At 37.4% G+C, this 72,089-nt stretch overlaps 1 protein-coding gene across 1 annotated transcript; it reads right to left on the reverse strand.

The window, feature by feature from the left end:
* Nucleotides 1–19,855: 19,855 nt before the first annotated feature.
* On the reverse strand, nt 19,856–35,218 carry AGR3 (anterior gradient 3, protein disulphide isomerase family member). Its single transcript, XM_049714606.1, has 8 exons — nt 34,834–35,218; nt 32,352–32,487; nt 28,284–28,347; nt 22,296–22,348; nt 21,679–21,755; nt 21,372–21,435; nt 20,843–20,926; nt 19,856–20,088 (listed from the first exon to the last, which is right to left on the reverse strand). Exons 2-8 carry the CDS (start codon nt 32,458–32,460, stop codon nt 20,039–20,041), a joined length of 501 nt encoding a protein of 166 aa, XP_049570563.1. The 5' UTR covers nt 32,461–32,487; nt 34,834–35,218; the 3' UTR covers nt 19,856–20,038.
* Nucleotides 35,219–72,089: the final 36,871 nt, after the last annotated feature.

A 72,089-nucleotide genomic window follows, 5' to 3' on the forward strand; every position in this document is an offset into this window, starting at 1 on the left:
ATCACAACTGAGAGAGGTGTCATATTATCACCAAATGGTGGTGGAAGTCTTTGCTCTCTGCTTGGGCTTTGCTCACATGGGTGATGGTGAAGCTATAACTGAACAGAACAGGCTGGCAGAAAATATGTCTACTAATAACAAGTGAGTAAAGTATTCCCTGTTTTTACACTTGGATTGTTGCAATAAAGAATTCTAAATATATGAACATTAGGATGGGATTCAGTTCCATTTGTTTGACACATGGTTCTTTGTAGCTCATAATGGTAATACTGAATAAATATTTATTGAATGAATAATTATCATTTATTAGACCCTTGTGAATCCCTAAGCTGGGTACTTTGCTACATTATCCTTCTTCCTTACAACCGTATGTCAAGTGGGTATTATTACTACAATTCTGTACTTAAAGAAACAGGTTTTGAGACAAATTAGGTGACTTGTCTAAACTAATGTAGGTTAAAAAGATGGCTGAATTAGGATTTGAGTCCAGCACCACTCAAAGCCTGGGTGCTTCACCACAAGCCTAGGAGTGCTGAAGGGGGCCTGCCTGCTTGGGTGTGAGGATGAGTCAAACAGTGAGCAGAGGCACCCTGTTAATTGTCCTTCATTTGAGCCAAGAATCACATTATGTTGTTAATTAATACCTGCCAGTTGAGTCACTTAGGAAGGTACTTCAAATTTGCCCTTTTAAGGGAGGGTGGTGGTTTTTCTTGATGCTGAGACCCAAAGACATTTGCCCCAAGTTTACCTTGGTTAGTTAGTTCTCTCTGGAAAGCCATAGGGTAGCCTCATGATTCCTGAGGAGAGGGAATTATTATTATATACCATTATTTCTGTCCAGCCCCTTTTTGTTCTTTTAATCCAAATCTTTGCCATTGATGAGTCTGAGTTTCTAGGTACAGCAGAGGGAAAAGAAAGTTAACTTTGGGTTCAACTTTTTTTATAATGCAACTGTATCAATGGTAAGTACCACTTTGGAACAGTGCCTTTTGTGTTGCCATAAAGTTGTACAGTCAATTATCATTAATTGAGACTTTATGATAATGGATATCCGGCTGGTTTGACGTTAAACTTTGATATGCCTTTGGAAATGTGAGTTTGTGCCAAAAAATAGTGTAAATAAGATTTCAAGTGGGAATATTTACCTATTTAAGACAATAAACTAATTAAAAACTGAGCAGTTTAACATAAAACCTACTAAAAGTAAATTGAAATAAATGCTTCTTACGCAGTTTGTCTTCTACATTTAAAACAGACCACTTTTATCCATTCACTGACGCTTTATTAAAGGCCAGATCCAGTTACTGCCTAAACTTGAAAATAAACTACTTCTTTCTAACTAGTCTATTTTATATTGTTCACTACAGTGTGATTGAGGTATTCATTGAGGATATGGGGGGAGTTCCCCACTTCTGTTAACCAATTTAACAATCTATCCCAATCTGGAGACTAACGGTGTTGATGGGTTTCTGTGAGGCTTGGAGAGCTCTGAAGGTAACAAACAAAACAACACCAAAAGCTACCTGTAGTGAATGGATTGGAAGGCTTGGGAGTATTTCTATTTATTTATTTGTTTGTGCTTGTTTTTTTTTACAGTAGGTTCTTGTTGGTTATCTGTTTTAAATATAGCAGTGTGTATATGTCAATCCCAAATTCCCAATCTATCCCTCCCTCCCACCCTTCCCCCTGGTAACCATAAGTTCATTCTCTAAGTCTGTGAGTCTGTTTCTGTTTTGTAAAGAAGTTCATCTTCATCATTTTTTTAAGATTCTGCATATAAGTGATATCATATGATATTTATCTCTCTCTGTCTGACTTACTTCACTTAGTATAATAATCTCCAGGTCCATCCATGTTGCTACAAATGGCATTATTTCATTCTTTTTAAAGGCTGAGTAATATTCCATCATATATATATGCCACACCTTCTTTATCCATTCATCTGTCGATGGACGTTTAAATTGCTTCCATGTCTTGGCTATTGTAAACAGTGCTGCAGTGAACACTGGGGTGCATATGTCTTTTTGAATTATGGTTTTCTCAGGGTATATGCCCAGTAGTGGGATTGTGGGGTCATATGGTAGCTCTACTTTTAGTTTTTTAAGGAACCTCCATTCTGTTCTCCATAGTGGCTGTACCAATTTACATTCCCACCAACAGTGTAGGAGGGTTCCCTTTTCTGGCTTGGGAGTATTTCTAACCCAAGAGGACTTTCCATATCCTTTAATGTATACAGTTCCTTCTGAAAAATCCTTAGCCTTCTATAAAGCTGTCCCCAGCAGATGAGGGTGGGTTTCTGCTAACTAGTTACCTTCCCCTCGGGTCCCACTTGTAGTTCCCAATCAAAGCTTGAGAAAAAGGGTCAAATTACATCCTACTCAATAATGGATTTAAATCTAGATCCTTAGGTGCAAAAGAATAATGATGTTTACTTTCAAAAGAGAGTGTTTGTCCTATATTTGAAGGTAAGTTGAAGATGGTAAAATGTAACCCTTTGAGGAGTCATCATTTATAGGAGGGTGAATGTTTATCCAATATCAGGGTCTGAAATTATCATCACTCCTTTTAGGGATGAGGTTACAGCAGCCAGTACATATATGTAGCCAGGAAGCACTGGATTGGTCTCTGGTTTTGTTCAAGCCCATCCAGCCTGAGTCAGATAACCTAGAGATGAATGAGAGATGATCTCCTCGTAATACCTTACTAGCTGCAGAAATATTTTAAACGCGGTTTTTCTCTAAATGATAATTCTCACTCTGTGGTGAAATGGTAAGAAACACACTCTTAATGAGTTATTCTGGATTTTTAGCCTAAAGCTTAAAAAATCAGGTTTCAGATACAGAAGCTTTTGAATAGGGAAGGAATTAAACCACCAGTAACTAGATTTAGGTAATATAGAAAAACACTTAAAAAACAAACAGGAAAGATACCACTCCCTTTTCTGTTTCCTGACCCATTCCACTGTGTCTGTGTGTGTGTGCATGTGTGAATTTAAAATTACTCATGTGCAATTAATAACTTGAGTGAATTTGGCATTTTATTATAAATGGTGATATGTGAACTGTTACTGGGAGAGGCCCTAACAAAGGGCTTTGTTTTTCTAAATAGTCAGAGCTAGCTTAGTATTTGTGGAAAGAATGTAGTTTAATACTCTTAATTTGCTTTTGCATTTTCTGCTAGGGCCTGCTAGGGCTGGTACATTGAGAGTTGTTCTCACTTTTTAATTTTTAAAAAAATAATTTTATTTATTTATTTAGTTTTGGCTGCGTTGGGTCTGCATTGCTGCGCACGGGCTTTCTCTTGTTGCAGCGAGCGAGGGCTACTCTTTGTTGCGGTGCGTGGTCTTCTCATTAAAGTGGCTTCTCGTTGCGGAGCACGGGCTCTAGGCACACGGGCTTCAGTAGCTGTGGCATGTGGGCTCAGTAGTTGTGTCTCGCGGGCTTAGTTGGTCCGTGGCATGTGGGATCTTCCTGGATCAGGACTCGAACCTGTGTCCCCTGCATTGGCAGGCAGATTCCTAACCACTGCACCACCAGGGAAGTCCCACTTTTTAATTTAAGAATGAACATTTTCCCCTAACTCCTTCAGCAAGATTTTAGATAAATAGCTAACTTCATAAGAGAACTTGATGCACTACTTAGATGAAAGTATCAGTATTAGATTATCTTTTATAAAGTTCAGTTCTGTAATTTGTTTTGTGCTGTGACACATATTTGAAAAATACCCAGGATTCTTTTCAACTCAAATAATAAACCACAATAAAATGCCTCTATCGCACTATCTCGAAAGAAATATTTCTAAATAAAAAAGTTTCAATAGCTCAATAAACTATTATCTGAGAGAAATCTGGAAAAGCATGTTAATCCAGACAGTGAGAAAAAAGCAAATTTAACAACATCCCTATGGAAAGTCCAGGTTACAGAATAAGAAGAATAAGGGAAAAAGTGGGTTTATGAGAATGAGCCTGTCATGTTGAAACTTCTGGAACAGTTTCCTGTTGATGTTTATTTTTTAATTGCAATAGTAAGCTCCAGAAATACTGATTTAACATCTATATTTATTTTTCTAGCTAATTAACACAGATCAACTCCAGATTTGTATTTCTGTTACCCGTTTGTCCTTATTGATTTCTGGAACTACTTCTGAACGTTTACACTTTTTTGTTTAAAAATTTGTGTTTTGGCTCATTAAGAGATCTCCCTGAAGGTTTCTGCTTTCTGCCTGTTTGAAGTTAATTTATTTTTTTCCTCTTGTTTCATACTCTGCAATTATACTTAAAGTCAACTTAGGCCTTGTGTGATGGGGCCCCTGTCAAAGCATGTTGCTCTGAAGGCCCACTGGATCTTTTGCAGACTGGGGAACTTAAATGCCTTCTTCTTTAGAATTTTGCAGTCTATTCCAAATAAAAAGCTTTCTGTGGTACCTTGAACTCTATTCCCCTGTTTTCAGTTCTGGCCAGCAGTGTCTGATTGGTGCTTTTAATTTAATGTCCTCAAGAAGTTAATTTTATAAACAAATCAGAAGCATTGTATAGTAGTTGAAAATGCCCAGAGTTAGGGATCAGGTAGAATAGGTCAAATTATTCAGTCTCTCTGAGACTCAGCTTTCTTACCTGTAAAAGGGGGGCAATTATACTAATCTCATAAAGTTGCAAAGTTCAGATATTAAGTAAATATTCTAGCAGAGTACTTTGTACATACATGCACTATAAAAGGCCACTATTTTTTAAATCATAAGAATTCTACAGTTGAATCTTAAAACCCAACAGAATTTTTATGAATAGAGCTGTTTTTGCTCACTCCCTTTTCTAGGTACATGCTAACTCTACTGAATTTCTCCCTTTACCTAGTTTATGATGGGTCCTGAGTATCTATATAGCTAACCACAACTTCATTTTGTTGAAGTTGTGGTTAGCTATATAGATTGAATTTCATTGAATTTCAATGAATTTCATTGAATTTCATTGTCTTTGCTCTGCTCAGTTTGAGAAGCACCTTGGACGATTTTTGTTATAGTCTGCTTTCTTTCAAAGTACATGAGCCTAATAAACTTTTTTTTTTTAAACCCCATATTTGTTTATTTATTTATTTATTTTTGGCTGTGTTGGGTCTTCGTTTCTGTGCAAGGGCTTTCTCTAGTTGTGGCAAGCGGGGGCCACTCTTCATCACGGTGCGCGGGCCTCTCACTGCTGTGGCCTCTCCCGTTGTGGAGCACAGGCTCCAGACGCGCAGGCTCAGTAGTTGTGGCTCACGGGCCTAGTTGCTCCACAGCATGTGGGATCTTCCCGGACCAGGGCTCGAACCCGTGTCCCCTGCATCGGCAGGCGGACTCTCAACTACTGCGCCACCAGGGAAGCCCCGAGCCTAATAAACTTTTGACGGTTCTCAATGAGTTTCTGTATTTAGGCAATGGCTATTTGACACTTTAAAATTAAGTGCCTCTCCAAAATGTTTTGCTGCACAGCTATACCATAAGAGGTATTCATCCTTCAGGTTATCTTAAAAGTTTCTCTCTCTCTCTTTTACTCTCTCTCGCCCTCTCTAGAAGCTTGTATTTTCCAAACAGTATACAACATCTCCCATTCCACATGCTCTTCTTTCAATGTGACTTTGACACTCCTCCCATTAAAACGTGGGCTGTATGCTTCCTCTTTGTCCCACTGGTGGTACTGTGTAATGTTATGTGACTTGCAAAGCCAGGTCATAAAAGCAATACAAATTCTGCCTGGTCTCTGGATGTGCTTGCCCTTGGAACCCAGCCACCATGCTTTGAGGGTGCCCAAACTACCCCACATTGGTAGACCACAAGGAGAATACACATACAGATTTTCTGACTGACAGTCCAGCTGAGGTCCCAGCATCAACTTCTAGACACAGGAGTGAAGACACCTTAAGATGATTATTACAGCCCTTGGCTGTTGAGTTACTCTCCCCTACCTTCAAGTCTTCCCAGCCGAGGCCCCAACATCATAGATCTGTGCTCTGCATGAAGTTCTGACCCACAGAATCAGTGCAAGTAATAAAAAATAGTTCTTTTAAGATAGTAAGTTTTGAGATGCTTTATAAAATTAGCAACAGTATCTAGAACACTTTCCTTCCCTTTCCTGCTCCCCCTTCCCATGGCATGTCAATAGAAGTTAATTCTGTTACTTACCTGTATATTTTGAGTAGATGTGAAATGATAATTTGCTCTGTGCTATGCACCAATGATTCTAAGCACTTTATGCATCTTATTTAAATACTATAAGAGAATACTAAAACAATACCAACTATACTATGAGAGAACCGCCATTATTGTTATCTGAATTTACAAATGAAAAACCCAAAGGTCAAACATCTATTAATTGTTGGCTCCAAACCTCTCACTTTACATCCAAAAGTGCAGAGGCAAGTGAAAGCAGTAATGTGTAATTCTAGGTCAGAGAGCTCAGTTTATGTTTTAGGTACATAGATTGAAAATATTAGATTCCAAATACACTAAAAATATTCATTTAAAACTATTTCCTTTTGAACTTTAAAGAAAACATAAGAGGTTACTTTTTCTTTTAGTAACTTAATAACAAGTTGCTGGGATCTAGGGAACTGTGAATTAGTAAATCTAACCTTAGAAATCAAGATTAACATTACATTCTGTCCTTTACAAACATATTTCTTCTATTCTCAGATGCACATTTTTCAACATTTTTATAGCTCAAGAATGGGAATGCCTTTTACAGTTGATCATGTGTCATAGTTGAATTGGCAACACTTTAAATCATTTTTAGTGTTACACATAAAATAAGGATCTTACAATAGACTGTCTTGTTTTGGTAAAATGCACATATTTTACATTTTCAACCTATTAGATGGTGGAATCTGGCACTGTTGTTGCAACAATGGCATACACATACGAGGAAATGACAAATAATTCAAGAATCCTTCTGAATGATGGATGCAGCAGTGTTAAACTGAATAGTCAAAGACTGTCAAAAGTCTAGGAGGCTCTGAAATGAGACCAGCATTAGCCTCCCAGTATTGTCTTGCAAATACACGTATTTTTACCCAGAGAACTGTCATCACAGATAGACACTAGGTCGTCAGTATTTAATAGGGTCTCTGCTGGAACCAAGTTTCATAGGAACACAGCCAAAACCCAGTGAAATGTATTGGGGCACCTGATGGTGTTGCGAATTACTGCCCTTTTCTGCAAATAAAGGCATCTCTTGCATCAAAGAGCTCCAGTACCTAGTTTTATCCTGACATTTCTCTTGTAAAATTTATTTTTTATAAGTCAATTATCATAAATTTAGCTTTTCTAATCTATCACAGCAGGTTTGCAAGATTTTATATCAATTTGTAGTTTTTAAGTCATTGTGGTAGTAAACGGGCTAAATATTATTGGTTTTTGTTCCTCCACCGTATCTAATTTTCAGAGATCAGTCATGTTCCTAAAGACTTAACTTAGTGATTTTGTACACTACAATAAACCAGTCTAAGATCTTCATATTCACGGAAGGAATGATCACAATACAGTACGAGTTGGGATTCTTATAGACAGTGTTTTCAAAAGAAGGCATTTCACTGACCAGGTTGGCAAAGCAGCTGCCTGTAATCAGGACTATTGCATCTACTATGACCATTGCAGATATGATCCCTGCCTCAATAACTCCAGATTTGTTAGTTTATATTCCTTCTTTTATTGGGGTTTTTGCTTGAAAAATAGAATTTCTTGACCGCTGAGGAAGCAAGGTTTTCAAGATTGGTTTCCTTTATGCTCCTCTGAGAATTTCTTGTTTTCAAAGGGGAAAATAGCAAATAGCTAATTATTTTTAAATTAAATGAAACCTCTATTTCAATTAATAATGTATAAATTACAGTAATTAAAGGTAAAATGAACTTTTAGGTCATTACACTCAATGTGATGAAATCCCTCAGAGATGTAGTGACATCTAAGGTCACATGGTTAGAAAGGGGGTGTGTATAACTGCCATGGTTTATTAAACAGCCCACAGCAGAAGAGGCAGTGCTCTGAGTTAAGATCAGAGGAACAAAAAGGAATAAATTGAAAAGCTGCCTGGCAAAGACTCTTTCAGGTAGGAGCAGTGAGTGCAAATAATCTGAGATGGGAAAGAGCTTCTTGGCATGAGAGAGCAATATAAGTGCCAGTGTACGTGGACACAGTGATCAAGAAGAAGACTGGTACAAGACTGTTGGATAGAAGGCCGGGAGAAAGGAAATGGATCAGTGGCACCTTACAGGCCATGAACCATGGACATTATTGGTTGCCTACCTAACTTTCATTTTCCCCTTATTGTGGACTACATATTTGTATTCCCCCAAAATCCATATGTTGAAATCTTAACTCCCAAATGAGATAATATTAGGAGGTGAAGCCTCTGGAAGATAATTAGGTCATGAGGGTGGAGCCCTCATGAGTGGGTTAGTGCCCTTAAAAGAAGAGACCAAGAGAGTGCTTTATTTGTCTGTCTGTCTGTCTCTCTCTCTAACATGTGAGAATACAAGGAAAGGACAGCTCTCTGTAGACCAAGAAGAGAGCCTTCACCAAAACCCCAAACGTGCTGGCACCCTGATCTCACACTTCTAGCCTCCAGAACTGTGAGAAATAAATGATTGTTGTTTAAGTCACTCAGCCTATGATATTCTGTTACAGCAGCCTGAACTAAGACATCCTTCTTCCGTTTTTCTGATTTTCTGAATCTTTTCTATCTTCATGCATTGCCCATATTCTTCAGTGAGAAGCTGATCCCGTCTCCGGCTCCATGTATTTCTGGATCTTCCTTATGTGAGTCAGTGAATTCCCTTTATCATTTAAGTCCATTTGAACTGGGTTTTCTTATCTGAACATGCAGAGACATAGTCCACTGGGAAACCATTAAGTGGGTTTATGCCAGGGAGTGGTTTGCCCTTGTTCCATTTTTTTAAAACGTTATTCTAGGTTAAATAATAAAGAAGATTTATTGGCTTATGAAGGAAAAACTGGAGCAAGAAGAATAAAGAAGCAACTGCAGTAGTCTATGCGAAATGTTACAGTGAATAAGTCTAGAGGGTGACATTGGAGGTAGAGGAAAGGTCATATGCAAAGAAATATATTTCGGTGGTACCATCAGAAGGACTTGGTGAAGGGTTGGCTGTGGGGAATGAGAAATAGGAATAATCATGAGTGAGTTTTCCAAAGTCACAGGAAGGTTTTGGTTTGAACCATTAAGATGGCGCCACTTACTAACATGGAGTCTGGCGCCCAGTGCAGAAATCAGGACTGTAAGTAATATTTGTGAGTCATCAGTTTATCAGTAGGTTTTAAATACATAGAATTAGATGAGGTAACTTGTGGGGAGATTATAGGTAAAAAGTAAAGGAAGGCCTAGGATGGAGCCCTAGTGCTTTCCAAGTTTGGAGGTTGATCAGAGATTTGGGGAGGACGTTAGAGAAGATTGGCCTGGAAGGCAGGTAGAAAACCTACAGTATGGAGAGTTAAAATAACAAAAGTAGGGAAATATTTCAAGAGAGGCATCAGCCGTATGGAATCCTCCTGAGACTTTGAATAATAGGGAGAAAGGGAAATGTCTGTCTCTTTGCATGTGATGAAAATCTGAGATACTAGAAAGGTCTAAATAATCAAAGATTAATTTTATTATTTAAGACAGATAGGTTCTAAAATCTATGCTTTGAAGATATTTCATGGATCATGAATCATAATTAAGCAGAATATTTGATCAAAGTAATGATTCTAACTCAAGTAACTCTCAGGTCTTATAGGTTCCATCCAACAAAAATAATTAAAAATTATTCCCATTTTTACTTGCACTTCTCAAAGAACATAAATGGATATTCATGTCATAACTCACTTCTCTTAAGTCCCTTTTTTCCCCCTCTGATTGTCTTAAATTTGTGTGTGTGTGTGAGAGAGAGAGAGAGAGAGAGAGAGAGAGAGAGAAACTGTGTTTCCCTAATATTTTCACTAAATCTCCCCCAGATACTCGTCTGTGGTCCTAGTCCAAGCCATGTCAGGCCACTCTTGCATGACTAGAAAATTCAATTACTGCATTTCTCTGGACTTTCCTTCTGGAAGGAAATATAAGAAGTCCTTTGGAAATTCTATCTCACTCAGATTGCTTTCTCCCTGTGGTGAAAATCAGATGAATCAAATTATCTTCCTTCTTAAATCTAATTTTCCAGTTACCCTGGACGAGAAAGTTTATGGGTCAAACTATTTTGCTTTTTGGGGGAATAGTCATTTAAAGAAGTTTTCCTACTGTGACTCATTTTCAAAAGTCAAAATACCACATTTTAGAGGACCTAAAATATTTACTGTATTTATGAAATTAATTTTCATTCCAATGGCCAACTTGCTTTTCTTTGGTTGCTGCTTTGGAGAAGGTTATGTGTTTTCCATAATGTCACCATCCCATTGAAATCCATCTGTCTCCTTCCCCCTGCAGTGGGGCAGCTCTTTCAAGTTCAGCAGGGAAGCCAAATTAATTACCAGTCTCCCCCCTTTTCAGTAAGTATAGCAAAAACAAAAGTGAAAAAACAGGCCTACAAGGGAGAGACAAGTATGTATACTCGTGCTCTAAAGGTGTAATGTGAAACTCATATTCTGTTAAACCTGTTGAACATTTACTTAAATTTCTTCACCAGTGTGGTTCACATTTACGATGAAAAATGACCATATCATACTGTGGAAAGAAACAACATAAATTACTAGAGAAAGAAGACTAGATAGGCCACACTTTCTGGCTCAAGTTGGGAACCTGACTTGTACCCTTTTATTAGAGCTAAAGTATGCATGTACTTACACATCAAGGGGCTCTCCAAATGGGGGAAATCTAGTAAATCCCCAACAGACCTCACTACACGTCTGCCTTCCATCCTCTTCCTTTATTGACTGGGGCAGGTTTTAAGCAGAAGAGAAAGGAACGATAGGACCCATGGTTCATTCCCCTACCTCCTACAGCAGTTTAAATGCTGAGGTGCCCTAAAACTTCGGATATACTTTGGAAACTAAGCTGAGGTATGTTTTCTTATTCATTCTGGCCCAGTGCAAATATTTGTCTATTGAGAAATATATAATACATTAGACTTGTAAACCCACCATCTGCCTAAAATGAGCCAACACCCACCTGTAAGGAGGCGGATACAGGCTGGTATCCTGTTCCTCCAGCTCCTAAGTGAAGGCTGCTGACGCTATGCAGCCCGGGTTTGTTTGAGCTGCCCCATGCCAAGATGGCCTGATCAGATTCCAAAGGGTGTGGACCTTTGTCACAGCCCATAAGGATTGCTTTCAGGTTCTGTTAGAGAAAACTTTTTGCAGTAATGGGGTCAAACGGAGGCTAAAAACTACCGTCAGCTTTGGGCATGTGGGTGCATTTGTGAATTCTTCAGGGGAATGATCTAGTGCAAGGGATGAAATAAACCAATCAATCACCTCCTGTTCTGCCATGGTAGCAACAGGTGTGATGGTCCACATTAGCTGAGAGAGAAAGAGATCGTCATTGGTAGAGAGGATGATAGCAAGAAAAGGATACTCTGCTCACAGTGGTTTGTCTTTTTAAATGACCAGAAGTCCTATTTGGCTGACCCTTGACCTTCGAGTTCTCCCTGAAAAGGTTGCTCTCGATACTTAACAATAAGGTTATAAAATCTGGAGAATGAATTTGTAGTGGAGCGTGTTCCTTGAAGCAGCTGCCATTGCTTCGTTTTTTAGTTTTGTTTTGTTTTTGCATACCCCTTTTTATTGAAGTGTAATTGATTTACGGTATCATGTTAGTTTCAGGTGTACAGCACAGTGCCATTGCTTTTTAAAGAAGCCCCCCAGAGAACAAGAATTTCAGGATGATCACATCACGTACAGTGTTCCCCTGAAGGGCTTGCCTCTGAGATTGCCCTTCTTTGGAAAGACTAATACACAATGGATACAGAAAGATGACTAATTATTATATTTTAGGGCTTGAAAATTTTGAAACTAACTACCACATAATTTTTACAAAGGTTTTAGAGTGGTATTAACATGGCTGACGCAAGAAACATGATTGTCTAAGACTCCTGTGTGATTTATACAAGTTATTTGCCAAATATAGGCATGAAAGCAAATCAAGCTACATAACTTGCTCTTTTGGGGTGTGTTGCTTTACTCTGCATTTTTTTCTTAGGATACCAAAAAGTTTATGGTTAGTGTAAATAAAATTCCTAAACACCTTAGGATGAATAAAGTCAGAAGAGAGTAGCTTCAATATGGTTTCCAGGTTTTAGGTAGACAGAACAGGTGGTCTTAATGGGTCGTTGAAAGCCCATTAATTGTTAGTACCTGGAGGCACTGAAGCTTCAATAGATAGCTTCAGCTTTCCATCGTTAAGGGTGGGAACACAGGTGGAAGTACTAATCACAAATATCTTACAGAGGAGAGCAAAAGTCACTGATGTAAGAATTTACGCAGTGCTCGTCCCACAAGAGGGGCTCTGCGTAGCGCATGATTTCAAGAGGGCAATGTGTAACCCGAAAAGAGGTCTTTGAGAATGTGAAGAATTCTGCCAAAGGTAAGCTGTCTTCTTGGAAGTTTTCCTATGGGTACAGCGCGTAGCGTGATAAAGTAGGAATAGTGGGTCACTTAGATTCGTGATTGTCAATGAGGAGGTGTGTTTGGGATTTGAAATCACACCGTCCTGTCCCTCTTCTCTTGGTTCCCTGGATGCTCATGTTGAGAATCAGTTGCAGAGTCATCAAAAGCTGGTAGAGGCTTGTCCTTCGGTCTGTTGGGGGTGGAGGCTCAAAGCCAAGAATGGCAGGACCGTGTACAATCTTTCTATAAAATGTTAATTGGAATCAATGCGAACTGCCCTTCCTTTATAAAGGACATACTCTACATGTTTTCAGTTATTGCACACTGTCAGTTTTAATTAAATCATATATTTTTTTTTACAACATACAAATCCAAAGCAGAATTATATGGTGGTGAAACATGTTGACCCTGGAGCCAAACTTGCTGGGTTTGAGCACTGGCTCTGCTAATTAGCTGTGTGATTTTTTTTCTTCTTTTTTCTCTTTTTATCAGGTTATTGCACATTTTCAGGCCCCAGCTAATCATAAGTAAAATGAGGGTCACGGTATTTCACATTTGTGGTGAGCTATTAATAAGATAATCTCTGCAAGGACCTCAGCTCTGTGCCTGGAACGTAGAAAGAGTTCAGTATGTTTGCTTTAATAATAACGAAAAATACCAAATATAATAACTCTTTCCCTAGGTATGACTTTTGTTTCTGCATTAAAACCACAGTGTTAGATGTTGATATTTCATAAACCTAACTTAACTGATTATATACAGCTCTGAGTACTAAAATAACATCTAATTTGGCAGAAATTTGTTTGGAGGGTAGACTAGAACCAGACAAACTTACTGTGAAAAATGATTCTTCAGTTCTAGCAGGCCTTCTTTTTAAGTGTGTGATGAGAAGTTTTGGTGTTTCCTTACCTACCATGGGAATCATGCAAACTGGGGATGGGAGAGGGGAAAGCAGCTGGATTGGTTTTCTAGGGCTGTCTAACAAAGTACCACACACAGGCTAGCTTAAACAACAGAAATTTATTGTTTCACAGTTGTGGAGGCTGGAAGTCTGAGATCCAAGTGTTGGCAAGACTGGTTCCTTCTGATTGCTGTGAAGGACAGTCTGTTCACGCCTCTCATCTGGCTTCTTGTGGTTTGCTGGTAACTTGTGGCATTCCTTGGCTTCTGTAGCATCTCCAGATCTCTGTCTTCATCTTCACAGTATATTCTGTCTTTGTGCATATCTCTGTGTTCAAATTTCCCCTTTTTATAAAGATGCCAGTCATGTTGGATTAGGGGCCCACCCTATTCCAGTCTGACCTCATCTTAACTTAATGAATGATATCTCCAGTGACTCTATTTCCAAATGAGGTCACATTCTGAATTACTGGGGGATTTAGGACTTCAACCTATGAATTCTGGGGGAACATAATTTAACTTGTAACAGCATCCTATCCTTGCACTATAATATACTTCAGGAAGTTGCAGTAGTCAATACTCAGCAAAAATCCAGTAGCCTGATTTCAAAGCTGTGGGCAGTGGACTCATTTCTTCTTTGAAGAAAAGATGTCCGTAAACTGGTATTCATAAAGTTTATCACTGCCAACATCGGGGGAGGTACACACTTAATGGCATCCTCCTGTGGGTGCTTGCCGCAATCCTGCATCCCCGCACAGCAGTCACAGCTTATTTTGTGAGGGGGCGGTGTATGTGTGTGTGTGTGTGTGTGAGAGAGAGAGAGAGAGAGAGAGCGAGAGAGAGACTGATTTTTAAATCCCAAGGGCTTTTCACTTTGCTAAAAAACAGACATTGCATAAGAAACGATTTTTAAAAACAGAAAAAAAGCTTATCTTTCTCTACACAGTAAAGATGTCCGTGGATACACGGATTATGTATTATGCGTCACGTTAAGTACGGTTGTGTTCTAAGGAGTGCTACTGAGGACTGTCATGCACATCTCTATCAGTCTCTATAGTATGTAATCCTATATGTTAAAGAAGTTTGTCTGAAGCTTGACACAGTATCTTAAGCCTAATCTAAAATTCTCACAAAGGCGTTACTAAGAAAACCTTGTATACTTTTGTATTTCAGAGTTAAACCAGTGAATGAGAATTTCTGTAGCCCCTATAATGTGCTTTATTCTCTGTCTCATCATGTGGATTTCCGTAATGGTGGAATACATTCTTATTCAAGGCGCATGGGTGCTGCATCCTGTGTGAAGCCCCACTAGGAGTCGGGCCATCTCTCCTCTGCTTCCACATCGTCCTATTACATTATTTCTTAAGGAATTGTTTCTCCTCAGTGATCTCTCTTACCACTAAATTATGAACTCCTCTCGGGAACAAAACAGCCTTATTTTTATCTAATTTATCTTTGGATGTATAATATCAAACACAGTGTCTGGCATAGAGTAGAAGTTAAATTAGGAGACATTAAATGCTATAAAATAATTGAGGTTATTTTCTGGAACTCAGAAACTGAGAGATTGATTTGAAATATAAAGAAATGTTGCAAAAAAACTCCCAACAAAACAAATGTTGCTATTTTAGGCAAAAATAAGGGGAAAGAGGAGAAGGAGGGGCATCTAGTGCAGTGATTCTAAACTGGGGTGGCCATTGTTAGCAAATGAAAGCACAGGTCACCCAGTTAAAAGTGAATTTCACATAAACAGCAAATACATTTTTTGCATAACTGTGTTCCAGATATTGCATAGGATGTACTTATACTAAAAAAAAAATGGTCGCTAATCTCTAATTTAAATTCAACTGGATGTTCTTTACTGACAATCCTATTCTAATGTCTTTTTCAATATGTAACTCTTTTTTATGATTAATTTCTTTTATTGCTGATTTAAAAATATAATATGAATAGACTTTTCACTCTCCCTTCTCATAAAATGTCTATTTAAAACCTCTTCCAGCCAACTCCTACACTATTTTCCCAGAACCGCATAACCACACTCTCCAACCCCGCCCCGCCCAGCTCTATGTGACTGCACAGAATCACAGAACACTCTTTTCTGGTGAATATCTAGAATGCCAGGGGATGCTCTCGACACACCATTTACAACCCACAGAACTCGAGCAAAGCGTCCTTTCGTTTGGCTGCATCACAGAATTTCCTGGCTTGTGATCTCCTGATCTTTTTCTAGCATGTGATTCCATTATGCCTAAATTTAAGTTGCAAATATTTCTATGCCCAGAGCAAATTTCCTCTAATTGCATTTTCTGTCTCATATTTTTTTTTTAACATCTTTATTGGAGTATAATTGCTTTACAGTGGTGTGTTAGTTTCTGCTGTATAACAAAGTGAATCAGGTATACATAAACATATATCCCCATATCTCTTCCCTCTTGTGTCTGCCTCCCTCCCACCCTCCCTATCCCACCCCTCTAGGGGATCACAAAGCACTGAGCTGATCTCCCTGTGCTATGCGGCTGCTTCCCACTAGCTATCTATTTTACATTTGGTAGTGTATATATGTCCATGCCACTCTCTCACTTCATCCCAGCTTCCCCTTCCCCCTCCCCGTGTCCTCAAGTCCATTCTCTACGTCTGCATCTTTATTCCTGTCCTGCCCCTAGGTTCTTCATGACCTCTTTTTTTTTTTAGATTGCATATATATGTGTTAACATATGGTATTTGTTTTTCTCTTTCTGACTTACTTCACTCTGTATGACAGACTGTAGGTCTATCCACCTCACTACAAATAACTCAATTTCATTTCTTTTTATGGCTGAATAATATTACATTATATATATGTGCCACATCTTCTTTATCCTTTCATCTGTCAATGGACACTTAGGTTGCTTCCATGTCCTGGCTATTGTAAATAGTGCTGCAATGAACATTGTGGTACATGACTCTTTTTGAATTGTGTTTTTCTCAGGGTATATGCCCAGTAGTGGGGTTGCTGGGTCATACGGTAGTTCTATTTTTAGATTTTTTAGGAACCTCCATATTGTTCTCCATAGTGGCTGTATCAATTTACATTCCCACCAGCAGTGCAAGAGGGTTCCCTTTTCTCCACACCCTCTCCAGCATTTATTGTTTGTAGATTTTTTGATGATGGCCATTCTGACCGGTGTGAGGTGATACCTCATTGTAGTTTTGATTTGTATTTCTCTAATGATTAATGATGTGGAACATCCTTTTATGTGTTTGTTGGCAGTCTGTATATCTTCTCTGGAGAAATGTCTGTTTAGATCTTCTGACCATTTTTGGATTGGGTTGTTTATTTTATTTTATTTTATTTTTATTTTTTTCCCTTTGCTGTACGCGGGCCTCTCACTGTTGTGGCCTCTCCCGTTGCGAAGCACAGGCTCTGGATGCACAGGCTCAGCGGCCATGGCTCACGGGCCCAGCCGCTCCGCAACATGTGGGATCCTCCCGGACCAGGGCACGAACCCGTGTCCCCTGCATCAGCAGGCGGACTCTCAACCACTGCGCCACCAGGGAAGCCCTGTTTATTTTTTTGATATTGAGCTTCCTGAGCTGCCTGTATATTTTGGAGATTAATCCTTTGTCAGTTGCTTTGTTTGAGAATATTTTCTTCCATTCTCAGGGTTGTCTTTTGGTCTTGTTTGTGGTTTACTTTGCTGTGCAAAGGCTTTTAAGTTTCATTCGGTCCCATTTGTTTATTTTTGTTTTTATTTCCATTCCTCTAGGAGGTGGGTCAAAAAGGATCTTGCTGTGATTGATGTCATAGAGTGTTCTGCCTATGTTTTCCTCTAAGAGCTTTATGGTGTCCGGCCTTACATTCAGGTCTTTAATCCATTTTGGGTTTATTTTTGTGTATGGTGTTAGGCAGTGTTCTAATTTCATTCTTTTACATGTAGCTGTCCAGTTTTCTCAGGACCATTTATTGAAAAGGCTGTCTTTTCTCCATTGTATATTCTTGCCTCCCTTATACCATAGGTGTGTGGGTTTATCTCTGGGCTTTCTATCCTGTTCCATTGATCTGTATTTCTGCCAGTACCATATTGTCTTGATTACTGTAGCTTTGTAGTATAGTCTGAAGTCAGGTAGCCTGATTCCTCCAGCTCCATTTTTCTTTCTCAACATTTCTTTGGCTATTCGGGGTCTTTTGTGTTTCCATACAAATTGTGAAATTTTTGTTCTAGTTCTGTGAAAAATGCTACTGGTAGTTTGATAGGGGTTTCATTGAATCTGTAGATTGCTTTGGGTAGTATAGTCGTTTTCATTGATGTTGATTCTTCCAATCCAAGAACATGGTATATCTCTCCATCTGTTTGTATCATCTTTAATTTCTGTCATCAGTGTCTTATAGCTTTCTGCATTGAATATGTAACTTTTTAAACTGTTTTATCTCTTTGAAATGCAATTGAAAGTTCCCCAAACTCCTCTGTGAAAAGGCCTATACACACAGAATTGTGCATACTGTTTCAGGTAGCTGGTGTAAGTAATTTCATTCTTAATATTGGATGTGTTAGAGAAAGAATAAATACTTTTTTGGAGGTTACAAGGCTAAAAGTAATAGAAGTAAAGTTATATATACACATATGGGTTCTATGCCTAGTCCTGCATTTCAAAGCTAAGGGTAACTACAGAAGTGATGGAATCTAAGCCACTAATTTTATAAAGTGAAGAAATTAGATAGAAATATCAACTAAGATATAGAATTTAATTGTTAAAGTAGAGTAGAGAAGGAAACTAAATTGGTTACAAGACTACCCTGATTAACATAACTTATTTTCAAATTATATACATATAAACTAGATGTATAGTAAATGTTAGTGTATGTATAATTATATGCATAATTGAATTATATGTAATTTAAATACATATGATAAAAATATAAAGGCACATATATTTTCATGGTAAAGAATAATCAATTTAGTAACATTTTTACACTAATTGAAGAAAAACAAGTGAATATTCTATTTTATTAGTTCTTAAATCAGCAACCTAATTGTCAACTGGTTCCTTCTTAGTTCACTGCAATGACCATGGACATTTTCTGCTTCTGCACTGTTTATGCAACAATGAAATCAGTTATATTAGTCTTCATACATTATATTATTAGAGTATGCCAGTACACTTTGGTCTCTTAGAATGCATTAAAAAATTAACTCCAGGGCTTCCCTGGTGGCACAGTGGTTGAGAGTCCGCCTGCTGATGCAGGGGACACGGGTTCGTGCCCCAGTCTGGGAGGATCCCACATGCCGTGGGGCGGCTGGGCCCGTGAGCCATGGCTCCTGAGCCTGTGAGTCCGGAGCCTGTGCTCCGCAACAGGAGAGGCCACAACAGTGAGAGGCCCGCGTACCGGAAAAAAAAAAAAAAAAATTCAAACTTTGATCTAAAATTAAAAAATAGGATATTTAATATTCTTTTGCAGTGGGAATACATGGATATCTAGTGTTGATGGTCTTGTAAACTGTTTATATCCAAATAGATCAGTTGCAGAAAGTCTGCTTAAAATGAACTGAATAATGATCAGATAAAACTTGGAAGAAACCTTTCTTTCTCTGACTCATGAAACACTGGAATTAATCAGACATCAGTATCATAGGTGTTGTATATCTGTCTCATATAAATGTGTACCTTTATATTTCAAAACATCAAGTTATTTAAATGTAATCAAATCCTATGGATTAGGAAACATTTTCCCATCTGAAATATTCTCTCATTTCTGAGAATTATTCCCAGCTGATTATGGGGTTTCCATTAGTAATTAGAATTACTCCAAATGATTAGGGAAATTTTTTCATAAAAAATTAGGATTTTTGTGTGTGTGTTATTTAAAGGAATAGAAGACATGAATGTGATCCTACAAAAGCTTCCCCTGAAGAATTGAGTTGGTGGTTGAATGTTTAATAATTTCAGAATGGATAGATTCCTCTTCTGCTAGTTAACTGGAGGTATTCTTTAATATTCTGGAAGCAGTTACATTCTTCTTAAAATGATTAAAAGTGTTAAATATCCACCCAGTAATCAAGCAAAACATATTTAAAGTTTTAAAATATATTTTAAATTTATTGTAATTACTTTTTAAGTGTCTGTTTTAAAGTAAAAAAAAAGAAATAAATGGTTAACTCTAAAAGTTATGCTGCTAAAAGTTAAATAATAAGTGGCTAGAGATGCATCCATTTGCTTTGGCAACATGCAGATCATTTATGACCTAAACTTGCAGGTTCGATATAATAGAGGGATCAGAATTAAGATTAGCTTACTTGGTGGAATGGATGATAGATGAGGAAATAGAAACAAGCAGTGTAGACACCTCTTATTTAGGTCTTCCTGTCTCCACTATAACTATCAGCAAGCTTTCTTTGCTACTGATGCAGGCAGAAATCAAACCACAATATTGTCATGCTCTGGTTTTGATATTTATTGAAATATCATTTTACCTTCCTAAGAATATGCAAACACATTAAAAGTCTAAATGGTAATGTTACAAAATTCATTTACCTGCCCATTAGTATTAGTCAATTAGCCAGAAGTTTTTCTTCGTGACATTTGACCTCTTAGAGGTAATACATTATAACTCGGATTGAATAAGTTTTAATGCTTTCTTCATGTTTTCTATCACTGTAATAGAAGTAAATATATATTATTCTATTAGTAAATGAGAGTACCAAATTTTTTAATTAACCCCTAAATCTAAAATTGGCCCATTAAAATTAACAGCTATAAAGATTTGGGGATTTATCTGCAACCTTAAAGAATATTATGCTAAAAGTGTACATGTAAATTTAAGGATTAGACCATTCAGAGCTGGTTAATTAACTTAATGTTAAAAAATTTTATCAAAGGGATTTTGAGGGAGTATCTATTTTGTTAACTGATTATTTTGTAGCAGTATTGCTGGATATAACAGGCATAGCTCTCTTGTTAAACATAGTTGATAGTGAATATTGCAAAAATGAAAGTCCCAAGTCAGACTGTATTTCCTTGCTTATAGGCATTAAAGGAAGAGAAAAGATTTAATTATGATCACTTTGAGGAAATCACATATAATCTTTCATACCAGAAGAATGGACTGGCTTTCTTAAGGTTTAATTTTCATGTGTACTCTATTCTTTTTGGTGGTGTTAACATTTAGTGATCATAAGAACTATTAGAGATCCCTGTTGAAGAAAGAGATTCTGAGGTGCCCCAGAAATTCTGATCTTGATGGGAGCTAAGAGTTTGCATATTAACCACTATCTCCACTACCAGCCCCAGGGACTGTGATGTGTGGGTAGCACTGTTTGTGGGGAAGCACCCATGTAGGGTATCACTGACCCTTCTAACAGTCAAGTGTTGCTAGTATCACTGTTCAAGATAATTTGTGAATACTTACATAGCGGTAAATCCTGAGGTTCATATGTATATAATCTGTTTGAGTATCTTCCAGTTATATCAGCTCTGACTGTTAAAGAAGGATCTGCCAAGAAAAAATAAGTACCTTACATATTATTTAAAATATTCTGAAAATCATTCTTGCCTCTTACTCTAAAACAAACGTTAAGCAAATTTATAAGCAAAATCAGTTTTCATACATGTGAATTTATTGTGAGTTAATCTGAATTCTCATTTTAGTGTGTCACAGGTCTCTGTCAACATATAATAGTTTAGAGAACAATACTGAAACTACATTGGGATATTGATTTCATAGCATCAGTTAATTTAAAACATTAAAATTTAATATTTATAAGTTACAAGTTATAGATATAATGAGTTTGATTGTTGACCTAACAAGAACTGTTAATGACTGGGTTACTAATGACTTCCCTTTAAAAGGAATAGTACTTGAACTAGCATTTAAAAGTAAATAAAAGCAAGAAGGCTACTGATTTTCTAAATCTGATGGAAAGAGATTATACAATTACCCACAAACATGATTCTAGGCACATATTGTCCATCAGGTGATAAATTCTTATCAGTGGTTTCATGCTAGCAAAAAGATGAAAAAAAAGAATGTTATTGGATTGGATTGTTTTTAACAGTTGATTTAAAAATATTTTATGTAAACAAGCCTTTCAGTAAGTTATATATTTTGGCCTCTTACAATTCTATATAACATTCTATATCCACTAATACTTCATAGCTCTTTTTGTCTTCAAAAAAAGACAAAAAAAGAGATTCAGCTTTTCCACTGAATTGAGATATTAAGAAAACATTGTAGAGGTCAGGTACCATGAGATTCAGCATGATGAAATTATTCTGAGCCATTTCTTGTATTTCTTTATTTTGGGCAAACACTTTTTTTAGTGCTGTGGGAGAAAACATAATGTCAATTAGTTTCAAGGATCAAGACGCCTTCAATATAATGTAGCAAAATTAAGCTAGTATTTTGCATTTGTTTGCATCTGTAACTTGGATGTAAATAGTTCATTGGCCCATTGCCACTTCGTCTCTAACTGGAAATCAATGAGGGACAGAGTCTATCCAAGAAGACATCAAGAGAGAATCACATTGATGAAATCACCAGTTTTACAATGTCATGTAATTCATTGACTCATTGGTTAAAATAGCATCTTCTTTCAGCCATTTTTCCTACCTTTTTGGGGGGGGAACAGGGGAGGAAGAAGGATATAAAATTCTAAAGGACATGTAATATGAATATATTCAATAGATTACTAACAATCATTGTAGTCTTTAAGCACCTTAGTAAAATGGTGGTACTCTAGCAGTTGTCCTTTTTTTTTTTTTTTTGGAATAGAGTTTCCTGAGTGCCTTCTTAACAATTTGTAACCAGGTCACTTTCCTACTTCATATTGGAGATACAATAAGATCTCAGGAGCAAAAATTACCTTGGCAGTATTGACAGTCCTCCAAGTGATGAATAACCATCAGTGGCTTGTTACTAAACAGAGAGAGTGTGGAATTGAGCCAAGTGATTAATCTGAGTTAAAATGTACAGTGAAATTAGATTTAAGATTCTCATACTTTCTATGAGACGTAAAGTAAACATCTCAGCCTGACAAATCACAGCGCTGTAGTGTGTAGTCCTCTTAGTCATAACATGGCCTCAGCACTGAAGCATCAGCGTCACCAGAAATGTAGCTCATTAGAAATGTAAATTCTCAGGCTCCCTCTTGGGCCCACTCAGTCAGCATCTGGGGGGGTGAGGTCCAGGAATCCTTAGCTTAACAAGCTTACCAGGTCGTTCTTATGTATACTGTAGTACAGTTAGAAAAATAAAAGTCAATTCTGTCTCCATAGATGAAAGGATATTATGAGCAAGGTAGTATTCATTTCCAATGAACATCTGGTATAAAATTTTGGAATTGTCGAAGTTTTTACTTAGGTTTTTTGTTTGTTTTTCAAAAAGTCTATTAATATTTGACCATTTTCACAACCTTTTATTCTTGTCACAACTTACAATTACCAACAGTCTCAGGGAGAGTTCCTTTCCTATATATTTTTCAGTGTCATTTTGATTTTAACTCTCTGAAGAAAAGTTTTGGTGGTAGCTCATTGACTACCCTGCTGTTTAGAATACGAGAAAAATTAGAATGTTAACTACAGTGAAGGACAAAATAATTATGATTCGGGTATATAAGATGTTTTTAAAAATGTTTCTTTAATTTTGCAAGGATGCTAGGTACAAAAAGAGATAGACGAGTGTATATGTATCAAGCATAAATCTTTTTAAAAACAACAGATGTAATCATATGAAATACTTGTTACTGAATAATCCTGTTTTTTCAAACTTTAGTCTCAAAAGTGTTAAATAACACACTTTGAAGTGTAAATAATTTCATTTAATCCTCAAACTTAGAATATAAGTTAATTTTAGGTAAGAATAAATCCTACAACTTATCTCTTAAAATTTATAACATAGAAAGCTAACATTTGCCAACAACTTCACATTTACTGGTGAAAGAGCAGATTAGATATCCAATGAATGAAATATTATTACCTCTTTTTAATTAGTAGAAAACTGAGCCTAAGAATATTCATTGACATTTCTTTAGAGACACATAGAGAACTTAGACCTCCTAAGCACCAAGTAGTAATTCTTTTACTAGATAACTTTTTCTCTGATTGCACTTAGGTAGATAGAGGTGTCCTGCGATGGAGAGCAATTCAGGGGCATGAGTCATTCTGATTTCCTGAACTGCTACCCTTTCTTCCCAGCACAGCAGCTGGAAATAAGGATAGCTCTGTGTAAGGAAAGACATTGATGTAACTCTTGGAAAACTAATTTCTCCATCAGATTTCTGGCCAACTGGAGTCCAAGGAAAAATGTATCAAGACCACAGAATACTCAGTCTTAATAGTTCAGCTTTGAATGGGTTGTTCAGACAGTCAAACCAAGACAGTAATCCGTTTTAGGAAAAGCTTCTGTTTCTGGCAGACACTGAATTAGGAACACCTGAAAAAGGGCTCAGAAACTTTTAAAGCAAAGAGGCAGATGGTAAGTTATTTGAGGTTTTGCAGCCCATGTGGTCTTGTTCACAACCGCTCACCTCTGCTGTTATTGCACGAAAGCAGCCATGGACAATATGCAACAAGGTGAGAGTGGCCGTGTTATAGTAAAACTTAATTTATAACACTGGAATTTGAATTTCAAGTAACTTCCATGTTTCACAAGATATTATTCTTCTTTTGATTAAAAACATTCTTTTAATGTAAAAATCATCCTTAGCTCACAGACCAAATTATCAGTAAAACAGGTGGTCCCTAGTCTTATGGTTACCAGGGGCGAAGGGGAGGGGGAGAGATAGACTGGGAGTTTGGGATTGACATGTACACACTACTATAGATAACCAACAAGGACCTGCTGTATAGCACAGGGAACTCGGCTCAATATTCTGTAATAACCTAAATAGGAAAAGAATTTTAAAAAGAATAAAAAAAAAAGCATTTTAAATTGTGAAAAAAAAATCTTATGAACTAGCACATCAGATTATGAGAAACTCGAGTGAGAGAAAGAGTAAAAATTTTGGGGAGCTGTACTTCTGAGATGCTCTAAAACCAGAGCCTTCCAAGCCTAGCTGCTTATCAGCATCATTTGGTGAATTATCTTTTAAAATTCTACATGTTTTTCATTGAAAATAAGTTACAAATTCAGATGGTTTAAAATTCAAAAGTTAAAAAAGTAAAAATTCTTTCTCCCATCCTGCCTTCAAGAAGTAAGCAGTGTTACCATTTTCTAAGTTTGCTTCCAGAGTTTTTCAGGTCATATAACAAAATACACATGTGCATATGCATATGCTTGTGTATATACTTATGTAAATGTATATGATTATGAATTGTGTATGTTCATATGCATGTCCATATGTATATATATTTATCCTTTCTTTTTTAAAAATACAAATACTAGCACGCTATACACATGTATTTGCATTTGGCTTTTTTAGCATAATCGTATATCTTGGATGTTATTCCCTTGTGCTTTTGTATAATATTCCATTATATGGATCATCTTTATTAGTCTCCTCAAAATAGATATTTAAATTCTTTTCAATCTTTTATGTTTAGATTGTTTTCAGACATTTAAAAAGATGCTTTGGTGAACGTGATGTTACTTACATATAATTTTGCGCATGGGTGGGTATATTTGTAAATAAATTTCCAGAAGCGGAGTTTCTGCGTCAGAGTATGTGCATTTATAATTTTGATGCACTGTATATACTTTCCTTAGAAGCTGTACCAATTTATATTCTCTCTGATAATGTGAGAACTAAGTATTTACTCTCACTAAAACTGGTTATTGAGGTTTTAATTCTTTTATCCAGTAGGTGAAAGAGGGAAGTTAATGTAGTTTTACTTTCTTATAAAAAATAGTCACCATATGATCCAGCAATTCTACTTCTGGGTATATACCCAAAGAAAATGAAATCACTATTTCACTATCTCAAAGGGATATCTGCATCCCCATGTTCATTGCAGCATTATTTACAATAGCCAGGACATGGAAGCAACCTAAGTGACTCTCAGTACATTTGTGACAACGTGAATGAACCTTGAGCATATTATGTTAAGTAAAATAAGTCAGAGACAAATACTATATGATCTCACTTATATGTAGAATCTGGAATTTAAAAAAAAAAGTAAAAACCAAACTCATAGAAACAGAGAGTAGATTGGTGGTTTCTTGGGGTGGGGGATTGGGAGGTGGGGAAAATGGGTAAAGGTGCTCAAAGGGTACACACTTCCAGTTATAAGATGAGTGAGTCCTGGGAATGTAGTGATGACCAGAGTTAACAATACTGTATGGTATACTTGAAAGCTGATAAGAAAATACATCTTAAAAGTTCTCAACACACACACACACACACACGTTAACTATGTGAGGTGATAATTAACCTTATTGTGGTCATCATTGTGCAATATATACATACATCAAATCATCACATTCTACACCTTAAATCTGCACAATGTTTATGTAAATTATATCTCAATAAAGCTGTAAAAAATAATCTTACTCATATGTTTAGGTTACTAATTTTTTTATTCTGTGTACTATCTTTCCTATCTTATGTTCATTTTTTCAAGGTCATTGCCTTGACCTTTTTCTTATTAATTTATATGAGTACTTTGTATATTAGAGAAATTTACTCTTGTAATATGAGTTATAGTTTTCTGTTAGTTTTGTATTTTTTGCCTTTTTCGTTTGCTTATGATAAATTTCTGGTTTGCAGAAATTTGCATAATCAAAAATATTAGTCATTTATTTTAGGATTTTTCTTTCTTCTTTTTTTTTTCCTTTGGCCATACTCAACTCTAAAGGAGGACTAGGGTGAGACAAGGGTAGCATCTAGGGCACAAAAATGAAGTGCTTTGTTTTTGCGTCCTAGACATCCCTCATGCCTCACCCTAATTGTACCCTACTCCAAGAATTTAAAGGAATAACAGTTTTGTAATAGTGTCTTCTAGTACCTTAATGGTTTCATCCTTATAATTAATCTTTATAATTTATTTTGATGTAAAATGTGAGGTATAGATACAAATTTTTTTATTTTTCACAAATGGCTATCAAATTCTAACAATTATTTTACATACTCTATCTCTCCTACTCCTGATTCAAAATGCCACTTAATCATGTAAACAATTTCTGTAGTATCCAGTTTTCTGTTCTCTCCATTCTATTCAATTCATTTACCAGTAACATACTGTGTTATTAAAATGTTTCATATTGATTAAGGGCTAGTCCCCACTGATTTCTTCTCAGAATGTTCCTAACTATTTAAGTCTGTCTGTGTTTCCATTTCAATTTTAAAATCACTTAAAAACTTGTACTAATATATTGTGATTGTCTTAACAAATTTTTTAGCTATAGAGAGGATTGACATTTTTACGATATTGAATCTTCCTCTCCAAGAACATGATATCCCTTCACATAGGTTTGTAATTTCTTTCCTCACTAGTACATTTAGTTCATACAGATTTTGTACATTTTCTGTCAAGTTTATCCTGGGATATTTCATCTTTTTTTATTGCTATTTTATATAAGGTATTTTATAACTTCCTTTAACTATTTTGATTATATATATATATATATATATATATATAATGCTGTCGATTTCTAGGTATTAATTTAGTCTCATCTAATTTAACTGAATCTTCGTAGTTCTGATACTTTGGGCTGATTCTCAAGGTTTTCACAAACACAGTCATCAGCTGCAAATGAGGATTCTTTCACTCTCTCCTTTGTAAGTTTTTCTCATCTAATTGCATTGGTTAGTATCTCCAGAACAATGTTAGTAATTGTGGTGATTAAAGAATCCATCAGTGGGATACTTTAATTGTTTTTCCTCAGTAAGCATGATGTTGACTTTTTTGCTGGGATGGATAAGTTTTTTAACTTCAAATATGGATTTGGCATTGTATTAAATGCTTTTTTTTAGCATTTGTGGAGATAGGAGATACTTGTATGATTTGTGTCCTTATAAATATTAAATTATTTTAATTAATAGAGTTCTTAATCTTGAATCTTTTGGCTTTCCCAGACTGAATCTCACTTTATCAGGGTATATTCTTTAGTGTTCTGCTGTCTGCTCTTTGCTAATATGTTGTTTGTTTTTTACATTTCTATTTGGAAATAAGATTATTCTGTAGACTTTTTTTTTTTTTTTGTAATATTTGTCTGGTGTTGAGAGTGTTTTAGCCAATTCTTATTTGGAATCTTTTCTTTTTCTTCAAAGAGTTGAATTGAACATTCTTTAGATATTTGATAAATTCTTGGGGTGCTTTTAAAAGTACAAGTTTCTCAGCTCCATCCCCAAAGATTTAGTAGATCTTTAGTAAATCACGTCACTCTTGGTCACTGAGTGCCTGGCACATAGAAGTGGATACTCAGTAAGCAGTTGACCCTGAATATGGATTTTTAAAAAAGCTCTCTGAGTTGTTCTGATGATCAGACAGCCTTGAGAAGTGCTGCTATAAGTCAGGTTCCTGTTTAAGCTTGTATAGTGCCCAGTGAGTGATGCTGTTTTGTTTATACAATTTATATTCAAAGTTTGCTTGGTGGATGTTAACTAGACTTATTGTGGTAATCATTTTGCATATATACAAATATCCAATCATTAAGTTGTATATCTGAAACTAATATAATGTTAAGTCAATTATTCCTCAGATAAAAATCTTGCTTGGATAATTAAGAAATTAATACAGAAGTGTCTAGAGCTGTTGTTTATAAAAAAATTCTAATAGCAACTCTTAGTCCAAACAGCATACAATATCAGAGCAAATTCTTATTGTATCCTCTGAAAAGCTAACATGCTAGTGTTTGGCTCTCCTGTGAGGAGGTATCTGTATCATCTGTCAAAGTTAACTGAGAGGTGTTTTACCTTTTTTGAATATGAAAGAGACCTTCCTCATAAGTCTGCATCCAAGTGATGTCATCTCCCCATCCTAAACAGAAGAGAGAAATCAATGTGTTAACTCAGGACTACCAAAGAGTTCTGAATTGGGGGTGTGATAAGCAGGTATCTATCTACAGATATTTAAGCTACCAAGCAGTTGTCTGACATAAGGTATGGAGGATATATAATTATAACTAGATACAAAGAGGTTGTGTCCTTTCAGGTGATATTACTGAGGTTTTGTGACTATGTTTTAAATCTTAAGGCCCATGGCCTTGAACCCAGGAAGTGTTCAGTAGATGCTATTATGATTAGTGGTGATTGAAAGGACATCTCTGGACCATGCAAGAGCTCTCACTTTCAGAACGTACAGGAGGAAATAACAGTTAATCTTTGCATACTTTGTAAATCTGTCGGGAATACTTTGGGCTATACTGAACAACGTCCTTGAATCTTGAGTGTCAAGAGATGTTGACTCCTTCGAAGTCATAACACATCATTGAAAAAAAGGAATTTCAAATTTTGCTTTGAGTTTTAACAGGGAAAACAATTCTGGCATGGGAATTTCATGGTTGAGAGACTCAATAAAACCCTTGTTTTGGAAGCATCCAAAAGAGTGGAGGAGAGGGAAACAGAACACAACGAGTAGAGAGAGAACCCACTAGCTTTTTTTTTTAAAGAATCAATTTTATTTATTTATTTATTTATTTAGGCTGCATCGGGTCTTCGTTGCTGCACATGGGTTTTCTGTAGTTGTGGCGAGTGGGGGCTACTCTTCGTTGCGGTGTCCAGGGTTCTCCTTATGGTGGCCTGTCCTGTTGCGGAGCACAGGCTCCAGGCGCACGGGCTTCAGTAGTTGTGGCGCACAGGCTCAGTAGTTGTGGCTCACGGGCTTAGTTGCTCTGCAGCATGTGGGATCCTCCCGGACCAGGGATCAAACCCATGTCTCCTGCATTGGCAGGCGGATTCTTAACCACTGCGCCACTAGGGAAATCCCCCCACTAGCCTTTAAAGAAATGATGTGAGTAGTTGGGAATGTGTATTAGAGATTGAAGAATAAGACCATTGAAGAGAAGAATGCACAAAACATCCAGAAATATTTCAAAGTATTTTCAGGAAATGTCTCAGTCTATGGATGAAAAAGGTTGAATTAATTTGAAAATAGAAATAGTTTCAGGCTATTTTGGACCCAGATTTTTTCATAAGTCTCATATGTTGTCAGACTGGAGTTCCTGGTTTTGATACCATGGCTTAAAGATGTCCAGGACTTATGAAGCAGAAATATGAAGCAGGATAAATATGATCCCATGATTTCTGCCTGCTGGGTTTTGGTTTGTTTGTTTTTTAATAACAACTTTATTCAAATATAATTCATATGCCAATACAGTTCATCCATTGAAAGTATATACATTCTTTTAGTATATTTACATAGTGTGCAGTCATCACCACAATCAATTTTGGAAGATTTTCATCACTTCAGAAAGAAACCCTGTACCCTTTAGTTAACACCACGCAATTCTTTCATCTCCTACAACCCTAAGAAATGGCTAATCTACTTTGTCTCTATAGATTATCTTATTCCAGACATTTCATATAAGTGGAATCATATAAGATGCGATGTATCTTATGACTGGATGCTTTCACTTAATACAATGTTTTTAAGGTTCATCCATGTTGTGGCATGTATTAGAACTTCATTCTTGGGCTAAATATTATTCCATTTTATGGATATACCACATTTTGTTTATCCATTTATAAGTTGATGGACATTTAGGTTGTTTCTAGTTTTTGGATTTTATGAATAATACTGCTATGAACATTTGAGTGCAAACTTCAGTGTGAACATATGTTTTCATTTTTCTTGGGTATAATCCTTAGAAGTGGAATTGCTGGATCAAATGGTAACTATAACTTTAACTTTCTGACGGTTTTTCCCAGTGAGTGCATTATTTTACACTCTTACCAGAAGTGTTGTTGGTTTGTTTTTGCCTGACCTTAGAATCCTAACATTGGAATACATCTTACATTAGCTTAGTACCCCAACCTTAGCAGGAATACTTCCTATCTGTAATAACCCTGAAAGACTTTCTTTACAACTTTGCTCAAACACATGTAGTAAGTTTATGCCACGTTTTGCATTAGATAAAAGTTATTTTGGAAACAGCCAGTGAGACTGTGTTCCTACTTAATTTCCCTATTCTGTTGCAAATATCATTCAATGCCAGAATGTCAGCAGTGGGAAGAATTACTGTTCTCTGCTCCTGTTTAACTTAGTTCCACAAATATTGAAGGAACATCTGCTATATGCCTTGCTCCACTTAGCACTGGGTGTATGCAGGTAAGACAATACAGTCTTATTGTTCTCTGTTCATTATCATGATTCCTAATTCCTAATCCATTACTGGCTATGCTTACTTATCTTCTGAGATTTTATTCATTCTCCAGTATGTATTTATTGAGTACTTACTGTATGCCAGGCACTGGACCAGGTGCTGGATGCACAGCAGTTTTGGTTTAAAAGGAAGTTAAGATTTGGGGTTCACTTTTTTATTGAACCATTTCTTACCTTTTTCCAATTAATACTCCCTTTTCTCCCTAACACTGTGTCTGTTTAACTGGGGCTGCTCTGCCCTCTAAGAGGCTCCATATGCTACTTGGTACACTGTAAACAAATTTCCCTTTCACCCGTACCTTAATTCCTCATTCTCAGTTGTTTTCTATGTGCCAGTAGAAGATAAAGGCTTAACCAAATGCAAACCATTTCTGAATAATGGAGTTCCCAGCTGCTATCAGTCATCTCCCCTATTGACATAGTTTAACTGAAATAACAGACTCATCACGTTGTTTAAAATTTCTTGTACGTATTGAGTATATTTTTCATAAAATTCACCAGTTTTAATGGACATTTGGAAGTGAATACACAGAATATTGGTACCTTAATTATAGTTACAGCATGCTGCTTAACTCAGCCCTCGAGGGTCTTTAAGGGCAGTGACTTTGATCTTTGGCACTTTAAGGCTACTGAGTTCATTGTTTTATAACTGCTGTATGTATATATGGAGGTACATGATAAATTACACTTAGGAAAATATTTCCCTCTTTTATTTATTTTGCAAAACTTACCAAGTTTTTTAGACTTATAGTTTCTGTGATTTTAAACTGAACACTGGCTGAACACTGACAGGCAATTGGCTGGTACCCAATACATCTCATCTGTTAAGGAATGAATTAACTTGGAGAGAAAGTCAATATTTTAAAATTTGAAATTATGCTATAGTTGATCTCCATTTGTTTGCTCCAGTCACATTACCATTCCAAGTACCAGTCAAGTGTTTTTTGGTTTGTGTTACTAATTTAGGATTAGCTATTTGGAGACAAATGATTTTCTTTCCATTTCTGGTAGCTGGAAATGTAGGAATCAATTCTGAGAATTTTCTTTATGAATTATTTCTTTGCAGATGAAGATATAATTGTTTCTCAGGCCAAAGTAAAACAGTTGGTACAAAATAGAAATGTTTTCAATGTGGCCAATGAAAATCTAGATTATGTCCTCTAAAAATACTGCAGCTGTTTTCTGGAGTCTGCATAGCCAACACTTGGTTAACCAAAATTCTTGGAGGGTGGAGATAAAGTATAATTTTCTGGGGACCCCAGTGTAAAATCATTCCAAATTATTTTCTTGCCTGAATAAAGAGAGGACAGGGCACTGGAACAGATTTTGAGGGAATCCTGATTGCATTTAGGATATCAATATAACGTATCAATCAATAGCATTTTGCAGGACTCTGGTTACCAAAGTTATAGGCAATGAAACCAGTTCTCCACTATTTCTATAGAAGATGCAGCAAATTGTTGTTTTTCATTTCATGTGGCTCACTCTTTAAAATTAACTGATCCTTTCTGTTGTTTTTTTTTTCTCCTATTTTAAAGTGATACACAACAAAAAATTTCAGTTAATTGAGTTGGCTTTATAACTAGACTACAGGCAAGAGATGATGAATTTTAAAACAATCCAAATGACTGAGTCCAGAAAATAAAATGAGATTCCAGTACCTCTTGAGAGTGTCTGAGGAGGTCTTTTTCCCTTTTTGATTGCCATGGCAAGGTTAGAAGAAACCGTGATGAGTAAGAGACAGACGACCAAAGCTGAGTGTAACATCATATCTTCTTAAGAATCCCTCAGAAGCAGCTGGATGGTAAAAAATAATTGTCAGAATCTGGTAGGTTACCTCAGGCTGTCATTAAGACATTTGTTAAAAGAGACCAAACCTGTGCTGCCAGATTGCTCTGCTTGTGTGAATTGACATGGTACAACCACCTAGAACTTTCACATTTTATTTGTAAATTATTGTAAAAATACAGTCAACTCAATAGATGTCCACTTGATGAAAAGCCACATTCCTGGCATCCTGGGAGCAGTACAATGAAGTTGAAAGAGCACTGGACCAGGGCACCCAAAGCCTACTTCTGATGGTATTCTAGTGCTCACGGAACTGCATTAAAACTCAAATAAGGTGATATTGATTAAAGGCCTTGCAACTGCTAAGTGCAATGGAAAGGTGACGTTTGTCATGCATAAATATTCTTTGCCCTTTGATTCTTCTTGATCTGATAGGTTAAGATGACATTTTAACTCTGCCAAGACAGTAAGATTAGGCATGAACAAATACTGCTTAAATTAGAACTGAGGAAAATCAGAATATGGAGGTTCTTGTTCTTCAGTTCCTCTACAGTTGCTTATCTTTTTTATCCTTCCATCATTTACTCAGCCTTTTGCCCTTAAATTTACAACCCTGCCCTATTTAAAATTCATTCCTCTCATTTTAGTATCTTTATCTAGCCAGCAGTACATCCCTCTCCTGGATTGAAAATGGTTAGTTTGGTCCTATTTAAATTATTTTCGTTCCTAATCTGCAAGGGACCCACTTTTAAATTATTTTGTATTGAGAAACCCTGTTAAACAATAACCATGGTGCTGATAAGGATCGCAGTTTAAGTTCCTATAACTTATTAATACTGTGAAACATTTCAGCATGCCATCTTTTACCTTATGGGCGTCATCTTGTACCATAAAGACTGAAACAAAGAAAGGGTAGATTTCAGTAGGGGATAAAGACAGCTGACTCTGGAACACAAAGTCCAACGTGGGGAGGGTAGACTCTGTCAGAGTGAAAGTTGCAGTGGAAAAATTGAAGCAACCATCTAGGGTAGGGTCTTAACTTGGGTCCGGTGAGCTTCTAGAAGGTCTATGATTGAGCTCCTGGAGTCTCAAAAATCCCTGAATTGTCTGTAACATTTTATGTGCCTTTGTTCTCTTTTCTGGGGAAGAGAGCCCCTAATTGCCTTAAGATTCTCCGAGGGATCTCTGGAAGTAAAGAGTTAAGAAAAAGCTAATCTGGAGGAAGCATTAGGAAAAGTTCTTTATGAGAGAGACAGAGATTAGTAGGTAGAATCTACAGCAAAAGAGAGAAGTGATAACTTCACCATCTTCTTATTTTAAAGCTGCCAAATTTAGAACGAATAGGAACTGAATTTTTTCAAATTTCAAGTTGCTATGTATTATTGTCAGATTGTTCTACTTAAAAATCAAAATGTTTTTTTGTTTGACATTGATAAATTGTAAAATAGATAGTAAATATATTCTATGACAAAGCCAATCAATTTATATATTATTATCTTTGGATGAACAGTAATTTCCCTGGTAAACAGAACATGAGTTAGTTATGATCCTATAGTATCAGATGCGTGGGTAAAGCTCCTTGGGGGACACGGATGAATATGACACGGTCATGGCCCTGGAGCAGCTCACATTGCCCTCCGCAGGCAAATAACCACACGTCTACAATTAGGTGTTAAAAACACAGGTAGTTAGCATTTTCTGACACAGTATTTCACTTTTCAAAAGTAATTTAATGTAAGTCATTTACTTAAATATTATGTAAAAATTCTCTATAAAAGAAAACTGGGAGTGAGATTTTACATTCTTTTTTAATATTCTTTTCCATTATGGTTTATCACAGCATATTGAATATAGTGCCCTGTGCTATATAGTAAGATCTTGTTGCTTATCCATTCTATATATACTAGTTTGCATCTGCTAACCCCAAACTCTCACTCCATTCCTTTGTGCTCTTTCCTGGGGAAGAGGGCCCCTAAAGAATATTAAAAAAAAATGTATATATATGTATAACTGCATCACTTTGCTGTACAGCTGAAATTAACACAGCATTGTAAATCAACTATACTTCAATAAAAAAATAACAGGGAGGAACAACTGTTACTTGCAGCATAATTTTTAAAGGATCACTTTTGGTGAATGTTAGTTTATTATAATATCATTAATAAATACACATAAAGAATAAAAGTATGAAGGCAACAAAGGAAATCTAGTTCATTAAAAGAAGAAAAATATCATTTCATTGAACTTGCCCTCTGCTTTACTGAAGACCTCACTTTTGTACAGCGATAGTTTGATCCTTTAAGTATAACTGAGCTTGACCACTGATTAAGTAATCTGGAAATTTTGCTTGCTTACCTGAACTTGTCAGTGCTCTTGCTGGAAGTGTATTCTGGATATTTCTGGTTAAAAATGGGTGTGGATTTATAGACACACACAGGCACACACACACCTGATCTACAGCCCCACCTGCATTGAAACAAGAGCACAGTCCACCTGCGTACTTAAAAAACAGCCTTGTCTGAAAAATCCGTGCTTCTTTCCAGTTCTCATGCTCTCACACTAAAAAAAAAAGTGTCCTTTTTCTTTCCCTAAATTAAGATTGAGTGTCCTCATAGAATGAGGCCAAATACCACCTTTGTGCTTTTTTCTCGTCTACCTTTTGCTTCCCAAGGTAATTTAATGTTTGGCTGGAGTTCAACACCCAGAAAAAAAAAAAAGAAATGGTGGCAAGAGTGGGGAAGGAACGGGTATAAATGTAGGAACTGTGTGTGCACCATTGTTCTTGATGAAAGGTCAGTGAGGCTTGCAGATTAGATATAAAACAAATAGAAATTCCTCAGGTTTACTCTCTTTACAGGAGTATAATTAACAGCTAAAGAGAGCAGGTCCCCCACCCTTTTTTTTTTCGTGAGAGAGAGAAAAAGGAAAAGAGAGAAATAAAAATGCTGTTTTAAAAGTTAACATTTTTATAATTTGATGATTCTTTATAGTCTCTCTGTAAAACCCCTTACCTTACCATGCCAAAAAATAGGAAAACAGGCCATTAGAGATTATATTTATCTAATAGTTAGATTTTTTAAATTGTATAATTAATCCATGATCATGGTAAAACATTTTTAAAGTGTGGAATTGTGTCAAAATAAAAAGTAAAATTCTCTTCCCCTTCACCAGCATCACCTTTCTCTGATCACTCCAACCCCAAAGACACACACACACACACACACACACACACACACACACACATACACACATACACACACAAGTTCTACTTCCTGGACTTAATTACTGTTAAAGTGATCTAGGGCAGGGTCATCAAATCTGGCCCACCTGTTTTCGTACAGACCAAGAGCTACTAATGGTTTTTACATTTAAAAATGGCTGGGTGAAAAATAAAAAGAATCATACTCTGTGACATCTGAAAGCTGTATGAAATTAAAATGTCAGTGTCTGTAAATAGAAATTACTGGATGCAGTGCAGCCATGTCCATTTCCTTATTATTGTCTATGATTCTTCTTGCATTCTAAGTGGAGTACTGAGACAAGGACTGTATGGTCTGTGAAGTCTAAAATATTTACTCTCAGGTCTTTTATAGAAAAAGTTGGCTCATCTTTAATTTAGGTGCTTGTTCAACAAATTTTTCCCTTCCTTCCTCCCTTCTTCCCTCTCTTTCTCTTTTTTTTGCTTAATGACTCACTATATTAATAAATGTACTGCTAAAGAATGGAGGTGGTGGCTATCTTCTGACATTAAAGAGAGTATGCTTTGCTTCTAGTATTTTAATTTTGGATATAGAGCTGGTTTGATTTACCAGAAGAAGGCAGCCATTGTTCCTATACTACGTCTCTTGAAAGCAGGAATGTTGGATTTTGTTCTATAAAGATGGATAAATGTACATAGGGTAGCAAATTGATATAGTAAATGTATTCATTTCATATAGTAAATTTATAGTTTTCCTATTGAACCTTTCTTGTGATCCCAAGAGAAACCCCATGTAGCCAGGTTGTATTATTCTTTTACTGTACTACTGATTCATGTATTCATTTAATTGTGCTTTCTTCCTTCTGTAGAATTCTTAAAGGGAACCTTCCTTGGAACATGCTATTGAAATAGAATCCTCCTGCTGAAGGTTAAGGAACTTGACCAACAATTATAATTTTATGTCCAGCACTTACAAAGCAAAGAAACAGCTATGCAGTCGTCCCTAAGTTTTCCTCTTAAAGAGAGGGGCACAGCCTTCACTTTCTTCTTGACTGGTAGTGGTTTATAGAAAAATCTTTTTCTTTTTTCTTTTTTTACCATCTATATTGGAATATAATTGCTTTACAATAGTGTGTTAGTTTCTGCTTTATAACAAAGTGAATCAGCTATACATATACATATATCCCCATATGTCCTCCCTCTTGCATCTCCCTCCCACCCCGCCATCCCACCCCTCTAGGTGGTCACAAAACACCGAACTGATCTCCCTGTACTATGCAACTGCTTCCCACTAGCTATTTTACATTTGGTCGTAATATATAAGTCCATGCCACTCTCTCACTTCATCCCAGCTTCCCCTTCCCCCTCCCCGTGTCCTCAAGTCCATTCTCCACGTCTGCATCTTTATTCCTGTCCTGCCCCTAGGTTATTCATGACCATTTTTTTTTTACATTCCATATATACATGTTAGCATATGGTATTTTTCTCTTTCTGACTTACTTCACTCTGTATGACAGACTCTAGGTCCATAATCCACAGTTTCGTTTCTTTTTATGGCTGAGTAATAGTCCATTGTATATATGTGCCACATCTTTATCCATTCATCTGTCGATGGACACTTAGGTTGCTTCCATGTCCTGGCTATTGTAAATAGAGTTGCAGTGAACATCGTGGTACATAATTCTTTTGGAATTATGGTTTTCTCAGGGTATATGCCCAGTAGTGGGATTGCTGGGTCATATGGTAGTTCTATTTTTAGTTTTTTAAGGAACCTCCATACTGTTCTCCATAGTGGCTGTACCAATTTACATTCCCACCAAGAGTGTAAGAGGGTTCCCTTTTCTCCACACCCTCTCCAGCATTTATTGTTTGTAGATTTTTTGATGATGGGCATTCTGGCCAGTGTGAGGTGATACCTCATTGTAGTTTTTTTTATTTTCAACATCTTTATTGGAGTATAATTGTTTCACAATGCTGTGTTAGTTTCTATTATATACCAAAGTGAATGAGCCATATGCATACATATGTCCCCATATCCCCTCCCTCTTGAGTCTCCCTTCCAATCCTCCCTATCCCACCCCTCTAGGTCATCACAAAGCACCGAGGTGATCTCCCTGTGCTATGCGGCTGCTTCCCACTAGCTATTTTATATTCGGTAGTGTTTACATGTTGATGCTACTGTCACTTCTCCCCAGTTTCCCCCTCCCCCTATGTGTCCTCAAGTCCATTCTCTATGTCTATGTCTTTATTCCTGCCCTGCAACTAGGTTCATCAGTACCATTTTTTTTTTAGAGTCCCTGTATATGCGTTAGCATACGGTATTTGTTTTTCTGACTTACTTCATGCTGTGTGACAGACTCTGTGTCCATCCACCTCACTACAAATAACTCAGTTTCATTTCTTTTTATGGCTGAGTAATATTCCATTGTATATATGTGCCACATCTTCCTTATCCATTCATCTGTCTGTGGACATTTAGGTTGGTTCCATGTCCTGGCTATTGTAAATAGTGCTGCAGTGAACATTGTGGTACATGTCTCTTTTTGAATTATGCTTTTCTCAAGGTATATGCCCAGTAGTGGGTTTGCTTGGTCATACAGTAGTTCCATTTTTAGTTTTTTAAGGAATCTCCATACTGTTTTCCATAATGGTTGTATCAATTTACATTCCCACCAACAGTGCAGGAGGGTTCCCTTTTTACCCCACCCTCTCCAGCATTTATTGTTTGTAGATTTTTTGATGATGGCCATTCGGACTGGTGTGAGGTGATACCTCATTGTAGTTTTGATTTGCATTTCTGTAATAATTAGTGTTGTTGAGCATCTTTTCATTTGACTCTTGGCCATCTGTATGTCTTCCTTGGTGAAATGTTTAATTAGGTCTTCTGCCCATTTTTTATTGGATTGTTTGTTTTTTTGATATTGAGCTCCATGAGCTGTTTGTCTATTTTTGAGATTAATCCTTTGTCCATTGTTTCATTTGCATATATTTTCTCCCATTCTGAGGGTTGTCTTTTCATCTGGTTTATGGTATCCTTTGCTGTGCAAAAGATTTTAAGTTTAATTAAGTCCAATTTGATTATTTTTGTTTTTATTTCCATTACTTTAGGAGGTGGGTCAAAAAAGATCTTGCTGTGGTTTATGTCAAAGAGTGTTTTTCTTATGTTTTCCTCTAAGAGTTTTATAGTGTCTTGTCTTACATTTTTTAATCCATTTGGAGTTTATTTTCATGTATGGTGTTAGGAAGTGTTCTAATTTTATTCTTTTACATGTAGCTGTCCAGTTTTCCCAGCACCACTTATTGAAGAGGCTGTCTTTTCTCCACTGTATATTCTTGCCTCCTCTATCAAAGATAAGGTGACCATATGTGCGTGGGTTTATCTCTGGGCTTTCTATCCTGTTCCATTGATTTATATTTCTGTTTTTGTGGCAGTACCATACTGTCTTGATTACTGTAGCTTTGTGGTATAGTCTGAAGTCCGGGAGCCTGATTCCTCCAGCTCCGTTTTTCTCTCTCAAGATTGGTTTGGCTATTCGGTGTCTTTCGTGTTTCCATACAAATTGTAAAATGTTTTGTTCTAATTCTGTGAAGAATGCCAGTGGTAGTTTGATGGGGATTGGATTGAATCTGTAGATTACTTTGGATCATATAGTTATTTTCACAATATTGATTCTTCCAATCTAAGAACACAGTATATGTCTCCATCTGTTTATGTCATCATTGATTTCTTTCATCAGTGTTTTATTGTTTTCTGAGTACAAGTTTTTTGCCTCCTTATGCAGGTTCATTCCTAGGTATTTTATTATTTTTGTTGCGATGGTAAACAGGATTGTTTCCTTAATTTCTCTTTCACATTTTTCATTGTTGGTGTATAGGAATGCCAGACATTTCTGTGCATTAATTTTGTATCCTGCAACCTTGCCGAATTCATTGATTAGTTCTAGTAGTTTTCTCGTGGCATTGCTGGATTTTTTATGTGCAGTATCATGTCATCTGCAAACAGTGACAGTTTTACTTCTTTTCCAATTTGTGTTCCTTTTATTTCTTTCTTTTCTCTGTTTGCCATGGCACGGACTTCCAAAACTATGTTGAATAAGAGTGGACGTCCTTGTCTTGTTCCTGATCTTAGTAGAAATGCTTTCAGTTTTTCACCATTGAGTATGATGTTTACTGTGGGCTTGTCACATATGGCCTTTGTTATGTTGAGGTAGGTTCCCTCTATGCCCATTTTCTAGAGAGTATTTTTTATCATAAATAGGTGTTGCATTTTGTCAAAAGCTTTTTCTGCATCTATTGAGATGATTATATGGTTTTTATTCCTTAACTTGTTAATGTGCTGTATCACATTGATAAATTTGCATATATTGAAGAATCCTTGCATCCCTGGGATAAATCCCACTTCATCATGGTGTATGATCCTTTTAATATGTTGCTGGATTCTGTTTCCTAGTATTTTGTTCAGGATTTTTGCATCTATTTTCATCAGTGATATTGGTCTCTAATTTTCTTTTTTTGTGATGTGTTTTTCTGGTTTTGGTATCAGGGTGATGGTGGCTTCATAGAATGAATTTGGGAGTGTTTCTCCCTCTGCAGTTTTTGGGAACAATTTGAGAAGGAGTGGTGTTAGCTCTCTCTAAATGATTGATAGAATTCGCCTGTGAAGCCATCTGGTCCTGGGCTTTTGTTTGTTGCAAGATTTTAAATTATGGTTTCAATTTCATTACTTGTGATAGGTCTGTTTATATTTTCTAATTCTTCCTGGTTCAGTCTTGGAAATTGTACCTTTCCAAGAATTTGTCCATTTCTTCGTTGTTGTCCATTTTATTGGCATATAGTTGTTCATAGTAGTCTCTTATAATCCTCTGTATTTCTGTGGTGTCAGTTGTGATTTCTCCTTTATAATTTCTAATTTTATTGATTTGCATTACCTCCCTTTTTTTCTTGATGAGTCTCGTTCAGGGTTTATCAATTTTGTTTATCTTCTCAAAGAACCAGCTTTTAGTTTTATTGATCTTTGATGTTGTTTTCTCCGTTTCTATTTCATTTATTTCTGCTCTGATCTTTATGATTTCTTTCCTTCTACTGACTTTGGGCTTTCTTTGTTCTTCTTTATCTAGTTGCTTTAGGTGTAGGTGTTTATTTCAGATTTTTCTTGTTTCTTCAGGTAAGATTGAATTGCCATAAACTTCCCTCTTAGAACTGCTTTTGCTTCATCCCATAGTTTTTGGGTCATCCTGTTTTCATTGTCATTTGTTTCTAGGTATTTTTAATTTCTGCTTTGATTTCTTCAGTGATCTCTTGGTTATTTAGTAGTGTATTGTTTAGCTTCCATGTGTGTGTGTTTTTTAGAGACTTTTTCCTGTAATTGATATCCAGCCTCATAGCATTGTGGTCGGAAAAGACACTTGATATGATTTCAGTTTTTTTAAATTTACCAAGGCTTGATTAGTGATCCAAGATATGATCTATCCTGGAGAATGTTCCATGAGCACTACAGAAGAAAGTGTATTCTGTTGTTTTTGGTTGGAATGTCCTATAAATATTAGTGAAGTCCATCTTGTTTAATGTATCATTGAAAGCTTGTGTTTCCTTATTTACTTTCTGTTTGGATGATATGTCCGTTGGTTGTAAGTGGGGTGTTAAAGTCCCCTACTATTATCGTGTCACTGTCGATTTCTCCTTTCATGGTTGTTAGCATTCCCCTTATGTATTGAGGTGCTGCTGTGTTGGGTGCATAAATATTTACAATTGTTATATCTTCTTCTTGGATTGATCCCTTGATCATTATGTAGTGTCCCTCCTTATCTCTCGTAACAGTTTTTATTTTAAAGTCTATTTTATGTGATACGAGTATTGCTACTCCAGCTTTCTTTTCATTTCCATTTGCATGAATATCTTTTTCCATCCCCTTACTTTCAGTCTGTATGTGTCCCTAGGTCTGAAGTGGGTCTCTTGTAGACTGCATATATACGGGTCTTGTTTTTGTATCCATTCAGCCAGTTTGTGTCTTTTGGTTGGGCTATTTAATCCATTTACATTCAAGGTTCTTATTGATATGTATGTTCCTATTACCATTTTCTTAATTGTTCTGGGTTTGTTTTTGTGTGTCTTTTTCTTCCTTGTGTTTCCCACCAGAGGAGTTCCTTTAGCATTTGTTGTAAAGCTGTTTTGGTGGTGCTGAACTCTCTTAGCTTTTTCCTGTCTGAAAAGCTTTTGATTTCTCCATTGAATGTGAATGAGATCCTTTCTGGGTAGAGTAATCTTGGTTGTAGGTTTTTCTCTTTTTTCACTTTAAGTATATTCTGTTACTCCCTTCTGGCCTGCAGAGTTTCTGCTGAAAAATCATCTGATAACCTTATGGGGATTCCTTTGTATGTTATTTGTTGTTTTTCCCTTTCTGCTTTTAATATTTTTTCTTTGTCTTTAATTTTTGTCAGTTTGATTAATATGTGTCTTGGTGTGTTTTTCCTAGAGTTTATGCTGTATGAGACTCTCTGTGCTTCCTGTACTTGGGTGACTATTTCCTTTCCCATGTTAGGGAAGTTTTCCACCATAATCTCTTCAAATATTTTCTCAGTCCCTTTCTTTTTCTCTTCCTCTTCTAGAACCCCTATAATTTGAGTGTTGGTGTGTTTAGTGTTGTCCCAGAAGTCTCTGAGGTTGTCTTTAATTCTTTTCATTCTTTTCTCTTTTTTCTGCTCCTTAGCAGTTATTTCCATCATTTTGTCTTCCAGCTCACTTATTCGTTCTTCTGCCTCAGTTATCTATTGATTCCTTCTAGTGTATTTTTCATTTCAGCTACTGTGTTTTTTATCTCTGTTTGCTATTTAGTTCTTCTAGATCTTTGTTAAACATTTCTTGTATTTTTTCAATTTGTGCCTCCATTCTATTTCTGAGATTCTGGGTCATCTTTACTCTCATTACTTTCAATTGTTTTTCTGGTAGATTGCCTATTTCCTCTTCATTTATTTGGTCTTGTAGGTTTTTACCTTGCTCCTTCATCTGTGACATATTTTTTTGCCGTCTCATTTTTCTTTTTCTTTTTTTGTGGTATGCGGACCTCTTACTATTGTGGCCTCTCCTGTTGCGGAGCACAGGCTCCGGACACGCAGGCTCAGCAGCAATGGCTCACGGGCCTGGACACTCCGCAGCATGTGGGATCTTCCCGGACTGGGGCATGAACCCACTTTCCCTATGTCAGCAGGCGAACTCTCAACCACTGCGCCACCAGGGAAGTCCTGGTTTTTTTTGAGTGGGATTGTGTTCCTGTCTTACTGGTTGCTTGGCCTGAGGCTTCCAACACTGGAATTTGTAGGCTCTTGTGTGGACCTGGATCTTGGTTCTGAGATGAGTATATCTGTGAGATCTCACTCTGATGAATATTCCCTGGGGTCTGAGGTTCTCTGTTGGTCCAGTGGCTTGGACTCTGAGCTCCCACCACAGGAGCTTTGGCCCGACCCCCAGCTCATGAACCAAGATCCCTCAAGCCACGTGGGGTGGCAAAAAAAAAAAAAAAAAAAAAAAAGAACAATAACAAGGAAGGTAAAGCATAAAATTAGACTAGGAAACTAACAGATATGTTAGAAAGAATATGAAAATAAAAATATAGATGAAACAACAACTGGAAGGTACAACAGTACCACGATAGTAAAAAAGAGGAGGAGGGAAAAGAAGAAAAAAGGGGGTGAAAGGGCTTGGCTGTGGAGGATGGGGCCTAAGCAAGAGCGAGGTTTTGGTGGTGGATGGGGCATATGCTTAGGACCCACAGGCCTGGAAAAGGCCCTGGCGTCTTTGGAGGGGTGGGACTTACGCTCACCTGAACAGAAGGGGCCCAGATGTGCTCCCATCCCCTGTTATCAGAGGGTGGGGGACCTCACGTGGGAGCCCCAGAGCCTTCCTGGGCTCGAGCCAGTGGGGCAAATGCACTCCTCTCCTCTCCTGCTTCTCCCAGATGGCCCCATCTGCCTCTCCTGCTCTCCCCGGCCAAGGACCCATGCAGACTGGAGGGGTCTTTGGAGGGCAGGAGATCAGCCTGGGAGTTCAGCAGGCTCCCCATGTCCAAGTGGGCAGGGCAGATGCCCCTTGTTCCTCTCCTCCCAGAGGGCCCCTCCTGCTTGCCTCTCCTGATCTCCTCAGCCTCAGGGATGCCGATCCTGTCCGGCCTCCACTTCTCCTCCTCCGTCAGTCCCCTATGTCCTACTGGTTCACTTGGGGGTTCCTCCTGTCTCCTTGGGCATCAGGGTCCCCCCACCAGTGGCTGGCAGGCGCCCTAGTTGTGGGGAGACACTAGCTCGGCATCTTCCCACACCGCCATCTTCCAGATTATCTATTTTAATAGATAGTGAGTGAGAATAAGAAAGTCAAGTACTTAAGGTGTAGTTAAATTAGGTCTCAATGTGTCTGCACTGATCAATATCATTGGTTTTTTTCCCACTAGTGTGACTCTGTAATATATCCTGTAAACCAGGACAACTTTGAGAGTAAAAGAAGGTAGTAAAAGCTATTGGAATTATGTAATTTTAGATAGTATTTTGAAATATATATTTGTCAGCCAAAATTGGTTTTATTCTATAATAGATCACAAATAGCTCTATTAATGATTATTCTCTGTGTCCACCTAGAGGGGTGGGATAGGGAGGGTGGGAGGGAATTGCAAGAGGGAGGAGATAAGGGGATATATGTTTATGTATAGCTGATTCACTTTGTTATACGGCAGAAACTAACACACCATTGTAAAGCTGTTATATTCCAGTAAAGTTGTTAAAAAAAAAAAAGATTATTCTCAAGAATAAAAATCTTTAAAATATATTCATGTACATTTTGGCAAAAATTAAAAAAATATTCTTTGTATATATATTAATGTTAATCAATTTCTTAACTATACTTGTCTCTTATACCAGGTGGTTGGTATTTTTCTGAAGATTTTTCTGGTATTATTGGTTTTTATTTTTCAGTGTGATCTTATATTTATTTTTTTATAAAATTGCATGCAATCATCTTCAAAGTTGTCCTTATGGTTAATATATTTAGAATTGTCATCAGCTTCAATTGGTACTCCTCTGTAGACCATACTATTTTTAATTAAGAAAATACTCTTTCCATAGTTGCTTGGTTACCTGCTAAATTCAAGAAAATTTATTTCAATGGAGAATAATATTTTTAATCTTATAATCAATTTTAATCTTATTGAAAAGTGCTCTCAAATACTTTCTTTCTCTTTTTCTTTTTTTTTTTTTTTTTTTTTTTGCGGTATGTGGGCCTCTCACTGTTGTGGCCTCTCCCGTTGCGGAGCACAGGCTCCGGACGCGCAGGCTCAGCGGCCACGGCTCACGGACCCAGCCGCTCCGCGGCATGTGGGATCTTCCTGGACCGGGGCACGAACCCGTGTCCCCTGAGTCTGCAGGCAGACTCTCAACCACTGGGCCACCAGGGAAGCCCTCAAATACTTTCTTTTAGTTTCTGTTTAAAGTCATTTCTTTAACATTTCATTCCATTTGGGAATAGAATACAAATTTATCTAATTAAAAACTCCTTTAATAAGTCAAGGTAGTCCACACTTGTTAATTCTTTCAAGGTCAGTGACCCATATTTTTACAAGATTAATAGGTCATATAAACCATAAATTGAATTTAGGATTACCTATCCACTCTGTGTGTGTGTGTGTGTGCGCGCATGCACACATGTATTTGTCCATCTGTCTGTCTGTGTTTCAATTTGTCTCTCACTGAGAATATACAAAAAATAAACAGTACAAAAAGGTTGACAGTGGAAAGTAGGCATCCCTCTATCTTCCAGTGTATGAGTCTCCTTCTTAGGGCAATAATGATTATCAACTTCTTGGGCTTTCTTCAGGAAATACTTTCTCTATATTCAAACAGGACACTATCCATTTATTATCTATCTATCATCTCTGTATATACCTACATATTATATTTTTTATTTTAAAACAAATGGCACCATTCTATCAATATTTCTAATCCTCTCTTTTTCATTTAATAATATTAAATATTGTACCACATAAGCAGAAGAATTTTTGAAGCTATTAGTAAATGAAAGAGAAAGAATATACTGTAGAAAATGTTTATCCATCTTTATTTTCTAAATCCTGTAGAGGCAAATATTTATTTTAAAAATATTGATTTTTGGGAAAAAAGAGAATCTTTGCTTTAAAGGAATAGGTATCTCCAGAATTGGTTATTGAGCCGTGTTAATTTATGTCAAACATTTAAAAGCGTAGTCTTTTTTTTATAAGCTTCTCATGTTCAGGGTCTGCAACCTACAGATTCTTGCTCTGTCACGAATGGTTACATTTCCCAATGCAAAACAATAGCCCTTTCATTTGCAGTAAGTATCTTAAGTCTCTTAACTTTCAGGATACTACAAGTAAACACTTGATAAATGTGCAGTATTTTCACAACATGGATAGAAATGGGATTTATTCCTTGGTACTTGCCCTGTGGCTACATAAGATTAAATAGAATTACAAATGTCATTTTTGGACTACAGATTCGGTCCTTCATTTAGACTCTTACCTGTAGCCTTTTCCTTTTATCCGTAAAAATGTTCCTATGCCTACAAATAGGCAACACATTTTTCCTCTGATGGAGGGAGATCTGGGACCTAGACTGGCCACTCAGTTTCCCCAGATTCAGTTTGGGGAGAGTCTATTTTGGAAATTGTGGGTGACGTTCAAATGGAATGTAGAGAGCTGGGAGACAGCCATGGCAAGTCCTCAGAGGGATTTAAAAATAGTTTTCAAATGGATGAAGAACATATACAGAAAGTAGGAAGAAGAAAGCGGAGCCAGTGAGTCACAGAACCGGGGAAAGGAGAGGAGAAAGCAGTGGGTCTAAGGATAAATGGGGACAGGGCTCTCAGATGATGTTAGGACAGCTGGCTCTGTTTAAATAGGTGGAGAGAGTGTGGATATGGCCTTATTATCAGGAGGTTGGAGGATGAAGAATCTTAAGATGGTATCTATAATGTTCATAATGAGATAAATTTGAGTTTCAAAGCTTATGGTTTAATTTGTAAAAAAAGTAAATTATATTCATAAGCTGCAGTTGTGAAAGCACCAAGACACAGAATAAATTATGTTTCTAGGGGAATGATACATCTTTGTATATATCTTCAAAAGATATTAACAGAGGAGTGTTCCCTGAAAAGGATACTGCTCTTGCAGCTGATCTTCCCCTTCACACAGCCAAATGCAGTTCTTGGTCAGGGTTCTTAGGGGGCTACAGACCCACAATGAAAATTAATGTTTAAAGACAAATTCCTATAAATCAAGTAAATTGCATATTATAATTCTTCTCAATACGGACTGATACTTTGTGTGCTTAATGAGTAAACAATGTAGTAGCAGACCTCAGTCCTGTTAAAGCTCTTCATTCATCTTCCCTCTGTTTTGTTTCAGACAATACAGGATTTTAATTTCATATTTACATTTGCTTATATCCCTTTTACAGAATTACTGAACTAAATACTACTGGTTGCTTACTGAAGACTATTTTTCTTTCATATACGTCTCTTTTCTGAAAGACACGGATTTAGTTCAGATATTCCCTTGTCTCTGTGCTGCTATATATTTAGGGGAGGTGGGCCTCATAGCTAGTCCTAAAGGGAAATCTTGATTGGTCTATTCCAGTGGTTTTCAATCAGGGGACATTTAGCAACGTCTAGAGACGTTTTTGATTGTCACAACTGGAGAGGGTATTGCTGGCATTTAGTGAGTAGAGGCCAGAGATGATTTTAAACATGCTTCAATGTACAGGACAGCTCCCACAGCAAAAAATTATACAGCCCTAAATGCCAGTAGTTCTGAGGTAGAGAACTCTTGGTTTATTTTAACCCAGTCATGGTGGCTCCATTCTAAATTAGTGTTGGTTTACGCATGAACATGTGATATGATTCTGGCCAATGAGCTGTGAGGGGAAATCTAAGGAAAGTTTTTTTTCTCATTAATGCCATCAATAAATGTAAAGAAAATGGCTCCTTTTCCCATTGTATAGTGTCATCGCTGGATGTAATACATGCAACTGTGGCAGCCACCTTGGTACCATGAGGGTGGTTAAGGAGGACAAAGTGGATATACTTTAAAGAGCCTGATAGAGAGATGGAAAGAGTGCGTGTACCTGTGTGTGTGTTTAAATATCAGAGTCACCGTTTTAACCCGTCTTGGAACCATCATGATTTAGGGCTTGTTATACAAAAAAAAAATTTTTTTCCTATTGTTTAAGCCAGCTGAGTCAGAGTTTTCTGTCACTTTTAGTCAACAGCATCCTAATTGATAAAATTTTTTAGCATTTGCTTGTTTTGTAATTAAACTTTCAACCATTTTGGCATTTAGTTACATTGGTTTCATTTCTTATTGACATTTCTCTTTTGTCATATCTTTCTCATCAGAATTTTTTTACTTTGTGGAATTTTAGAGCAAGGGTACGTGGGTGATATTTACTGATCTGTGTAAATCTAGAATGTCTTTCACTCTCATGGGAATGAGAGTTTGGATGTTGAATTATTTGTGGTAAATTCTAGATGTAGCTGTTTAGTGTTCTGCTTGTTTAGTATACAGTATTTTCTGTTTAGTGAAGAAGAAAGATTCGAGGCCAATCTGACTCTTTACTATGTGACTTTATTTTTCTATCCAGATACTTATGGAAGTCTTTTGCTTATTCCTAAAATTAAAAAAATATTAATCAAGATATTGTAAAGTATAAATTTCTGCTCCTTAATTTTGCCTAGAACTCGATGAATTTGTTTAAAGTAAACACCCAAGTCTGCATTCAGTTCCTAGAAGTGTTTTCTCTTACTGTGTAGCTGGTTATTGATATTCATTCTGTTCACCTTTTTCTTTCTGGAAAACTTGTTTTGTATATATTGGATTTCAGACACTATTATCTGTGTGTCCTTGATAATTTTCATCTCTTTAGGCTTTTCCTCAGAGGCCTAAATTTCTCAAGATTGTTTTCTAACTAACTGATTTGATTCTTGTAGTATTGAATTTATTACTTATTGCTTCCTTTACAGTTAAAAAGTTAGCAGTCACACTTTTAAATTATAAACCTCCTTTCTGTTTTCAAATTGTTCTCTGTGTATGACTACAGGTCTTGCTGTATATGTGAGGCAAGATGCCTTTGTAGAAGTGTGTCCATCCAGATATTAAACCTTGGGAGTGACCTCACTTTCTTAGGCCAGTGTCTTTGCCAAATTTACACTGTGAGTGCCTTTGTGGCTCCCACTGTTTGAAGGCTCCAAGTTTTATTGCACTTGCTGGAAATTCCAGCAAAATTGAAATTCACTCCCACAACTTAGCCTTATTTTCAGGCCCCCCTGCAAACCTGCTGGAGGGGTCCCTTCATTTATGCCCCTGAAAGCTTTCCTTTATAAATTTTAGACCATGGCCATATCAGTCCTCTCTCACAGTGATCCTGCCTGTGCTATCTTAGAGAGATTCTTTGAATTTTCAGTTTGGCTAAGTATATCTTTCTGTAGTTTATAAGGAGGTATAATTTTTTTCCTACTGTATTCAAAGGAGAGTTTAGAAGCATGTGGGCTTAAGTTGCCATTTTGAACTGAAAGCTACCATTTACTGCACTTTAAATTGAGCCTAAAATGGGTTCAGTGACTTGCCCAAGCTCACGGTGACAGAGCCTGGTTTCATACTTAGATCTTTTGAACGCAACTTTTGTGTTTTTCCCACTCAGGGAGGCATCATACATGGTGGTGAAGAGTGGGGGCCCTAGCGAAGGGGAGCAGACAGGTTCTAACAGCTGGAAGGGTGGTCCCCATGATGGGTCACCATGGAGAACTGATTCTCCAGTGCTGATTGGAGGGAAATCAAGAACTTGAAAGGGGAATTTTCTGTTTTGTTATATGCTTCACAATGGGACCCCTGATTTTAATCCCATGTTTTATAATGCTTCCTCGAACATTTTCATCATTGCCTTAACAATTGTCATGACAAAACGATGTCACTTAAGGAACAATGATCATGGGACCATTTGTCCTCTCCTGCCAGCCTCTAGTTGTCCTTCTGCTCTAGGGACAGGATGTCTGAGCTCATATACTTGATTAGTAGCTGGATAAATTATTAATGTAAATAGAAATAATGTTAATGTTCATCTTACAGAGTTGTGAGAATTACATGAGAGAAAACTTGAAAAGGGACAGAAAATGAATAGTATCTTCCCAAACATGTGGCTACCAGACTTTCTTATAGTTACTGGCAATAAGACAATATAGAGAATTGCTTTCTTTTTTGGAAGAAAAAATAAATATTTTAAAATGCTGTTTGATGAATTCCCAATAAATATTAGTTCCCTTACTTATTATTATACCTATTATTCAAATGAGCCCACTAAACCCAGAAACTAAATAAGAAAATGCTTTATCAATAGGGTGGACTAATGTAATATTTTAGTTATTTTCCAAAAATGTACACTTTTGTAAAGGGGAGACTTCCCTCAAGAAAAGGCCCACTTTGAAAATGTATCATTCTTATATAGTTTCAAATACTAATTCTATTTTCATTTTAAACTAGTTTAACTCAGTTTTAGTCACGTTTTTCATGGCCCAACAAATTATTCTAGTGCAGTCTGTCTTCACTAGAAGGTGAGGTTGTAATCTGAAGAGCCCCGTCAGTTGGGAAGCTTGACGGAGGTTGAGCTGATCTCTGATTCTGACGTTAGGTGTCACTACAATCAAAGAAAAACAGAGCAAACAAATGAGTGGTGAAGTGGACCTTGAACCTGGAGGGAGAAAGATACACATTTAAATTGTGCTTTGAAGTTCCTGGAGAAGAAACGACGTATCCACATTGCCATGGTGAAGAAGGAACATCTTAATACATGGATGGCAACAGCACCCATTTTCCTAAACGTTGATTAGAAACAACTAGTAACTACTTTGCAATTTTTGCTATTTCTTCCCCTAAAAATGCTGAAACTGATAGTGGCCTCCAAGGATTTTTAAAGCCGAATAATCCCAATAGGTTACAAATGAGATTTTCACAGACTTGCTCGCTGAGAGTTTATTTCTTCTAATGAGCTTAAAGCTTAAACTTTAAATATTTAAAAAAATATTTAGAACTTATCAGGTGTTTCAAAATTCCCTTTGCTTTGTAAAGATGTGAAAAATCAAGAGATTCAATGGGCTTAAATTAAAAACTTGTTTCATACTTGGAAGGAAGTTATTTTTGTTTCTCCCACATTACTGACATTTCTGTGTTACCAGGTATGTTCACATTTGTTTATTTAAGCAAAATATCTACAAACAGTTGAAGACAATGGTACCCACCTAATGTTTTCTTCTATTGTTAGGCAACACTGTGAACTGAAAAGTCCATCCTCCCAAGAGGTGTACCAAAATGTATTTTCCCATGTATATGAATTGGCACACACTGTTGGAATAGATTCAGAGTGTTTAACAATTGATACACTGTAGGTACTGACAAATCTAATGAATGCTAACATTAGTGCTTGGGGTTCCAAGGGCAGGGAAGGGTGCTCCATATGTGTGTGGCGGAGGGGACTTGGTGGTGAGCAGTGGTGACAGCACCTATTTATCAGCTCAGGGAAGAAGTATTTCAACAATGTAACAACTGGGATGGCTGTATGAGTACCTACCATTGAATATCAGCCTTGTGTGTGTGTATGGAACTTGGCTTATCAAGGGCCCACAAGATCTCTGGTTTAGACTCCAAATACAAGTATCAAAATTCAGTCTTGTTTCCCTCTTGATAATGGTCTCTACTGCCAATTTTTGGTTAAGAATGACCTTAGTGGTGGGAAGTTACACCTGGGGAAAAACTGAAAAATACAGGGAAAAGCTTGGTCTGTTCATTTCTACAACATCTTCCTTCCTCAGGCTGTGATGGAGGCCTTGATTCATCTTCTGTCATGATTCTGATGGCATGATGATGAAAACATTGCTGAAGATTCAGAAAGCCACATTAATATCTGACATAACTACATTACCTTGGCGTTTGCAGGGGTACACTGATATTGGGGACAGGGGTGAGGTTCTCAGTATTGGTAACATATTCATTTGTTTTAAAGTATCTTGAACACTGATCTCTTTTCTTTGTTCTACTTGGTAGCTAATATACCAGCTTGCATTATATGCAAACTGTTGCATTCACATTGGATGGACAGGAAAGACTGAATTGTACAGGCTTAGAGGGCAGGCATTGTCATGTTCAAAGTGTTTCTGTGTCATTTGCAGTGATTAGATTATGAGTCCATAGTAGTTGTCCAACTCTTATTTGATATTTGATACTTCTGTTGATTGTCCTTGTTGAAAAGAAAGGGACATAAGACATATCTCAGACCAGTGATGCTAGTATTGTTTGGAATCTGCTATAATTACTGAATACTGAATTACTGGATACCTGTATCATTATCTTGATGAATCACAAGCAAACTTACAACTAAATTATCCAGGTTATATTAACCTTTATACTGTATTAGCATGCCTTAGAAGTGATTGTTTTATATAAAAGGAAGGTGTGACATATCTACGGATGTCTCATGCTGCCTCTGCCAAGCTGTTTCAACAGTTATATTCACTGCCTAAATGTGGATGTGTCATACAATTTAGCAAGTATGAATATATACTTTGACCTTATGACTTTAAGAATTAATGATTATCATGATGTTGGAGGGCTTTTTCTCACCAACATCAGGCACCTTTTGATGTCACAATAAGTGTATTTTTTTCTCTGTATGTGAAATTACTCTCTTTTAATTCCACCATTTAGCATTCTTTACCCACTTTGACTTAGGTGTTTTTCTCTACATTTCGTTGATACATGTATACAGTTTGTTCCAGTGTCTTGACAGTTCCAATTCATAAGGTTGATCCCATTGTACATTTATGGATTTCACAGTATAAGTTAGTGGTACTCTTGTCATGATGTGAAATTACCCTGATGCTATGGTAGCTCCAAGCATGCTACCAGTAAACTATTTAAGAGGTTGGAGTAAGAAAAGTCTCACAGACCAAATTAAGATTCTCAGATTACACGGTTTATTGAATCAACAGAGAGAGAAGCAAGCAGAAGGAGTTAGCATAGGTTAACATGACTTGGATGGGTTATATACTGAGAGGAAAGGACTACGATACCTAAATCATGTGCTATACAATATCCATACTTCCTGCTGCTTTCTACTGTATCACTCTTTTTTTCTAATGATAGGTTTATGATCATTGAAGTTGGAGATGGCCAAGGGGACTCAGCAGAAGGAAGGTGCTCAGAGTCAGCTTGCTCTATCCAAGAGACAGGACAAAACGTCTGACCAGTAGCTCTCACCAAATAGCAGTGGCTTTTATCTGTATGGGGTAGAAAACTTGAGGGACCAGTCTGAGTGTCAGCAACGGGTAACTGATTTAAGGTTGCCATAACTGAAGATGGCATGATCTGAACCTAGGAAATTTGTCTATTTTTACACCTTAATTGAGAGTAAATTTGCAAACAATTAAATGCATCCATTTTTAAGTTACACTTCAGTGATATTTTGAGGACACTTTTATCTCATATAACCACCCTCAGAATTAAGATACAGAATATTTCCAACTGCCCAGAAAATTCCCTTATGCCCTTTTACAGTTAATCTCCCACCCCCAGTCCCAGGCAACCACTAGTCAGCTTTCTGTCACTATAGATTAGTTTTGTCTTTTCTAAATAAATTTATATGCGATGTAGGCTTTTGTGTTAGCTTCTTTTGCTAACCACAGTGGTTTTGACATTCATCCATGTTGTTGCATGCACCAGTAAATCATTCCTTGTTATCACTGAATATTAGTCCATCATATGGAAATACCTCAATGTGTTTACCTGCTTATGTATTGTTGAACATTTGGGTTGTTTCTAGCATTGGGTTATTATGAATGAAGCTGCTATAAGTATCCAAGTACCAGGCTTTGTGTGGATATGTTTTCATTTCTCTGGACAAATATCTGCAAGTGGAATTGCAGGGTTGTATGATAAGTATATGTTTAACTTAATAAGAAACTACTAACCTGTTTTCCAAAATTGTTGTACTAATTTACACCGCCACGTTGTTCCACACACTTGTCAACACTTGTGAATCTTTAACTTTCGACATTCCATGGATGTTTAATAATGTCTCATTGTAGTTTTAATTTTCATTTTTCTAATGGTCAGTTATGTCAGGTATCTTTTCATGTACTTATTGGTTATTCATGTATCTATTTTGGTAAAAAGTCTATAAAATATTTTCTCCATTAAAAAAAATTAGGTTGTTGTGTTCCTACTATTGAGTTGTTAAGAGTAGTTTTATATTCTGGGTACAGCTCCTTCATCAGAGAGAATACTGTCTCCAATGCGTAGCTCCCTTTTTATTTTCGTATGTTGTACTGAAAACTGGTTTTAATTTTTATAAATTCTAATTTATCATTTTGAATTTTTTGTCTTTCTGTGTTCTAAGAAATCTTTGCCTACTTCAATATTGCAAATTTTTTTCTATATTTATTCTAGAAAGTGTATAGTTTTAACTTCTATGTTTAGGTTTATAATCCATTTTGAATTAATTTTCGAGTTGGTGTGAGGGAAGCGTTGAGATTCATGTTCTTTACATACGACTATTTAGTTGTTCCAGCATCATTTGTTAAAAAGACTAATCTTTCTCCACTGAATTACTTTGGCACATTTGTCACAGTTGAATTGACCGTATAGATGTGGATCTGTCTGGACTCTGTTCTATTCCACTGGTCTATATGTTTATCTTTATACCTGTGGCATACTCTTGATTGCAGTAGCTATATAGTAAGTCTTGAAATCAAGGCACTGTAAGTTTTGTTTCTTTTCAAAGTTGTTTTGGCTGTTCTAGAAACTTTACCTTTTTGTATAAATAACAACTTGTCAATTTCCACACATACGAAAAAACAAAACAAAACAAAAAATCTGTGGGGATTTTGATTGGGAATGCATTGAATCTACAGATTAATTTGGGAAGAATTGGCATTTTAAGAAATCGAGTCTTCCAATCCAGAAACATTTTATATCTCTCCATATCTTTAAGTCTTCCTTAATTTCTCTGAGTGATGTTTCACTGTTTTCAGTGCACAGATCTTGTACATATTTTGTTAAACTTATGAAGTATATCATATTTGTGGATGACATTGAAAAAACATTTTAAAAATCAGCTTTCCAATTATTTTTATTACAATATGGAAATACAATTGATTCCAGATATTGTCCTTATACCCCTGTGACCTTGCTAAATTCACTTAATAATTTTAGTAGTTTTTGGTAGATAATTCACAATTTTCCACATATGTATTTATGATTCTATGAATAAATATAGTTTTCTTCCTTTCCAATTTTTTCTTTTTCTTCCTTATTGTGTCGTCAGTACAATTTTGTCTGCTTGTAGTGAAAGCAGAGATGTTTATCTTGTTCTTTATCTTATGGTAGGACATATAATCTTTCATAGTTAAAATGATATTAGCTATAAATTTTTTATAGATGCCATTTTATCAGATTGAGGAACTACTCTTTTATTACTAGCTCCCTGAGAAATTTTTTTATAATGAATGAGTGTTGAAATTTTTCAAACGCCTTTTTCTGCATCTGTTGAGATGATCATATGTGTTTTCTTTTTTCTTCTGTTAATATGATAAAAATGACACTGAATTTCAAATGTTAAACCAAACTTGCATTCCTAGTATGAACTCCACTTGGTAATGATACATTATTGTTTTTATATATTGTTGAATTCAATTTGCTAATATATTTTAAAGAATTTTTGCATCTATATTTATAAGGTATATTGATTAGTAATTTTGTTTTCTTTTTAGTATTGGCATAGAGTAAAACATAAAAATAATTGAGAAGTGTTCCCTTCTCTATTTTTTGAAAAACTTTGCAAACAACTGGTATTATTTTTCTATTTTAACTGTTTGGTAGAGCTCACATAAAGCCACCTGGGCCTGGAATATTTTTAGTGGAAAGTTTGAAGAATGTTTCAAAGTTTTATTTTGAATTAATTGTATATTTACAAGAAATTGCAAAGACAGTACAGAGACGTTCTGGGTAGCCATCATCCAGCTTCCCATATTGGTCACATCTTCTTACTTAATTATAGTACAGTGTCAATACCAGGAAATTGACATTGCTTATAAAGTGTGCAGCATAGTACTGTGTAATTTTGTCACATGTGTATATTTGTGTAACTACTACTGTAGTCAAGATACAGAAATAATCTATCATTACAAAAATCTCCCCTGTGCTTCCCCTTTGTAGTCACAACCTGCCCTCTCCTTGTCTACATCCATACCCCATGACAATCACTAATCTCCTTTTATAGCCCTTTATTCTCCCTTACTTATAATTATCTTAAATATTTCCTCTATATAAATTGAGAATTACTTCAGGGAGTATTGAAATATTTGTTTTAACTTTCAAATATAACTTAGAAGACTCAGTATAAAAAAGTAAGTCTATTGTATTTAGCCATATTCTTACTCTTGCTATTGTTTTCTCTTCCTTCCTGATGTTCCAATATTCCATTTTTTATAATTTCAATTCTGTTTGAAGAACTTCCTTTAGCCATTCTTTTAAGATGAATCTGCTGACAACAAATTCTCTTACTTTACTTTTATCTGAGAATATCTTGATTTCTCCTTAATTGTTGAAGGGTACTTCACTAGATATAGGATTCTGAACTGATAATTTTCTTTTTTCTACTCTTGAAAAATGTCCATTTCCTTTTGGCTTTCATGGTTTCTAGTAATAAATCTGTTATTTGAATTGGTTGGTTTTTTTTTTCCTCCACCTTTAGGTAATGTTTAATTTCCCTTCTCTTTTCAAGATTTTTTTCTTTTTATTTAGTTTTTAGAACTTTGACTATAATATGTCTTGGGATGGATTTCTCTGGGTCTATTCTGTTTGTGGTTCACTCAGAATCTTGAATCTGTAAGTTTATGTCTTTTACCCATATTGGAAACATTTCAGCCATTGTTTCTTTGAAAATTTTTTCAGCCTCACTCTCTTTTTCTGAAGCTCTGTTCATTTTTTTTCCTAGCTCATTTTCTCTTGATGTTTCAGATTAGGTAGTTACTTTCATTCTGTTAGCAAGTTCACTGATTCTTTACTCTGTTCTCTCCATTTTGCTGTTGAGTCTATCCAATTAGTTCTTATTTGAGCTATTATGATTTTCAGCTCTAGAATTTCTGTTTGGTTATCACTATGTTCTATTTATCTATTGAGACTTTCTCTTTCTTTGCTAAGGATTTATACTTTTACCACTTGTTTTCTCATGTTAGTTATTGCACATTGAATAATCTTCAATGCTTCAAAATCCTTCTCAGATAACATCTCTATCGTCCAATGACACCTTTAGATTGTTTGTTTTCATTCAGGTTGATATTTCCCTGTTTGTTGGTGAGTGATTATACACTGAAACTTGGACATATTTGGTATTTTATGAGAATCTCTGCCATATTAAATTTTCTGTTTTAGCTGTTCTCCTCTGACTCCATTCTGATAGGGGCAGGAGTTGAGGAATAATGCCCATTATTTCCAGGGAAAGATGGAAGTCCAGTTTCCCCAAATGACAACTGAGTTGAGAATACCACCTCCCCACAATGCCTTCACTAATGCCATTCTGCCTGGGAAGAGTAGGAGGGCTTTGTAACTTCCCCCCATATGGCTTCCATTTATGCATCAGCGGAGATGGCCTCATTACACTGGGTGATAGTGAATGTCTATCTCTGGGCCTCTGACACTAACCCCACAGGAAATGGGAGGAGTAGTTTGTTAGCACCTGGTGGGTAAGGAGGTCCATGCTCCCCGTGTGATATCCACCAACACTGTAAGAGTGGGCCTCATTATCACTTCATGGATATCAAAATCCAGGTCCCTTTTTGGCTTTCTCTGACATCACTGTAATAGGTGAGGTGAGGTACCTCTTTCCAACCTGGCATGGTTTAGTTCCTCACTCAACTTCTGCTGGTAGGAGTAAGTCTTTTGTGGGTTTTTTTTCTGTGATGTTTGGCTGGAGTAAAGTGGATATTGTCTAAACATTCTTTTTTTTTCTCTATAGCCAGGTTTCCCCTTTATTGCTTTTGCCTAGAGTGAGCTGTCTTTTGTTGGGATTCTTTTTGCTCTCTACCTTTTGGTATTTTTGGCTTGCTGGCTTCTTTGGCACTAAGTTTGGGATATAACAGGCAAAAAGAAAATCCAGGAAACTTCTAATTACCATGTCATTTCTCAGGGCCTGAGTTCCTTAGCTTGTCTGTTTTCATCTCTCCATCTTTCAGGGTCATCTTATCTTCATTTTATGTATAATATCCAGAGTTTTTAGTTGTGCTTAGGGGAAATAATAGGAAAGAGTATTTCTAATTCTGTATTTCCAGAAGTGGAATGTAAAGTTTTTAATTATGAATTCAGTTTTGTTAAATTGGTATAATGTTACTCAGGTTTTCTGTTTCTTGAGTCAGTCGTTGTAATTTGTGTATTTCAAGGAATTTGACCACATCATTTACATCAAATTTATTGATATATGATTCTTCCTAATATTCCTTCCTTATGACTAACAGCTCTGCCATGTATATATAGCACATCTTTTTTATCCATTCATCTGTTGATGGACACTTAGTTTGTTTTCATATCTTGGCAATTTTAAATAATGCTGCTATGAACATTGGGGTGCATATATTTTTTCAAATTAGTGTTTTTGTTTTTGTTTTGGGGTATATACCCAGGAGTGGAATTGCTAGGTCATATGGTAGTTCATTTTTTTAATATTTTGATAAGTCTCCATACTGTTTTCCACAGTGGCTGCATGAATTTATATTCCCACCAACAGTGTACGAGGGTTCACTTTTCTCTGCATCCTCACCAACATTTGTTTTTTTTGTTCTTTTTGATGATAGCCATTCTGACAGATGTGAGGTGATATCTTGCGGTTTTGATTTACATTACTATGATGATTAATGATGTTGAGCATCTTTTCATGTGCCTATTGGCCATCTGTGTATCTTCTTTGAAAAATGTCTATTTAGGTTTTCTGCCCATTTTTTAATTGAGTTGTTTGGTTTTTTAATGTTGTTGTATGAGCTAGTTATATATTTTGGATATTAACCCCTTATCGGTCATATCATTTGCAAATATTTTCTCCCATTCAGTAGGTTGTCTTTTTGTTTTGTCAATAGTTTTCTTTGCTGTGCAAAACTTTTAAATTTAATTGGGTCTGATTTCTTTATTTTTCCTTTTATTTCCTTTGCTTTAGGAGACAGATCCAAAACAAAACTATGATTTATGTCAGAGTGTTCTGCCTATGTTTTCTTCCAGGAGTTTTATAGTATCCAATCTTACATTTAGGTCTTTAATCCATTTTGAGTTCATTTTTGTACATGGTGTTAGAGAATGTTCTAATTTAATTCTTTTACATGTAGCTGTCCAGTTTTCCCAGCATCACTTGTTGAAGAGACTGCCTTTTCTCCATTGTATATTCTTGCCTCCTTTTTCATAGATTAATCATGGGTTTCCTTCTGAGCTCTCTATTCTGTTTCATTGATCTATATGTCTGTTTTTGTGCCAGTACCGTACTGTTTTGATTACTGTAGCTTTGTAGGATAGTCTAAACTCAGGAATTATGGTTCTTCCAGCTCTGTTCTTCTTTCTCAAGATTGTTTTGGCTATTCAGGGTCTTCTGTGTTTCCATACAGATTTTAAAATTATTTGTTTTAGTACTGTGAAAAATATCATTGGTATTTTGACAGGGATTGTATTGAATCTATCACTTATCTCTCTCTTTCTCTCTCTCTCTTATATCTTTATTGGAGTATAATTGCTTTACAATGTTGTGTTAGTTTCTGCTGTGCAACAAAGTGAATCAGCTATATGTATACATATATCCCCATATCCCCTCCCTCTTGAGCCTCCCTCCCACCCTCCCTATCCCACCTCTTTAGGTTGTCACAAAGCATCGCGCTGATCTCCCTGTGCTATGCAGCAGCTTCCCACTAGCCATGCATTTTACATGTGGTAGTGAATATATGTCAATGCTACTCTCTCACTTCTTCCCAGCTTCCCCTTCCCCCATGTCCTCAAGTCCATTCTCTACGTCTGCATCTTTATTCCTGCCCTGCCACTGACTTCATCAGTACCGTTTTTTTAGATTCCATATATGTGCATTAGCATCTGGTATTTGTTTTTCTCTTCCTGACTTACTTCACTCTGTATGACAGACTCTAGGTCCATCCACCTCATTACAAATAACTCAATTTTGTTACTTTTTATGGCTAATATTCCATTGTATATATGTGCCACATCTTCTTTATCCATTCATCTGTAGATGGACATTTAGGTTGCTTCCATGTCCTGGCTATTGTAAATAGTGCTGCAGTGAACATTGTGGTACATATATCTTTTTGAATTATGGTTTTCTCTGGGTATATGCCCAGTAGTGGGATTGCTGGGTCATATGGTAGTTCTGTTTTTAGTTTTTCAAGGAATCTCCATAGTTCTCCATAGTGGCTCTATCAGTTTACATTCCCACCAACAGTGCAAGAGGGTTCCCTTTTCTCCACACCCTCTCAAGCATTTATTGTTTGTAGATTTTTTGATGATGGCCATTCTGACCGGTGTCAGGTGATACCTCAATGTGGTTTTGATTTGCATTTCTCTAATGATTAGTGATGTTGAGCATCCTTTCATGTGTTTGTTGGCAATCTGTATATCTTCTTTGGAGAAATGTCTATTTAGGTCTTCCACCCATTTTTGGATTGTGTGGTTTGTTTTTTTGATATTGAGCTGCATGAGCTGCTTGTATATTTTAGAGATTAATCCTTTGTTGTTTCATTTGCAAATATTTTCTCCCATTCTGAGGGTTGTCTTTTTGTCTTGTTTATGGTTTCCTTTCTGTGCAAAAGATTTTAAGTTTCATTAGGTCCCATTTGTTTCTTTTTGTTTTTATTTCCATTTCTCTAGGAGGTGGGTCAAAAAGGATCTTGCTGTGATTTATATCATAGAATGTTCTGCCTATGTTTCCCTCCAGGAGTTTTATAGTGTCTGGCCTTACATTTAGGTCTTTGATCCATTCTGAGTTTATTTTTGTGTATGGTGTTAGGGAGTGTTCTAATTTCGTTCTTTTACATGTAGCTGTCCAGTTTACCCAGCACCACTTATTGAAGAGGCTGTCTTTTCTCCATTGTATATTCTTGCCTCCTTTGTCAAAGATAAGATGACCTTATGTGCATGGGTTTATCTCTGGGCTTTCTATCCTGTTCCATTGATCTATATTTCTGTTTTTATGCCAGTACCATACACTGTTTGCAGATGACATGATACTATACATAGAAAATCCTAAAGATGCCCCCAGAAAACTACTAGAGCTGATCAATGAATTTGGTAAAGTAGCAGGATACAAAATTAGTGCACAGAAATCTCTTGCATTCCTATACACTAACAATGAAAAATCAGAAAGAGAAATTAAGGAAACACTCCCATTTACCACTGCAACAAAAAGAATAAAATACCTAGGAATAAACCTACCTAAGGAGGCAAGAGACCTGTATGCAGAGAACTATAAGACACTGATGAAAGAGTTCAGAGGTGATACAAACAGATCAAGAGATATACCATGTTCTTGTATTGGAAGAATCAACATTGTGAAAATGACTATACTACCCAGAGCAATCTACAGATTCAGGGCAATCCCTAGCAAATTACCAATGGCATTTTTCACAGAACTAGAACAAAAAATTTCACAATTTGTATGGAAATACAAAAGACCCCGAATAGCCAAAGCAATCTTGAGAACGAAAAACGGAGCTGGAGGAATCAGGCTCCCTGACTTCAGACTATACTAACAAAGCTACAGTAATCAAGACAGTATCAGTTATCTCTTGATAGATTTCTCCAAGTTCAAGTTCATTTGAGTTTACAGATGGGAAACTGTGAAAACTAAGATTTATTGCTAAACTAGCAAAAACAAAAAACCTAGTCTTTCTTCCTTTTTCCCTTCTGTTTTCACTCTAATCATTTCTCTAGGACAACAGTGACTCTCTTCCATTGTGCATAGTTGACTTGTTACTCTGCTTCTAGATTAGCAATGGTAAATACACTATATGAGTGTCACCACTCCTCCATTCCATCCCCATGCACTTGTTGTTCCATGATCACAGCCTCTTTTGATGTTGGGGAGAAGCCCTCTAGCTCTGAGCAGCGTCTCCCTCATCAAGAAAACTGGGGTGCCTAGATCCACTCAGCTATTCTGAAGTGTTCATTGCCTTTTGCTATTTGCATTAGCATTTCTAGGGCTCCATAATCACCAGAAGATACTCCTGGGGTACAGTAAGTCTCAAAGTCTCTATTTTAAGGTTCTGATTATTTAGGATCTAAGTTATTGGGGAAGGATGTTTATGAAAGATACTGTAAAGTAGAACAGGGTTTAAACTATGTTAAGTTTGGTAAATATTACTGTCTGAGCTGAAATTAAGATGTTTCCTTTACTACTCTGATGATGCTGGCTTGTGTCATGAAGTAAATAAAACTTACGAGTCCGAAAGCCAGAGTGGTTTCAGTCTCCACGATGTTACTCCAACAATATCTGAGAAGCCAAGACTATTTACTGTGAAGAATTGTAGAACTGGTTAAAACATTTCCCAAAGCATTGTCACAAAGTGTTAAAATGTATGATGTAACATATACCATAGGCTATGGGTACAGAAGAAGCCAGAATCTTCTCTGTGATTCTGGAATCCTGGTATCTTCATGAATGTAAAGTATCTGGATGGGGTCTCTGTGCTGACGATGAAGCTGCAGCTGCAACAGGCTCAGCCTCACCCCAAGGTTTGCTGGAAGGACATGGGGTGCATAGTTGTTTCCTGTGGTCTACATGTGGTCTTTACCGACGGGGACATCTTGTGTTCAAAGAGAGCTGCCCGCAGGGGAGCAGCAGTGCACGGGGAGGAAAACCCAACACTTCAGGTCGAGGAAGGAGTTGGGAGTGACAGCCCAGCATGGAGAAGCACCTGCCGTAGTCGAGGGAACTTCAGAGAAGTCTCCAGTGAGAAGCCCCTCTGAAGAGCCTACGTCCGTGTCCCTGCAAGAGAGTTAGCCCTGAACTTCTGCCAGCCCCAGAGTGTGGGAAGCCCGCTTAAAATAGTCCCAGTTCAAGTGAAGTATTTCTCAGCCGTTTTCTATACTTGGCACTGCCTCATCTTGTCCGCATATTCCCCCCTCCTGCATGCTTACCCATCTCAGAAGGAAAAAGAAACTAGCTAGGAAACAGGGAGGAGACAGGAGGGAGAGATGTGCCTGAGGGAGAAAGAGAATCCAGCTGTGCTTTTTTCCCCCCAGTGTAGGCTTCTCCTGAAGCTAGCCTAAACCAGGGGAAGGGCGAAGACTGTGATGTTTATTCAAAAGAGATTTTTTGTTTGTTTGTTTGTTTTTGCGGTATGCGGGACTCTCACTGTTGTGGCCTCTTCCGTTGCGGAGCACAGGCCCCGGACGCGCAGGCTCAGCGGCCATGGCTCACGGGCCCAGCCGCTCCGCGGCATGTGGGATTTTCCCGGACCGGGGCACGAACCCGCGTCCCCTGCATCGGCAGGCGGACTCTCAACCACTGCGCCACCAGGGAAGCCCATCAAAAGAGTTTTGATTAATATTTTGAATTCAAAGTTTAATTTTTGAAATGAGTCTGTAGGCAACCTCCAGTGTATATGCAGAACTGCGTATCACCTAAGAGTGAGCAGAAACAGCACGGAACCTGCTGGTTCCTGGTTTTCCAGGAGCAGAGAAGGGTTATCCCCACTGACTACATGTTAAAGTGTGAAAGGAGCCCAAAATACAGTTGTGTTTTGAATACGGCATGATTTATGCTTGGTCAACATACCAGAAATAGTATCGAAAAGAAGAAAACTGCTGGGCTCTGAGGCTGGCGTGGGGAGGACAGTGTGAGGGCTGAATACATCAGAAGCTGTGTTTTTGTGTGCTGGGCTCTCCGGGAGCCCTTGTCCTCAAGTTCCTCCTAAGCAATTTGTGTGATCTGTCAGGCATAGAAGCGCCTTACTGTCCTGGAAAAGCCCAAGAGTTTTCTCACATCTCAGATCTGTCCTGATTTGCTCCTGAAAAGGTATATGTCAAGAGCCAGTGTTTAGGTACAGCTTCTGATAAAGGGAGTGTTTGGTTTTTGTGTTATAACAGGGAAATGAGAGAAACGACAGGCTCTGGTCTAGCTCACTAGGGTCCATCCCAGGCGCCTGGGGAGAAAACCTTACTCAATTTATTCAAATAGCGTTCATGACCCTGGAGTGTCCTTTCTTGTCCCGAGGGGTGATGGCATTAAGTGACTGAATGGGCTATGGAGTACTAGCGTGTAAGTCCCCAATTTATCTTCACTTCAGACATGACTAACAATTTTTTTTAGATTGAAGGATAAAGTCTCTTGCTGTGTTGAATTTATTTTTATCAGATAACCTTTATAATCAACACATAACATTTGTCTATTAGAAAAACGTAGAATCCTTATGCTTGCCCCTTGCTTGCTTTTTCTTCAACTTTGGCATTACCTATCTAACTTTGTAATCAGTAGTGTCACAACGGGCAAATTACTGGTTTTTCCCTGTCGCAGTTCAGAGAAGTATCTGATCATGAAAAGGTCAAATTTTAAGTATGCAAACAACCTACTTCTTTCTCTTTTCTTCAGTACTGGACAGACTGTCTCATTAACTCAGTTCCTTTCTGCTCACACACTCAGTGGAGTTTGCATTATTTCTCTTTCAGGTTGCCTTTTATTTTGAATGCTGTTCAAGGTCTTTGTTCCCTTTGACTCAGTGGGATATCACTTTTCATTCTTTATTTTCTCAAAACAGAAATGGGGTCAGACTTGTTTTAAGCTTTGAATGGATTCTGGATACAAGCAGGATTTAGGAGTTAAATTAGCTTTTTAAATGGTTTGAATTAGGTCATTTGTGTGTTTGGTGGTTTAAGATGACCTGACTGTATATTCATCTAGCAAGCCTGTCTTTGAGATGTCTTTTCCACAGTGTTGGCAATACTATAGCACTGTGGCACTATGTGTGACATGGAGGCAACGTGCTTAAGGACATGCACTTTGAAAGGGCGAGACCTCACTTTGAACCCTGTTTCTGTCTCTTACAAGCAGTGTGTGCCTTGGGCCAAGAATGTAACTTACCTAAGCCTCAGTTTTCTCCTTTTTAAAATGGAAATAACACACTTTCAGTTTGTTAAGATTAAGTAAGAAACTTATGTGAAGACCCACTAAAGTGTCTACCCCGTAGAAAATACCCAATCCATGTTAGTTAATACTACTATACTAATAAAGATAATGTTTTAAAGGCCCTTTCTGTGTATCAATTTAATTAAATTTCTTAGGATTTTAGAACTTTGGAGGTAGCTTGCTAATACCAAGAGTGATAAAGCATGACAATGAAAAAAAATTATTCCAGGCATGACACTGACAAGAAATTAATAACTTATTCCAAATTTCCCATATAATAAAGGGATTAAAGAAAGTGGCCATTGTCACCTTTTTAATTTCAGTGAAGTAATATGTTGGCAGCGCCATCTGCTGATCAAAAAAGCACTTCGGGAATATTTTGCGAAGCAAGAAATGTAATTCCGTCTTCTTTTGCATCTTTTTCAACAAGGGTGGGCCAAGCTGTCATTTTCTTCACTTGGGAAATTTAATTTTATTGAAGAGCTTGATAACATATAGCTATAACATTCTTTTGAAGTATCAGTCACTGTCTGTAAGAAAATGATTCTCTAATGGTGTCATCATTAACTTCTTAATCCACTCAGTGACTGACTCTTATTACCAAGGGATTGAAGGGGGGCAGAATTTACCACCCCCAAATTTGCCTCCTTAGCACAAGGATTATTTTAGCCTGGTTACTTTTAAGAAACAACAGACAAGGGAGAAGCTATGAAAACCAAGTAGAAATTACCCTTTTGTAAGAGATATTTACATTTATAAGGGTGTCTCCTTCTCTGTACCTGGAAGAGAAGAATGACTGTATCTCCAGAAACTCTTCTCTATGGAGAAGGCACAGACTTAGATCTGCATGACAGCCTAACCCTTGTCGATTGTGCTTTTCATGGTGACCTCCCATAACTGGCCTCTCTGTCCCCATCCATATATCTTTCTTTAGCCTTTAGTTGGAGAAGGTACTTAAGGTGATGGCTTGGGCCGTTTCTGGGAGTTGCTCAGTTTTTCTGGGTCTCTCCCATGCAACCAGGAAGCATATATGTTATTAAACTTCTGTTGTTTTTCTCCTGTTAATCTGTCTTTTATTGGTGGTCGGGGGGTGGGGGGTGTCTCAGACAAGAGCCTAGAAGGGTAGAGGGAAAATGATTTTTCCTCCCCCTACGTGATCAATTTCTTTAAGGTATCTTGATCTCATATTAAGATTAGAAATAAAAGGTCTGTGTGAGCCTGAATTTTGTATGGCTTTTCCTGCTCACTCAGAGGCTAGTCCAGGATCAGGTTACTCTGGCCAGTTGCCATTGATTAGCTTTCTACTCCTTTTTACAAAACAAGCGATACGTCGACAACAGATTTTAGGCTGACAACAGAAGCCCACGTGGTAGGAGTCCTGGGTCCGATTCTGAGAAATCGTATAGATGTTTGTGTTATACATCGTAGACTGGACCCTTGAGAGTGAGTGAATAACCCGAGGCCCAAAGCCACTTGGAGCCAGAGCAAGATTTGGGGTGTCTGCCAGCATAGCCGTAAGTTGAAGTGAATATCTATAAAATGTGGCAAATAAATGAATGTTACATGAAATACATTGTCCAATAATCTTTATTGTAAAATTCACATGACATTCATCATCGTAACTATTTTAAAACTTCCACAGCATTTAGTACATTCACAATGTCATGTAACCATCCCCACTATTGAGTTCCAGAATATTTTCATCACCCCCAAAGGAAACTCGGTACCGACTGAGCAGTTACTCCCATTTCTCCACAACCCCTAACAACCACTGATCTTCCTTCTGTCTCTGTGGATTTGCCTACTGTGGGAATTTCGTACAAACGGAATCATACAACATGTAGCCTTTTGTGTCTGGCTCCTCTCACTTACCATAATGTATTCTAGGTTCATCCATGTTGTGGCATGTATCCGTTCTTCATTTTTATCGATTACTAATATTCCATTGTACATATAGACCAAAATTTGTTTTCGTCCTCATCCACTGATGGACATTTGTGTTGTTTCTACCTTTCAGTTATTGTGAATAGTGCCACTGTAAATGTTCATGTATAAGTTATTGTTTGAAAACCTGTTTTCTAGGTTCTTTTGCTTACATACCTAGAAGTGGAATTGCCGGGTCATATTGTAATTCTCTTTAACGTACTGAAGAACCACCAAACTGTTTTCTGTGATGGTTGTGCCATTTTACATTCCACCAGCAGTGTAGGAGGGTTCCAATTTCACTCCATCTTCAACACTTTTTTGAGTATAGCTGTCCTAATGGGTGTGAAGTAGTATCTCATTCTAGTTATGATTTTGCATTTTTCTAATGACATTGAGCAACTTTTCAAGTGCTTTTTGGCCATTTGTATATTTTCTGTGAAGAAATGTCAAGTCCTTTGCCCTCAGTGATCTTTTCAAAGGATGAGACTAGGGCAGAGAGAATTGTGGTTAGGGTCTTTAAGGTTGTAAAGGACAGAACCTACTCAGGTCATCTCAGGTAGGGTGTGGTAATTGCAAGGCTACATGGGGAAAGAAGGAAGCCTGAGTGCCAATCTCAGCAGCAGTCCAGGTCTCCTGAAGAACTGGAATGCAGTTTACTATACTGTTCATCCGTTCAGCCGTTATTTGAGGGCCCCAGCGCTTCCCCACAGAGGACCATTGCAGGCACTGGGAACCATGGTGAAGTGTGACAATCTGGTCCCTGGAGTTTGGTGTCCACTGCTCCCTCTTCTACTCACTCTGTCCTTTTTGTCCCTCAGCTTTTCTCTCCTTGTTCCCTTTCTCTCTGTTTTTCCACTCCTGTTCTTTTCCTTTTCCTTTTACTGCTTTCTTGGAGTCTTGCACTCAAAACTCCCAGGGAGAGAATCTGATTCCTTTGCTTGGTCACCATCCATACTGGAGCAGCTCACTGGGCAGAATCCTCACCCCAGGCTTCCTCGTAGCCTTGGGCCTCCTTTAGTGTAATTACAGGTGGTCCCATCCGTTGTGGTTAGGCCAGTGGACACCAAATTCTAGGGACCAGGTTGTCACACTTCTCCAAAATATATAGGCAGGGCTTCCCTGGTGGCGCAGTGGTTGGGAGTCCATCTGCCGATGCAGGGGACGCGGGTTCGTGCCCTAGTCCGGGAGGATCCCACATGCTGCGGAGCGTCTGGGCCCGTGAGCCATGGCCGCTGGGCCTGCACGTCCGGAGCCTGTGCTCCGCAACGGGAGAGGCCACAACAGTGAGAAGCCCGCGTACCTCAAAAAAAAAAAAAAAAAAAAAATATATATATATAGGCAAAGTTTTACACCATGAGCCTCTCAAATCCTCACTTGTTCACCAAACCCCAAGATGAAAAACACTTTACCCAAGGAACTGACTGGGCATTCTGCTCAAATAGAGACTGAGGGTGTTTCATGGGCTGTTTACTATACTGTTTCAAACTTTTCAGACATTTACAAGTGGGTCTGGTTTAGTTTTCTTGTTGTTGTGTATCCAGTTACCATACTCTTAGTGGTTTTAAACCACACAGATTTCTCATCTTACAATTCTGGAGGTCAGAAGTCTGAGATGGGTTTTCGAGAGTCAAAATCAAGGTGTTGGAAGGCCCGGTTCCTTTGGGAAGCTCCAGGGAGAATCTGTCCTTTGGCTCTTCCAGCTTCTAGGGACTGCCGGGTTCACTGGCTCGAGGCCACATCACTCTGATCTCTGCTTTCATCATCAACGTGTCTTCTTCTGTACCTGATCTGCCTGGGTTCCTCTTGTAAGGACCCTGGTCTTTACATTAGCCCCACCTGGATCATTCAGGACACTATCCCTGTCTCAGGATCCTTGACTTAATCATATATGCAAAGTCCCTATTGCCACATAAGATGACACCCATGGGTGCTGGGGATTAGGTGGTGGCTGTCTTTGGGGGAGTTGTTATTTGATCTACCACAGAGTCATAGTAAGGCAAAACTAGATCACTTAGACCAAGGGGTTTTAGTCTTTAAAGCATTAAGTGGAAGAGTTTAGACAAGTGAATATAATTCCATTTCTGAGGTTTCTTTTAGTGCCTTATTTGCCAGACTGTGGTTTGCAAACAAAATTTTTGCCTTTTAATGTTCACATTTTGGAAGTGAGCCATGAAGGGTTGAACCCAAAGTAAGTACTGTTTGGCAAAATCAAAGAAGTGGCTTACTCACAGGAATTAAGCAGTTCTGAAAGCAATTAGGCCACCCCAGGAGTTCTTTATACCTTGTGGATTCATTAATATTTAACAAGTCATCCTGCAGGAGGCAAAGTGCCTTGCTGTAGTTCAGCTTCCTCATGGGTCTCAGAAGTTACCTTTGGAACGAGGGTTGGTTTTGGAAGCAAATCATTTCCCTTTTTTTTTTTTTTTTTTTTTAGCTAGATAGCCCAAGCCCTCAAGCCCTGAAGAGAGGAGTCAAATTATACAAATCATATGGCATTCCATAGGCGTTTAACTAGTTAGACCTTCCTACAGCCACTGCCTTGCAGAAGTGGGGTGGAGTGTTATCTACACAAAGGAAATTAAAACACGTCTTTTTTTCCCCTGTTTGTTTTAAATATTTGCCTAGGGAGTATTAGGAAATGTGTTTTACCTGAAATATCTTATAGGTTCAAAGTGTTTCTCTCGTGAAGGACTAATTTTTGTTTCTGCTTATATATGACCCCACCTCGACTCCCCAGAGCTACAGGACCTCTAGCCCTATAACTACTTTTTGAATACTCACACACACACCACCTTTCATTTCACTTTGTCACATTTGTCCTCCCCACACTTCTATCTACTTAACCCCAGCCTGGGCATGCAAAACTTTATCTCTGCTCTAAGTGATAAGAGGTGACTTGTTTGGTCTCTAAATCCCTGTCCATTGCAAGCAAATGGGAGCTGGTGGTCTGAGTATACCTTGTTGTAAAAGCCAGCATATGTCTTGCTTTCTTCAGCTAAGATCCACTTCTCCGAGCAACACAGAATACAGTATGGTAGTATGGGTCTGTCCCAAAGCTGACTTCAAATTTCCACTTCTGGTAAATGAATCTTTCAGTTTCTATCCTTCCTACTATCTCATCTGAGGTCTCAAGGATATTTAATCAGAGTGTAAGTTCAAGGTGCTGACTTTCTTCACCCTAGCAGTTTCTGTATGATAAACGTGGCTTCTAACCCACCCAGCCTGGGAATGGGAATTCAGCTTGAATCCCACCACTTTTCCTCATCCCATTACAGTTTATAAAAGGCGATGGCAGTATGATGGAGGATGCCGAAATTTCTCCTGGAAATAGGTCTAAAGTGTTGCCTCCAATGACTGGCTTCCCCGCCAATTGCACAATAGCTTCACTGATACCATAGTTTGGGATCCCATGTGGAGCTCTGAAGCATTAGAAATCTGATATCCTCAGAGCTGGATCTGAAGGGGCTGATTCATAAGCAAGGCTTGTGAAAGACTCATATGTAAAACCAGAATGCCAGTTTATTGTTTTACCATGAAAAAACATTTCATTTCAAATAAGGCAGGTGAAGAGAGTGATCTTTGGAATCAGGCCAGTGGTGCCTCTGGTCTCTAGGCCTTGATTTAGTCAGATGGGAATAAGCATGGCACCTACATAATGGGGTTGTGTGCAGAGTGATGGAGAGAATTCAGGGGAAGTGTTTGGGTGGTTTAAATGGGGTCACCATTACTATGCTCATTAGTCACACCATTTTACACCTGAGGAAACTGAGGTGGAGCATACTTGCCTAATTACAGAGTGGCAGAGCAGAACTGGAGCCAGGATGTCTGATCCTGTTTCTGAAAGGGCTATGTAGCCCGGGGTCTCATGGTGAGTTTCCTAAGAGGGTCTTTCCACTGTCCAGGGCTGCCTGTCATCAGCCTACTTGGCCTTACATGAAAGTACAGATGTAACTTTCAAACCTAATTATCCATCAGACTGCAAGACGGAGTTCTGAAATTTCCAACTCTTTTGAATCCTTTTGCTACTAATTTTAAATTCTCCAGGCAAGTTGCCTTTTTTATATACCAGGGTATTTGTCTCAGGTCAGTATTTGTGATTAAAATGACATGTAGCAATTGAGGTCTAAATTCACTGAGAGAATTTCAGACCTCCCTGCTTCTCTCTTATTTCCCATCTTCTAACTCACAACTCCTCCCAGAAATGTTTCTTTAAAGTATGACTTTTGTGTATTTTATGCCTCTTTTGTTCCTTCTGGTGATGGTATGTAAAAAACAACTCCTGACGTAAATAATCTCCTTTTCTGGGCCCACGTTTTCTTTGGAAAAATTTCATCCAAATATCTTTTCCTGTTTATTTGGGGCTCTTAGTCTCTTCAGTTTGGATTCTTCTAGTAGATGATAATTTGAATATAGAAGGTGGCAGTGGAGGACCGTAGGAAGGAAACTGGGTTAGAATCCAGGAGATTTGGTTCTCTTCCCAGCTCTAGCTTTGCCTGACCTTGGGCAAACCACCTCCCCCCTTAAATGCCAGTTATTTTACTTATTATTTAGGAATGATGTCCACTTTACCCATCTTGCCACAGTCCTGGGAGAAATAAATGAAACACTACAGTGTTTTGAAAATAAGTCAATGCAGATTGTTGCAGAGTGAAACAAGCCCAGCCTGTTCCTAGCCCAACAGCTCTTAGCCACTAACAAAACATTTATCTTCTCTGAATCACAGTCTCTTTAACTCTGAGTGGGGGATGCATCACTCTTTTTTGTAAGGCTCGAATGAAAGGGACAGAGGAGCTGAAAGCATCCTGTAAACTGCAGAATACCACACGAATGTAAAGGTGCTGTCAGGAGTCTGCTTCTTCCTTCCTCTGTGTCCTCAGGCAAACCAGGCACTTGTTAGGCCTCTAACTCCTTATAGCAGCCTTGGGGAACTTTTAATCACTGTCTATTTAGAAACCTGTTTATATGGACCTATGCATATATATGTATATATGTATGTCTTTTTCTTAATAACAGCAATACTTCAGACCCTTAAATACGGTGCAGGTGTGTTGTAACATGCTTTCTTCGACTATAGTGACATTTGTTTTTAATTGGTTCATGAAATCTTAATCTTTTGTTGATGACTTACAGAAGTGATTTCCAGACCACATTCTTTGACCCTAAATTAAAATTCCTAAATATTGAATAAATCCTGACCCATTCAAATTTTTTTTTTTTTTTTTTGCTCTACGCGGGCCTCTCACAGTTGTGGCCTCTCCCGTTGCGGAGCACAG

This window comes from Orcinus orca, chromosome 9, assembly GCF_937001465.1.
Source record: "Orcinus orca chromosome 9, mOrcOrc1.1, whole genome shotgun sequence".
NCBI lineage: Eukaryota > Metazoa > Chordata > Mammalia > Artiodactyla > Delphinidae > Orcinus > Orcinus orca.

What these genes read in the sequence shown, in the direction of transcription:
- AGR3 (XM_049714606.1), bottom strand. Translation starts at nt 32,460, where the DNA reads ATGATGTTACACTCAGCTTTGGTCGTCTGTCTCTTACTCATCACGGTT. An exon ending in TCATCATGCTGAATCTCATG is followed by an intron (nt 21,436 to 21,678) that starts GTACCTGACCTC and finishes TCTTTTTGCTAG; the next exon opens with CATGAAACCACTGATAAGAA. An exon ending in GCCTAGAATCATGTTTGTGG is followed by an intron (nt 20,927 to 21,371) that starts GTAATTGTATAA and finishes TTTTCTTGGCAG; the next exon opens with ATCCTTCTTTAACAGTCAGA.